Genomic DNA, 72,089 nt, shown 5'->3' with positions numbered 1-72,089 from the left:
AGGACAGGATTTTTTCCTCTAAAATAACTCCATTAAAAAAAAAAAAAAAAAATCAACATTTTGTATGGGTTTAGTTGAGTGTCTGAGTTAATTTCTTAATCTCAGAAGAAAATAGATGTGTGGGTTTTTACTCCCCCTGAATGCAAATCCTCCTATCTTGTCTTTTATGCTTCATCAATTATAAAAATTTTGTGTATTGAGTCCTTCCTTTGGTTACACCAAGCCGCCTCCTTATCTTGTAGGTTTTCTCTGAGGCAACCTACACTGAGGAAAAAATTGTGGCTCCGCAGATCTAACTTAGATAACAGACATGTTAATGATCCATGGAATAGGCTCCTCTTTCTTCTTCAGCTGCACTGGCACTCAGGTTATAAGGGGAGCAAAGACTAATTCAGCAGACTTCAACACAGAGAGGGAGAGTCCATTCAGTAACAAGGTGCTCTTTTTATATGTTACCCTTTTTATATAATATTGAAGATTTCAACATGAATTTGATTTACCTAACAGTTAGTCTTGGAAGTTACTCAGCTTACATGCACTGTTTGGTTAATGGTTACCAAAAAATTGTGTTATGGAAACATATGAATCTCAGGTGTGAATATGTACTCCCTTGCCATGCAGAAACTAGATATTTATACTTCAATGAATAAGAATCCTAATACTCCACAGCATAAAATGACTCTTGCCTCTGAAAGCCAAAAGAAACTTTTCTCACAGGTGTGCTATTACCCACTGTTAAAGTTTTATCCTTCCTCTAAAGCATCTGGAGCAGCTGCCTTCAGGGCTAGCAGTCTAAGTCAGATGGCCTGACTGCCAAAGAAAATCAGACCGTCTGATTCAGTGCTATCCCTGAGAGCAGCTGCTATGTACTGCCACAGCCAAGCTCTGCAAATATGTACAGGGAACTGTTGTGCTCTTGAAGTTAACCAGAGCCCACAGAAGTAAATAGGATTGTATCTTTTAACTTCAGAGGACTGTAGAAAGACCATGATTTTATGCTCCTTTTCAGTATGCTAAGACAAGAAGATGAGCAATGTTCTGTACTCAAGGCTTCTAACAGGTACTTTTAGAGTTGCATTGTATCCCATGGTTGGTCTTTCTATAAAAACGCTCACTTTATAAAGTGTTGAGATGAAGCGTTCGAAAATCAAAGAAGCTTTAATTAGCACAACAATACTTCAATCCACTCAGCTTCTCTAACAGCTTCCTAAAATACCTCACATTTTATTCCAATGAGAAGACAATTATGACTCTTGAATAGAAAGCTTTTACAGCTAGAAGATGAAAATGTAATTGTAGGTGATATATTTGGTGACCTCCTCTCACTAGGTAGGAACACTAACACATTTGGCTTTTGAGCAAGGGGAGCCTGCAGTTATCACTGAGTGTGATAGAGAAAGCTGCATAAAAAAGGCTGGATGATCCTTAAAAGGAGGACAGGTCGAGGACAAATGTGTTTCATGGGTCGCCATTTCCATCCTACTTGGTTAACAGCAGAGCGGGAGGAGTAGGAGGTTCACCTGTATTCAGTTCACATAAGAAGCCTGCTATGTGACACCCAGATGCAATGTGAAGTGGGGCTTAGTGTCCCACAGTTACCAAGGCTGATACCGTTGATACAGTCTACAGTCACTCCAAAGGATTTAGTTAAACATCTTTGATTTGCACAAATAATGAGAGAGTAAATGCCTGAGGGCTTGACAATCCAAATGGACCTGCTATACTGGGCATATGTGGAGGCGTTCCTTTGTCATTTCAGTCCCCGTAAGAAATACCTCATATTTTTCACCTTGATATGTACAGACAGGTTCACCAGGGAAAGAAGTGGCTAAGCCCACAGTTACACTCTCTGGTGGTGCACACATCCACACTCCTCGAGTCACATTCTACTTTTACAGTTTCCCAGTTACTTTTGGTACAGCTGTTTCTGTTTGACAAGGGATACCTAGGGCCTGAATTATGCCCATAGCTCAGTATAAGGCTAAACTTTATTAAGACTAATTCAGTGGTGAGCAAGACAGAAAAAACAGCCATCCAAACCCCTAGGTCTCCAGAGAAGCCATGAAAGGATTCTCCAGCTATTTTTCCATGAATACTGAGAACGCAATATAGACTTGAACTATTTTTTCAGGTTGGAAAAAAATAAGTTTTTAATTTGTTAAATATTTAGCTCATTGCTGCTTGGCCATTCTGAACACAAGTACGTAAAATTCTGAATGAAGGATCTTCTAGACTGTTACGGCATTTGATTTCTTACATGTTCTGGATCGATGGTGGGAGCTGAGCCTGCTGAACTTTGACTGTTGCCATGGCTTTTGATGCAAATAAATCACTTGCAAATGTTCCTGAAATACTCAGAGGTATGTTTATTTCCCACTACCTTGATAACTGAACCTTTAGTTAGTGTCATTAAGTTTGTTTATTTCAGTCACAAACTGTTTTTTTCAGGAATTTGAAAAGATAAAAAGGGAAATGAATGTTTCCCAAAATGTGTGTGAATGGCTTTTTCCCAAAGAGGGGGAATTTTTGAAACTTTCTTTTTTTTTGCTTGAATTGAGTTATCTTGGCATTACTTATTTAAGAAAGAATAAAAATAAAAAAAAGGCTCTCTGTTACTTGGGGTACATGCCTTTGTTATGATTATTTAGATGATAAAAATGGCTGGCGTTCCAAGAGAACAGCATTTACTGCTAATGGGGCTTTAATGTAAACTCTTGTGATACTTAATATTTAAATCCTGAAGAGGGTAAGGTATGAATATTGCAGGAACAGCCGCTGGGTGTGTACAGTAACTGTGTGGTGTTTAGAGGGTAATATCTGCAGCGTGGTGGCTATGCGGTTCTGGAGTAACAGCCACAACTGGTCATTGGAGTGTAGTAATGGAACTGGAACTCTTGGCCACGGAGCTGAGAGCCTGGTTAAGACCCCAAAGTCACCCTGGGTCATTGCTTCAGTAAGGCAATGGTTCAACAGAAGAATGAATTAACTTTAAGGCTCCAAATACCCAATGAGAAATCTTTTTGCCTGTGAGAAAAACACTGATCTGATATAAACTTGCTTGTCCTGAACAAATTTGTTCAATAAATTGTGATGGGCTAACCACTTCCAGCGGACTCCATGCCACATTGGCTTCTCTCATTTTGGGTCTAACATTTTGCACCTCATTCCTCTATGCTTTTGTTTATCCTCCTGAGTTTGAGACATAAAACTGGCACGAACCAGAACACTGCCATGTTTTGTGTGCTGTGGCTAGTCTGTCAGAAACACCATTGAATGCCCTAACTTAGGTGACATTTGTTTTGCTGAATGCTCCAGCAAGTCTGTATGTTTGGTGTGGAGACTTCAAAGCCACTGATTCAGTCCTTTCTGGGGTAATGTTGAATTGATCTCCAACGTGGCAGTAAGGGGCCTCCTGTCGGCACTTGGGATGAGAAATGCAACAAGAACTTGGTGTCATTAAAGCCTGTGATGGCTTCCTGGTGCCTGGGCAGAACCGGGGTTCTGCTCTGATCTGCTTTGGCTTTGTGTCTGTTGGCCCTCTAAATATTTCATGTGCTGTTCTCGTCACTTGGTAGCATTCCAGTGTGCCGTTGATGAGCAGCCATGTTTCGTCTCAGAAGTAGCTGTGTTTCAAAAATAGGAAGGGAGCTTGTGTGTCGGTTTATTCAATTGGTAAAGGGTTTGGGGGCTGTTCAGGATGACACGTGCTATGTTAATATAGGGTATCAATCTATATATCGGAGGATACTAAACAGCAATCTGAAACTATGGTAGTCGATATCTTCAATTATTAATTAAAGGTAGTAAATGGAAGCTGGCTATCTCTGCATAGTATACAGCCACTATTGCTAATGCATATTCAAAGCATGCATTCTGTCTGACAGGGCTGTGATGTATTTTTCCTGGTCTTCAAATGTCTGTGATCTCATCCATTTATGACACTTTTAAAAGGCTCCTGAAATCCACCAACATAAAGAGCAACTCCGACCAGCTTCAGAACAGATCGATATGTCCACACAACCACTCCACACCCCAGGCTGGAATATCTGTGATTCGGAGACAGGCAGCAGAGTGGAGGGGTGTTGGTCTTTTGTCTTCTGTGTCTCTTTTTGGTAATACCTATTAAGTTCTACCCCTGTGACTTGGGTACCCAAATGAACGTGAAGAACGTGGGAACTGAGACTTCACTGCCTGCATCTTGTGCTGCTCTTTACTCCTATCTATAGTGAAAAATGCCCTCGTGCAAATCAACACAACTTATTTCTTCTGAACTAACCAGCTGAGGGTCTTTCTTTCCTATTCATATCTCATAATTTTTTACATAAATAAGAGCTTTTGGGAAGAATCTTGCCCATCAGGTTCCACTGTAGTACAATAAATAGGAAAAAAACCCTCTTTTAAAGGAGAGATGTGTTAAAGTGACAGCAAGTACATTTTCATCTATTAGTGTTTTGTGACTCTGGACACTATTCTGTGATCACACAGAATGTATGCTTTAAGTTAATAAAATTAAAAGTTGGAGGCAATTAAATATATATGTGAACATCCTTTATTTTGCCCATAGGCCTCATAACCATGATGCTGTTTTAGCGAAGACTTAAATTCTTCTCTTTCACTGTGGATAGATTTGAACTTAATTTGAAACAGTTTATGAAAAACATAAATGATTGCTAGAGAATTAACTTGATATTATCTAAGATACAGGAGAAATGTCAGCTTTCATGGAGACATTTACAGAGCAAGTTAACTTGTTAATTCTTGTTCTTCTCCAGAGTTTTTTTAACACTCCTCTGATAAAGCTAGGTAGCAGTATCAAAAGATGTGATTTACTGTAGTGGAAGTTAATATGCTCCAGGCTTTATTTGCTTTTACAAGAAAGCCTAAAACCTCCTGCAGATAAATATTATCTAGAAGTGTAGTGGAAGAAAGTAACTATTTCTCTACAGTAAATCTCTGCTATGATACTTTAAATCTGCTCTTATATCTTACTTTGTGCAGAACATTGTTAAAAACCCATACCAGTATTTTTTTCTACAAACATAACCTACAGGCACTTTGGAGGTAAATCTTCTCTAATGCAGTCTAAACTGTACTGAAACTTATATCCAGCTTCAAGACTTCTTACACCCTGTGGTGAAACACTGATGAGCAGTGATGATGATAAAGCAATTAAAACAGGCAGATCTTTTCAGAGCGTCATGGCTGGTAGGATGTGACTCCACATCTCACAGAAAGTTATTAGATACATCTCATGGGATTTTGTGGTTGGTTTCAGGGTGGGAAAGGATTGAGCTTTTTGCCAGCTGTCTTGAGACACAAAACTTGACCAGATAATTTTTATGGGCACAGAGGAATCTTAATTCATTTTAAACAACCAGAAACCTTGCTGCACAGAATAGCGCGGGTGGTTTGGGCCACTTGGCTCATGGTGTAAGTCTTCTGTAGCTAGGAAGGTTATGTCAGAAACTGGCTGAGCCCAGCATGAGCCATTGGCTGAGCCAGCGTTTCCTCATTTTTCCAGGATGGTGCCAAGGGAGGGAATGAAGCCTCTGTCTCCGTAGCAGGGAGGCAGGCTAAGGACCACTTAGATGCTCAACTGGTTTAAATGGGTTGAGTTCCAGGGAAGCCAGTGCCCCCATGAGATTACCAGCGTGAAGAAAACGAGCAGGCATCAGCCATGAAATTGTAGTACAAAAGCAGCTTACGGCAGCAGAGAGCAATTGAGGGCATTTGTCTGTGAATACCCGTGCATTTCCGAGCTGATCCTTCCAAGTGCCCTAAATTCCTGTTGAGTTCAGCACCTCTTAATATGTTACTGAGCAGGAATTATATTAACAATGACATGTGGAAAAGCAGTAGATGCTGTTGTTTGAATGATGTTCTGCGGTTACTTCGGATAAAACTTGCATGCTTGTTACCCACACAACACAGGTACTGTTGGTGTGAAGCACCAAGTAAAATGGAGCTCTGGATCCCAGGGTGTGACTACACTAAAAATGAGTTAAAACAAGGATTTTTTTTTTTTTTTTCATAATCTTGGTGATTAGTGTTTAAAATAAAGCCCTCTCTGATTATTTCTATTCAGCAACATCTGGAGTGAGGCAGGTGTTTTATGGATAAATGGGAGAAAAGCTCTCTGCCTCATTTTGTTTACAACTTGTGTGAACCGCATCTCTGTGGAAGCTGAGATTGTGACTGACAGGGAAACAGAGATCAAAAAGGTCTTGCTATTTCTCATTCATTTGAGCTTTTCCAGGGTAATACTTTTTATGGGATGTATAGAAGACTGGTTTATTCTTTGCTGTACTATTTCTTTTAGGGTTTCTGTTGAGTAACTTGAAGTAAAGCTCAGTAGAAGCAGTAAGATGCTAGCCCTTTTATGGATCTGCTACGAAATGGATTTGGTAAAATGTCTCTCTGCTCATAAATATTGTACAGAGACACTATAATCTATTGATAATGTGACTAAGTTACAGCCTATCAAGTAATTGTTTTATCCTTCCCAGTCTTTAGGATGCATAGCTACATAAAAAAGCCACGTCTACAAATATACTGTCCAACACTCATGACCAGGGTGACAATTTGGTCTGAGAAAACTTGGGTACTAGCAGTTTACTGCCTTCATCACTACTTGACTCTGCAGAGTCCTTGTCTATAGAGATATAGAAAATTCCTGATGCGCTGGTCTCTAGGGCACACAGGATTTTCTTGCGGTCCTTACGGTCTCCTGAACTTCAGCCTGCCCTTTGTAGCAGAAGCACCATGAGGGGTAAGCGAGCAGGCTTCCCTAACTGCTGATACAAAGCTGTGCAGCTAGTTGACTCTTTAATCACATACGGCTGGCAAGAAGCGTAGGCCTGCTTCTTGTCATGGGACTGCAGCACACGGCAGGCAGCAAGGCCGTGTAATCTGTATCTCGCTCCCATGGCAGAATGAGCAAGCCAGCAAGGGCTGCCAACAAAACTGAATGCTGTGTCCATTCGCGTTTTGTGGTGGAGAGGAGAGATGACTGGAAACCACTCCCAGCGCTCCCCTTCTTTGCCGTTTTCCAAGGAACATGGTACTTGTCTTACAGCTCTTGGCCACATGGACATTTTGGTGCATGGCTCGTGGAATCAACAGAGTTTTGCCCTCTTAGAAGGGTGAAGAAATGACGTGGTATAAAGAGCAGTTGTGTAGGGCATCCTGGTCCTTGCCCTCCCTTCCCCTTACCTCCCCTCCCCACCATTCCCCTCACCTTCCCTTGATTTCCCAGTTCAGAATTGATGTTATCTGCAAATATTTCCGTAGCCCATGGTACTTACCCTTTCCCAGATGGCGCAATAGGCTTTTGCCAGCTGCAAGCGCAGGGCTTTGCTCCAGCCTAATCACATAGTTTCTCTGTGATTTAGATGACTTGTAGCTGTTTTGGGTCATGGCAATCTCAAAGAAGTGGGGAGGGGTCATTGCTCTGGAGTGATGCAGGTTGGTAGCATGGCAGGAAGAAGAAAAGTATAATGTAGGGAAGACAAAGCTGGTTTACGTGTTTCTGCTTCCTCACACTGGCTTTCCAAGGACACAGTCACCTGTATTTGAAGCTTTGTGATACAGGGGGAATTAATATACTGACTCGCAAAGTGCCAGAAAGGGATATTTGCCATTCTCTTTGCACTCTTTAACAACAAGCAAGTGTAGTTCTCAGGAAAACCAGGGATGAGGAATAGTGCTGTTTTCATTTGTGTTGGGTCAGATATTGAAAGTCATTATTGTTTGCTCAGCAGTAGGACGGAATCACAGAAATGCTGAGTTTGGAAGAGACCTCTGGTGATCATCTAGTCCCAACACCCGTGCTCCAAGCAGAGTCTCCTAGAGCCAGTTGCAAAGGACCGTATCCAGTCATGTTTTGAATATCTCCAAGGATGGAGATTCCACAACCTCTCTGAGAAATGTGTTCCACTGTTCAACCACCTTCACATTAAAAAAAAAGTGGTTTTCTTATGTTTAGGTGGAATTTCTTGTGGTTCAGTTTGTGACCATTGCCTCTTGTCCTGTCACTGGGTACCACTGAGAAGAGTCTGGCTCTGTCTTCTTTACAGCCTCCCCCATCAGTTCTTCATTCATATTGTTGAGGTCCCCCTGAGACTTTCCTTCTCCAGGCTGAACAGTCCCAACTCACTCCACCTCTCCTGGAGCATATGACAGATGCTCCAGTCCTTTGATCATCTTTGTGGGATGTGTGATCACAAGTGGAACAGTGTGATCACAAGTAACTGTGAATTCAGATGGAGGCACTTGGAGGCCCATCTCTGCACATACATGCCAGATTAGTAGCTTGGAGTCTGTCTCTGGCAGGTGTGACTGGTAGTCCAGTTGTCTGTCTCACAGGAACCCCAGAGAATATACACGTAGGACCATCTAAGTCACCTTCTATATTGTCATATGCAGTCTCATCCTGATTTCTGGTACATAGAGAGGTTCAGTGTCTTTCTCAAAAGTTAAACTGATAGTTATAGTGATGAGAAATGTTCTTGATATATAGATATACATACACACACACACACAAACACACACGTTCTTTTGGATATATTTCTTTCTCCGAAGGTCAAGGCAAGAAACAAAACACAAAATCTGGAGGCAAAATCTTTCATGTTTCTTGTCCCTTAAGGAATTATTAACATGGGGGAGACCCATTTGATCTGATGCTGTTTCAATTCACTTGAACAGAGTTTATTCTGTGCAGATTTACATACATAAAGATCAAAGCAGAGATGTTAATAACATAAGAGCAAAGATACTAATTCTGGGAGTAGAGGTTCTCAGGACTGGACTTCCAGTAGACCAGCGGTCTAATCAAACCTGGTAGGTTTGTAAGTACCTTGTATGCATAAAAGCTCTCAGGTAATGGGAACTGCTGTAGGTCCATTGATTTCCACTAAGTTATGCCAGTTATGCAGATGAAAATTGGTCTGGTGAGTTCAGCAGCAAAAATAAGTTGGAGAGAGGAAAGGGGAGATGGGTGTGTAGGTTATTCAGCCAGCGTTCCTAGCCCTTCAGTATGCACACACATATACACTAATTATTCATTAGAATTTAAGTTTGAGATAAGTACACTTGAATATATAAGCATACTTCTTTAGTATCCCTCTAATTGTATGCCTATCCAACAATTTCACTTGGAAAAGAAGATGCATTTCATTAGAAAATTATGTAAAAAGCCTACTTTTTTTTTTTCCTGTTATCAGTGGTAGGAAATATTACACATTAGCAGAAATATATCCTCTATGTCAAAGTTTTATAGGACCTCCTGACTGCAGTGCATTACAGAAATGGAGGCTGACCAAGGAGCCCAAACTAGAGAAGACAACAGGAACATGTCAAGACAAGTCAGTGCAATGAAGATTGAAATCTCTTGGCATTGGACTGTATTTCAGAGAAATTGGTAGTGAGGGGGTGAAGGGCACCGGCTGGTCTGCCATAGTACATGTAATGACATCAGATACTAAAGTAAATGTAATAACATCAGATACTAAAGGTAGTTAATGTTGTTGCGCAGCCAGAGCTAATCCAGTGGTTGTGCTTCCCCATGTTAACGAGGCTGATTATGGAACCTGAACAGAGGGTGTCACTTTTAAGCCCCTTGTTTCCTTCGAAAACGTCAGATTGCTTGGATGCCTTCATCCACACTGTTTTGTCCAACTTGCTTGAGTTGGGCTCAAGACATGGAGGTCAAGGTGCCTTTTCCCTCATGGTATCACACGGGAGGTTCAGACAACATTTCTAACCATAGCTGTATGAGGCACACATCCTAGCGAAGACTGTGTTTGGATGTCATGGAAATGTCTTAATTATTTGTGTTTGCTGTTTGTGATAATTGCTGATTACTGCTGTGTGGGATTCAGGCAAACACTGAAAAATTACATTCATCATAGCCTGAGGAGATAGTGGAAACATCGCTGTGAGTTGATGGCAGCGTGAAGCAGATGCTGCCACTGTTAAAAATCCAGGCGCAGACAAAGGGCAAACTCTGCACTGGAATACACTGTTATAAATCAGTCTTGTCTGAATTTTAGTCAATCATTGTCTACGAAGGAGAACACGGACAGAGTTACAGGCTGGGAGTTTCGTCCTCAACTGGGACTAGCAGTCGCTGCAGAAAAAAAAAAAAAAAAAAAAAAGGATGCTTAGATTCTTCTGATTCAGGGGACCTTTTGACCTAAAATCAACTTTCCAGAGGAGTGGAAGGAAGGATGTTGGCTTCTTTCCAGTTGCAGAAGTTCTGGTGCAAGTGTAAGAGTCAGAGAAAATAAAGAAGGGGTCTGGAGTCACACAAAGCAGGAGAGTGTCACTGAACAGAGCTCACTTCCCAGCTTACCAGACCGAAGGAAGAGACATGAATCTTTGGCCTAAAGGAAGAGATTAAACGCTTCCCTTCCTGAAATATTGATGGTTTCACAAACCAGCAGCTCAGGTAGGAGAGAGGAGCTTTCCCTTTCCTCAGTTTACTTACTTTCAACAATATAAAAATCTCAGCTAGAAAAAACTAGCTGGAAAGCTTTTTGAAACATGCAAAACCATGATCTGAAGTAGAAGCTTTTTCTTTTCTCCAGCAATTTTCAGCAAAATACCCAAGAGTTCTCTTGTTGCCAGAAGAAAACATTTGGCTGTCAAAAAAGAAAAAAAAAAATCCCCAAACCCCAAAGTAATTTTTACTTCTACTTCTATTGACAATTACCTTTTTTTGAGGGTGAGAGGGAGCTGAAAACTGGAAAAATCTTCACACATTTAGCAGATTTCATTACAGTGAGCACCCTGATTTATGCAAGTCCTTACCTGTGAAACTGATTCTTAACATGTTTACTGCTCCCTGTTCTTCTCCTAAAGAAGGGGATGGTGGAGATGTGCTGCAGCACATGCACACCTTCTCCAGAGGGTACCACCTCCTACAGCTCCAGTCCAGCTACATCTCTGCTTGCTGTGGGGGGAGAGCAGAGCTTGTCATGTAGAAAGAATAGAACTTACTGGCAGGTCAACAGGGGAGTCTTGGTTCTATAGGTATGTGATAAAAATAGCTCAGGTAGCCCCTCCATGGTAAAACTGGTGGCAGTTGAAGGAAACCTTGGGTTTGTGTTATGTGGTGCAGCAAGAGGCAATACTTATTCCTATTGAAACTCAGAAATCCTAAAGGCTTTAGAGACTCTAATATGAGTCTGTAAACCTCAGCATTTTATAGACAAGCTAACTCACCTTTATCCCATCTTTCTGCTGAAGAAGGCTTTGGTGGATAATTTTCAGTCAGTCTAAATGATTATTATTTTGAACTTTTGAACTTTTTCAGTGTTTACATGGCTTGTAGCCATAAGTCTCTAGTAAGGAGAATCCCATCAGCATAGTCATTAGGCATAAAGAAATTCACTGCTCCATGAATTGCTGCTTGCCCATTCCAGAGAGTATTTTCATCTCATCTAAGAGTAACTCCTGATTCATACATCTAGAAGATACAAATGCAGTCCTTTGAGCATGGGACCTTTGGGTGCCCAGTTGTGCTGGTTTTATATGACAGACAAAAAACCCCAGCAACTTTCTTTGCCATTCACACATCTTCAGAAAGGGTTTAATCATTGGAAAGTGTGACATCCTAAATTTTCTTTTCCCCAGTATCTTTTTACTGTGACTTTTCCCTGTAGTGGTGACAGTTAATTCCCCACCCTGCTCTTTGGTGCTTTCAAGTGCATGGCAGATGTCTTGTCACTTCCCTCGGCTTTTTAACCTGGACTTTATGTAACTTTCCATATGAGATAGACTGGGTAGATCTCTGGAAGCAAAAGGGGGAATAAAATTTGGGCAGACTGATGGGGGGAAATAATTTCTTCATAAATCGAGCTCTTGAAGTCTTTTTGTCACACTTGAATGGAATTGTTCCAGGTTGCTGCTACGCTTTCAATACAGATGATCCCAGAAATCAATGCAGTAATTTGAGGTACAGTCTCTCTCTGTATCTGTGCAGCATGTCTACACAGTGCCAGCTGGAGAATCCATACCATGTTGCTATTTACAGCCCTATGTAGACATGGACCTTATGTGTGCAGAGAAGCTGTATCTTAAATTAGTTAACTGACTTCTGGGCACTTCATTTCTGGTGTGGCTGTAAAACTGCTTCTAGGGCTCCCTGGCTGAGTGGGTATCTCTGCCCACTCATGCATTTCCCCGTGTGGACAAACCCGGCAAAGGATACTGGCAGCTTGGCCATATCAGTAACAGAGTTTATGCACAGCCCGTGTGAATATTGCTAATCCCAGATCTCTTGACACTTTCTTCTAATGGTCCTACCCTTCTCCCATTGAAACTATTAGCCTCTGTTTACAATTCCTCTATATTTTGCATTGTCATTTGACACCCACTCCATGAGATGTTTCCAATGGCTGTGCTGGTGGGGTACTATTTTTACTCTCAATCTGCATGAGTGTACAAGGCAGTAGAAGACTGAGTTTTGCCACTGACTGCTGTGGAAACGGTATCAGCCTGCCATTCTTTAATTCAAACTGATCCTCCCCTCACCCCCCGGGACTATTTTATTACGCCAAATTGTTTTTGAAACCGTGGGCCTCCTTTAGTATTGATGTACTAGTCAGCGAAGAATCAGATTTCATGATTGCTTTGTGGGATTTCCAAGCTGGATTTCATAGCTGTTGTCTACCATTCTGATTTCTCTTGCTGTCCAGCTGCAGCCGCTTCCCTCCTTTGAAATCCAGATATTTACACTGAGGTAATTAAAAAGCTCTTGTCACCTCCAGTGTGTTGTTAGTGGTCTCTGATACAGTGCAGCCCATTGCTACTGTTCTTTTATGCAATTATACTTGGTTTTTGATCCATTTATTATGTCCAAGTTATATTGCAAGCATAATTTTTGAGACAGTGTTAAGTGCTTTGCTGAGAATCGCCTACACTGCATCTCCTGCCTCCTTATGCCCATTCATTTTGTTCTTCTGTCAGAATACATAATAAAGTCTTTCTAACATGGATTCTGAGGTTTGATTTTTTTTTTTTCCTCTAAAGTAAAATGATGATGTAAGTACCCCTGCATCTTCTCAGAGGTATATCCTCCTGTGGGTACATAATTACAGGTCCTGCTAGCTTCAAGGGTAGCTGCACATTTGTACCCTCACAGTTTGCAGGTTTTCTTTGATTATTGTCTTCCATTGAGAATGTAGAAGCAGGACTTGCCCAGCTTGCTTGTTTCAAATTTGGAAGGGCTGGTGTTTCACTTCATGCTCCTGGTACTCAGATCTCTTGACCTTGTGCACGGTCTCTCTGTCATGCTCTTAAAATAATACTCTAGGTTTTGGAAGGTGTCTGACAGTCTCCGTGGGAATTCTGTGATGCAGGCTGGCCTGAAATAGAATCACAAATTTGTGTTGGAGTCAGACAGCCAAATGGTCCTTGGTGATTTTTGGGACCATAGGAACACTGGAAAACAGTGGTCCCCTGGAAATACCTTTGGAAACATCCTCTTCTTCAGTGCCTTACTGAAAATGTTGCACTTGAATGCTATTTCTTAAAATCACATGACTGCACAGTCACAAACCCGTGAAATTCCCATCACTGAAACTGTCCTTCTGGTAATGCTAAACTTGGAACGAAATTAGGTCATATTTAACATGAGCTTTACAGTTGTATTTCCTATATAAACCTTTGAAAATGTAAGGGCAAGGTGGTGTGTGTTAGTGTGGGAGTTTGATGAATAAGGATGGGAGCTATCTGAAAGAGGAATGATATTTAGATGGGGAAAAATCCCTCTGTGTGGTCTCCAGTGATATTACTGAGGTTCAGGTTGGCCATTAGGAAAAAAAGTCACCAAGTGGGTAGTTTAACAATGGAATGAGTCACCTGGAAAGGTGTGACTCCAACCTTTGAAATTTCCAAGATTTGGCTAGATGAAGCTGCAGCTGACCTGATCTAGGATTGATACTAATCCTGCTCTGAGCAGGAGGTGGGTCTACTTGACCTCTTGTCATGGTTAAACCCCAGCCAGCAGCTCAGCCCCACGCAGCCGCTCGCTCTCTCCCCCACAGTGGGATGGGGGAGAGAATCAGAAGGTTAAAAGTGAGAAAATTTGTGGGTTGAGATAAAGGCAGTTGAATAGGTAAAGCAAAAGCCCACAGACAAGCAAAGCAAACCAAGGAATCATTCCCCACTTCCCATGGGCAGGCAGGTGTTCAGCCATCCCCAGGACAGCAGGGCTCCAGCACACGTAACCACTACTTGGGAAGACAAACACCATCACTTCAAATGTCCCCCCCTCCTTCTTCTTCCTCCAGATTTATATGCTGAGCATGACGTCCTATAGTCTGGAATATCCCTCGTGTCAGTCGGGGTCAGCTGTCCCGGCTGTGTCCCCTCCCAACTCCTTGTGCCCCCCCAGCCTGCTCGCTGGTGGGGTGGGCTGAGAAGCAGAAGAGGCCTTGACTCTGCGTAAGCACTGCTCAGCAGGAACGAAAACATCCCTGGGTTATCAACACTGTTTTCAGCACAAATCCAAAACATAGCCCCATACCAGCTACTATGAAGAAAATTAACTCTATCCCAGCCAAAACTCAGGGCACCTCTAGAGGTTACTTCCAGCTAACACTTTTGTGTTGTGAATAGATGTTACACGAGTAAAAAGAGATAGGGGAGAGCAAGACAACACAGATTCTTCTGAGACGAGTGGAGCTGCAGCTTGTAGCTCAGAAATCACTTTGCCTATCCTTTGCATGCCAGTAACAAAGCAGCCTCTGCAGATGATTTGCAGGAGAAAGATCACGCAGTAGGAAACGCTAGGGTTGAAGGGACAGGTGAATGCTGAGGACTTCAGTGCTGTGCATCATCCAGTCTCTTCTGGTGCAGAGAGGCTGTGGCTTAGTTTGTGCAAACTACTTCAGCCCAGGGACTGTAGAAGCACTGAAAGAAGAGAGGGTTTTTATGATATAGAAGAGCTATGTCAATGCTTCCTGCCATATTCATGCACAGGGGAGAAGCTGCTGCTTTCTTCTAGCTTCGGTGTTTTATTCCAGCATGTGCAGTTTGTGTTCCTGAGCTGGGTAAAATGATTGTGGTCTGGTACCAGGTATTTTACTGCTGCTGCGTTTGTGTGTATTCAAACTGGGTTTTCAAGAACCATGCTCTCTTCCCAAAGACAAAGGTCTCCCTACAGTTTTAGTTCTATCTGCTTGTTCCTCTTTCTCAGCTCAGCTATAGTAAGAACTCCCACCAGAGCAGAGGTGACCGCTGTTCGCCATACACACAAACACAGAAAGGGCTTAAATGCTTCTCACTGCCTGCAGAATCATTGATTCACCCATCTGTAGAAAGGACTAAGCATAGTGGGTCTGGTTCACTTAACTGGAGCAGCTCAGCATGGGTCTGTCATGGTCCCAAGAGCTGTGCTTTCCTTCTTTGCTATCCCATTTCATCTCTGTCTCTAAGTGTCTCTGAATTGTGCCCTTCAATGCATGGGGTTGATCAGCTTTAGTGTTTTCCCACTCAGACTCCTTTGGGGAAAAAGAGATGACTTTTGCTCTCCTATGGTCATTCTGGGAAAGAGGTTGCAGACAGTAGTCACATCTCTGAGTTTACAGTGGGAGGATGCCCAGATACCATGGAGATATCACAAGAATGTAGAAAGGACATGATGCTGTATCCATTCCTTCTGCCAAAAGAATTCTCCCCATGATCATTTGCAAATGTCCTTGGAAGTATTTGATAGACATACTGTAATGATTTGTTTAGAACATTACCATGGGAACACAAACTCATTTATCTCATTTGTGTGCATAGTCCCCATAGGGCCTGCTGCAATCACTGTTCAGTCCTGAGTCTTAATTGGGTATTTAAAAATCCACAATGTATGAATTATTGTTGCATTACATGCAAAGTCTCTGAAGAACTAACTTACTGTGAAGTTCTTCCTGACCTGTTCATAAACCTGACTCCAGTCTCACTCCTGGGGAAGCTCAGGCAATGGTCATGCAAGTGTGAATCCTGGATTCACACTTATATATAATAAGAAGTGCCTACTGACCAAATGCCGTAGATGTTATTGAAATGTTGATCTGGGTGGGAACTAGATTTTCTTGGACTCACTGTTTTGCTTTCAAAAGCATGGGAAAAAAAAAGTTTTACATAAAATAAAATTCATGGGGAAGGAAAGTGCATGGGTCACTTCAGAAATGTACATGCCAGTTAACAGCTGAGCACTCCTTTAACAGAATTTGTGTTTTACACAGGCATCAGTAAAGCTACTGAAACAGATCAAATACCTGCATTTTCCAGTGGAAAAAAATATTGGCACGAAAGCTGTGCATGACTTTCTGAGAGGCTGTTGCAAGTGTTTGTGTCAGCATTCTGTAACTGCTCTGAAGAACGCCTTCTGAAAAGTTTTCTTGACAGTATGTTCACAGCTTGTTTTGCCTGCTGAAAAGTTTGTGCTTTCATAAGGAAATTGCACTGAGATTAAATCCTTCAGTGGAGTTACAGCAGTATGCAGTTTGACAGCGGTGATCTTCAGCGCTTCCTTAGGCTAGCAAATATTTATTATTCAGTTTGAACAATAAAGTGGGATCAGTTAGAGAAGAGCAGATACTGCTGCAGGATAGCTTGTCTGGAAAAAGAGAAAACCTTCATCTTCTTTTTCAAAAAGCATTCTGTGGGTTTCAATTGGCTAAAAATAAATACTTTTGTGAAAATGTCCAAAGCGAGGTGAATGGTTTTTGTTACTATGTTTACTCTGACAGTATTAATGAACAGAGTTTTTAACAATCTTCTCACCCTGATCTTCTCCCTTTGCTGCCTCTGGCACCTTCAGAGGAGAGGGGTTCAAGCTATTGAACAGGCATGAAAATCCCACCCTCTGTGTCTCAAGCTGGGTGACTAACACTGAAGCACCCAAAAGAGGGTGACAATTTGGAATATCTAGCCCTATCCTCTTTCTTCCCTGACTGGGAAGTCATGTCAATGTGAGTTTGCAAAACAGGAGAAGATCTGAGGGCCCTGAGCAATGTGGTCTAGGTCTGAAGCTAGCCCTACTTTGGATTCAACTGTAGACCTCCAGAGGTCCCTTCCACCCCACATTATTCTGTGGTTCTCTTTTATTCTGACTGTGGCACCTTGTAGTAACAGCTTCTCCAGTGATGATTTATCTCAGCACATCACTTAGATACTCTCTGCAGCACTGAACTTCAGTTGTCCTCTTCTTCCCCTCTTAAATGGAGGATAAGCATGATACTTTTCACATCTTACTTGTTGAAACTCTGGCCTCAAAACAGTTGTATTTTGGTGAGTCATTTTTATGTCCTTTTCCTAGTAATTCTGGGGGCCCAAATTCTTTGGTAATGTTTGGTGCTGCCAATACTAGGGTTATGTTCTACCACCCACACTGGCCAGCTGATAGTTTTTTGAAGTACAGGTAGCTTTCAATATGTCTGAGTGAGGCTTCCATGCTGGAGATGGGTCATATTATAAGCAACAGCAGGGCTGTTTCAATTTGGGAACTTTTAAGTAGTTTGAATGACTTGGGGAGAAAGCAAACAAGCAGATGCCTGTGAGATCGCTGTTAACCAAGTCACTGTTGGATCCAGCTCTATACCCAGACCAACTTTTTCCCCCCATGCAACTGCCATTCCTGTCTTAAGCTCTCTGGAAGCTTCTGTCTCTCTCTGCATTGACTCTTTGAGGTATGGGATTTATATGCTGTGGCTATCAGCATTCTGAAGGTTTTGATGTGTTGAATGAGATAGGAATTTTGCCTGCCCTTTCTCCCTGTCTTTGTTTACAATTTCCAGCTACCTCCCGTGCTTGGTGTCATGATCTTGAGGGCACTAATAGGATTTAATTATCCTGATTAGACTCACCTGAGGCTTCCACAACACACCTGATACCCATTGCCCAGGAGCTCTATTTAAGCTCTGGCTGTGGGCACCTAGGTTTAGTCTGATTGATGTTGTAGGTGTGCTTGTATGTAGTCTTGTCTTTTGCTTTCCTGGATGGATTTTGGATGCATGCTGCAGGTAGGTGTTGTGGGTTTGTGTGATGTGTTTTTTTGGTAGTGGGGGCCGCAGGGCTGGCTCCTGCAAGAAGCTGCTAGAAGCTTCCCCCAGCTCCAAGTAGGACCTGCCTCTGGACCAGGCTGAGACCATCAGTGATGGTGGTAGAGCCCCTGAGATAACAGATTTAAGAAGGGGAACCTGCAGTGAGTAGGGGGATTGGAATGTGAGAGGAACACCTCTGCAGATACCAAGGCCAGTGAGGAAGGAGGTGTGCTGGAGGAGGTTGATGCCCCTGCAGCCCACAGTGAGACGGCAGGCTGGTGTGTCCCTCCAGCCCGTGGAGGGGAGCAGATGCCCACCTGCAGCCTGGGGAGAGAGGAGCCCACGCTAGAGCAGGGGGATGCCCCCCAAGATGGCCAGGACTCTGTAGGAAAGCCCATGCTGGAGCAGGCTGTGCCTGAAGGACTGCAGCCCATGGGAAGGACCCATGCTGGAGCAGTTCGTGAAGGACTGCAGCCTGTGGGAAGGACTCACATTGGAGAATTTAATGAAGGACTGTCTCCTGTGGGAGGGACCCTATGGTGGAGGAGGGGATGAGTGCAGAGTCCTCCCCCTGAGGAGGAAGGAGCAGCAGAGACAAGGTGTGAGGAACTGACCAAAACCCCCATTCCCTGTCCCCCTGTGCCACTGGGGGAGGAGGTGGAGTGAACTGGGAGTGGAGTTGAGCTGGGAAGGAGGGGGGGCGGGTGGGGAAGGTGTTCTAAGATTTGGTTTTACTTCCTAATATCCTTGGTTTGATTTGGTTGGTAGTAAATTAAATTGATTTTGTTTCTTCCTCAAGTTGAGCCTGTCTTGCCTGTGACTAAGTGGGGTGTGATCCCTCCCAGTCCTCATCTCAACACATGAGCCTGCATTTATATTTTCTCTTCATCCTGCTGGGGCAGGGTGGTGAGCAAGTAGCTTCGTGGTGCTTTGTTACTGCTTGGGTTTAAACCATGACAGCTGGTTTGTCTCTGGCTCTCTCCCCTAGATGGATCTCAAAACTATATATTAGGTAACTTGTTTCCTATTTTCTCTTCAGACCTCTCTCTGCTGATTTAAGCTTCACTACAGACTTCATGCATATGCTGTAGTCTTGTATCTAGTCCTGTCCCTGGCCCCATCTCCTGCTGTTTCTGACTGGTGTCCATAGACTGGCTTTAGACCCGACTTACCTCATTTTATGGGACTGTCATCAGAACTGGTCGCTGCTGTTAGGGTGGCCCTGCTTGGGTGCTGTGGCACTGTGCCCTGGTTGGTGAGGGCAATGCCTGTGTTGCAGTTGCTCTTGGCTCACAGCTTGTTCTCCATGCTTGTGCAGCCCTTGGTCTTGGTGCTTGAGACCAATGATCTGTTTTGAGCATAGGAATACCCATAGAAATGGGGTATGGATGTCTTCATGCTTGTTAACTTGTGTCAAAATGTAGAAGGGGGAAAGCTGTAACAAAATAAGAGACATAATTCTTTAGAGGTACAGTGCAATCCTTGTTTCGTTCAGCGTGGTTGTGCTTTACAGTTTAAGGAACAGGCAGGTAAGGGAAGATTTCCTGGCTGATGGTGCAGAGCATCTAGTTTTTTTAGCCAACTCTGTTTTTGGAGATATGGGAGTACTCTGAAGCTTGTTGAAGTTGCCCAGAGATTAGTCATTGTCTTCAGTGGAACTTAAATGCATAGTCAGAAGCCAGTCAGTTTTGTTTGTAGTAAGCAGGACTGCAAAACAGTGTGATATCTTTGGGTTGCAGCTTAATAAATAAAACAAGTCATCTTGTTAAATAAACAGTGCTTGAACAAGAGACTCCTGAGTGAAACCTAGGAGGAAGAGGTTGTGCTATTGGTAGCTCTGGCTCATCAGATGCAGTACTGCATCTGTGCATTGCAGTGGTACCAGAAAACAGTGTAATTTTTGCATTGAGTTTTTTTGAGACAAAAATAATGAAGGTTTTGGCTCTGTGGTTAACAGACTTCTCAAGCCAGAGTAGCTGGTTGAAGTCCAGTGTGGGTATCTGTATTCTATTTAAATGTGCCTCTTCCTGCTCTCATGATACTATTTCTCAGTGGTATGTGCTACTTCCATGCTTACAGTATTTTTTCACCTGATAGCCTACTTAAGCAGCTGCCACCTCTCACCAGACAGGTAGCTGGGTTTCTGTTGTGGGCAAAATGGCAGCTACTAGTATGTGAAGTGCTCTGAGTTACTTCAAGGTGAAAAGTTCTACAGAAACAGTAGTTTTTGTGGCTGCTGGGTGTTCTTCAGTTTGAAAAGTGTTTCTTTTCCCTGGTTTCACTGTCACTTAGGATATAGGAGCCTTGTGGCTTTGGGGGAGGAGAACAGAACAGTTTTTCTACCCATGTGGGTCCCCAGAGCCCTGGAAAAGAGGTCAGCTTTGCTCTGTTGAGCAAGATGAGGAACATCTGCTCCTGGCCTACAGGCCTAGAAAACATGATGGTCCCCTCCCAAGCTGGGCTGGTTTTGTCTACAGTGTGCTGCTCTCTGACAGTGAGCTTCCATAGCATGCTGGGTTTTTTACCCATGGTGGTAAACATAGTTAAGCTCAGCTGTGTTGCTTGTCAGGGCAAAGTATCCTCATTGTGGGGGAAAGGATTGCTACAGAGTTGGAAATGATGCTTTTAATCTCCTAATAACAACCTCAGGAGATGTTGGCCCCTCCCTGCCCTGTTAAGCTTTAGAGGCCTTGTGCTGAGGGGTCATCAATCTGAACAATACTTCAACATGAAAGATGTTTTTTTCTTACTATATTTAGTACTCCTATTGTATGCAAGGCCTATACTTGGAATGTTTGGAGCATATGGGGGTGTTGATACCTTATATTTAGCTTGATCTGTCAGTTATACAAGCGTCTGTCACAGAGGTAGCAGATGGCAGAAAGCCCTAATAGGGTTCAGAGGGAAAAGAACCGAGATCTTGGTTATTGGGGACAGGGTATGCTTAGGAGTGAAACATGCTTGTGATACATATGCCTGCTTTCTGCACAGGAGAAAGAGTTGGATTCTGATGTAGCATGATCAGTGTGGACCCAGGATAGTGATTATAATTTTTAAAAGCCGAGATGGCTCAAGAATGTCACTTGGACTGGGGTGCCTTTTGGTTTTGGGGGTAGTACAAAGATACATGAAAACATGGTTAATGTTTGGGCATGGTTAACGGTTGGACTTGATGATCTCGAAGGTCTTTTCCAATGTAAATGATTCTATGATCCTTAGTCCAGGGAGCTTTGCAACCTCTTGGCTAAGTGTATATTGCCCTGTGGTTACAGCTGTTGGAGCTGAGTTAAAAGAAGTGTTTGACTGAGAATGTGGCTTCACAGTCAGGTTGTCCTGACTGAATTATGATCTGCCAAAAGGAGCGGTTCTGCCTGTGCTCAGCTAAAGCTCCCAACAAGCCTGTATCTACATGGGTGTTCTTGAAGCTATGCTGTGACTCAGATCAGCTCCCTGAGCTTGGCTGGAAACTAGCTTTACAGCTTGATCAGTCTGCAGATCTGATCATTGTGTAGCTAGAAGGTTAGTGATGCTGGTGCAAAATGGGGGTGTGGGGGGAGAACAAGATACCCAAAGCTATGGGCAGGGCAAAAAGTGAGGACCATTCATTCCTTCAGGTGGCAGTACAGTCATGGATGTGTTAAAGGTGACTGAGAGCTTGCCTTGAAAATACCCCACTGAGGCACTGTGGGCATGGCAGAGCAAAGAAACCTATCCCAAGTCTTCCTGTGCATAGGGAGCCTGTGCTGTCCCCAGGATGGAAAGGGCTACCACCATGGCAGCCGAGAGGCAGGATTTACTCACCCAGGCAGACCCTTAGCTATTGTACTGCTGAGGTGAGGTCCCAGCTGCAACCTCTGCTGGGAGGTATGGGGCAGAGTGTGCATGGGCTGGAGCTTGCTTTAGGTACTGTGGTGCTCTACATTCTGTGGCATAGGCTTACCTTGAGCAGCTTGCATTGCTTTAACAGAACTGTAGTAACTGTTAAAGGAATGCTTTTCCCACTTCACATGAAGATGTATCAAGAGATTCATTGTGGTCATTTTACTTTTTTCACTAATATCCACTTGCTTATTACAGATTCCTTGTATCACAGATTAAGATGAATTATAAATTAAGTTGAATTGGCTGAAAATGGGCCATTTCTGGAACCTAGTGGTTTTTCTTCCCCAAGCAAATGCCTTCATTCTTTTGCTCAAAAGCAAACAAACAAAATCCCCATGATAAATTAATTGATGTAGCAGATGTAGTATGTAGACACCAGCCAGTAAAATCAACCCCTTCTGAAAGGCTGAGGCCAGGCAGTCCAAGTCACTGTTTCCCTCTGCTTTCAGTGCTGAAACAACATGCATGGTTCATGCTTGTGTGCAATTCTGCTGGAAGAAGGGAATTGGTGTGTACATACAGTGGTAGAAGGATGTATGGAAGGACACTCCATTTGCAAGCTGCTGAGAGAAGCTTAAGAACTGGGGGGAAGGAAGGAGAAGGGGAAAGGATGAAGAAGTCCTAAACCTTTTTGTGTACCTGTTCACTTTAAATGTGTGGTGGGAATGAAACATCTTTGAACAAACAACTTTGCAGCCAATAAAAATGAATCAGTGACTGAAATTTTCATAGAAATGCTTTGTTTATTATCTGGCTTGTCTCCAGTACTTAATCAGGACTTTCTTGTGAAGGGTTGGTTTTGCAGTTAATGCAAATGCATCACAAACAATTTTTGGTTTACTTATGTCTTTGCCGCATCCTTTCTGTGCGGTGGCAGCTGCAGGGATGTGTTTAAGTGGGTAGGCTGCTGCTTGCTTTTCTGTTGATGGCAGCATACCCTGTCTGTGCACAACTTAAGTGGGAACCTGCTGAATCCCTGGGGTAGTATTAGTCCCTCAGAGGTAATTGAAATTTTATGCAAGTCCTGAGTACTGATTTGGAGAGTAGTTTCTCTCCTGAAGGGGTGACTGAAACCCTAGGGTTTATGTGCTTACCAGTAAGAGTAGCACTCATAATTGTGCTATGAAGACTAGATTTGCAGTGAGTTATGTGGAAGATAAAACTTGATGTTGATGAAGGTTCTTCAATGAAGTAAGGTTTCCCACTGATGTGAAAGGGCATTGCATTAGGTCCTTCCAAGCACGATTTAATGAGCTTTGGAATAAAAATGATTTATCTAGCTTTCTTACTGCCAGTCAGATAATGATCCTAGTTAGATAATGCTGAGTGGTATTCTTCTGGTGCAAACAGAAAACAAGGCAGCACTTCACTCTCCTTTGATGCATGAAGCTGTCATTGTTGTTGGTAATCAATAATGCTGCAGAAATAGCTGTGCCATTGTTTATAGCTGCACCTTGCAAATAATATTTTCCTAGCAGCAACTGATTGTGTGCACTCTTCTAAGTTGATTTGAAGAAATGATCTATTTAAACTGTTAAGTTACCCTTAGAATATGCTAATTCAGGTACCTGAGAAACATTTAAAGCATATTTTTGGTCTGGAGTGGTAAGTAAAAAACCCTAACTGTCACATACTGGTTTGTTAATAACAGCAATTAACATATCCAACTGATCATCATTTATTTTTCTTTGTTTGCACTGGGTTTGTCTCCTAAATTTGTTTGTTCAAGAATCTCTTCTTACTGAAGAAAATCTTTTTAGCTCACCCAAATAGTTCAGCCAAAGGAATGTTAATAAGATAAATTCTTAATAATCCTTACACTGAATAGACTTTAACTTCAACTTAAATATTATTACAAGTTGTGCAGTAGCTCAGCCTAAGGACAATGTGACATGTTTATTTGGTAGCTAATTCAACTATTGGAGTTCAGTTATGTCCAAATGCTTTGAGGAAAATTCATCAAGTAATGGGGGAGGGAGGCAGTTGGGGGAAGTCTGATTTTATTTCAAACTCCAGACCAGCTGCTTTTGAAAAAGGCATAGCTCTTAAATGAAAGATACCCTTTCTTAATTAACTTTCTATATACTTTTCTGTTGTAGTATGAAAGGCCAACATACAGACCTGATCAGCATGTAAAGTTCCTTTTTCCTGAGGTCTGCTATATGCCTTTGTTACAGATTTTTGTTCCTGTAAGGGGAAAAATATTCACTTTTGGGGAAGTTCAACCTGAAGTCTGTACTTTATTCACATGGTATTGAAGTCCTCAGATTAGCAATGTAATCTTGAGGGCTATGCTGGCTCTCTATATGGCTGGATCTAGTGTTCTCCCCTTTGGAACACAGTGTAGATGCCAGAGACTTGCCAGCATTCTTTTCAAGAAAAGAGTAGCATCGCACTTTTCCCACTCCCTTGTATTAGCAGGCAAGAAGGAGGACCCAGGGAACTACAGGCTGGTCACACTCACCTTGATCTGCAGGGAAGTGGTGGAACAACTCATCCTGAAAACTATTTCCAGGCACAGGAAGGTGATCAAGAATAGTCTGCATGGATTCACTGAGGGGATGTCATGCTTGACCAACCCTGACAACCTTTTGTGATGAAATGACTGGGCTGGTAGATGAGGGGAGAGCAGTGGATATTGTCTAAGTAGACTTCAGTAAGGCTTTTGATACCGTCTCCCATAAGAACCTCACAGTGAAGCTGATGGAATATGGGCTAGCTAAGTAAATTGCAAGATGGACTGAGAACTGGATGAATGGCTGGGCCCAGAGGGTGCTGATCAGTGGCATGAAGTCTAGTTGGAGGCCAGTAACTAGAGGTAACTGGGTCCAATCCTGCTTATCTTCATTTAATGATCTGGTTGATGGGGCAGAGTGTACCCACAGCAAGCTTGCAGATGACCCAAAACTGGGAGGAGTGGCTGATATACTGGGGGTTGTGTTGCCATCCAGAGGGACCTTGATAGGCTGGAGAAATGGGCTGACAGGAACCTCATGAAGTTCAGTAAGGAAAAGTCCTGTACCTTGGGAGGAACAAGCCCATGCATCAGCATATGCTGGGGATGGACTGGCTGGAAAGCAGCTTGGCAGAAAAGACCTGGCAGACACCAGGCTGAACATGAGCCAACAGTGTACTCCTGTAGGGAAGAAGGCTAAAAGTATCCTGAGCTGCCTTAAGAGGAGCATTGCCAGCAGGTCAAGGGAGGTGATCCTTCTCCTCTGCTCAGCACTGGGGAGGCCACACCTGGAGTATTGTCTCCAGTTCTGGGTGCCCAGTACAAGACAGACATGGACATGCTGGAGAGAGTCCAGTGAAGGGCCATGAAGATGATGAACTGGAGCATCAATCCTGTGAGGAAAAGCTGAGAGAGCTTGGACTCTTGAGAAGGGACGTCTCAGAGTATCTTCTCAATGTGCATAACTGTCTGATGGGAGGGGGTAAAGGAGATGGAGCCAGGTTCTTTTCAGTGGTGCCCAGTGACAGGACCAGAGGCAATAGGTGCAAACTGAAACACAAAGTTCCCCTGAACATCAGGAAACTTCTGGTTTTATCGTGAGGGTGACTGAGCACTGGCACAGGTTGCCCAGGGAGGTTGTGCAGTCTCCATCCTTGGAGATACTCAAAAGCCACCTGGACATGGCAACCAGCTGGAGGCGGCCCTGCTTGGACATTGGGGTTGGACAAGATGAGCTCCAGAGGTGCCTGCCTACCTCAACCATTCTGTGATTAATAGCAAAACCTAATGGGTTTCTTCTCAGTGTATTGAGAGAGGGTCCAATCTGGAAAAAGTTTCTGCTGAGGGTGATTGGGTATTTAACTCTTGAATTTCCTCAGAATTGTTCTGTAGAGCTCTACAGACAGAAGTCTGAAAGGACTCTTGTACCACTTGATCTGTTGTTGGGGATGGAAGATAAAATTCAGGAATATAGTGGAAATGCTGACAGTCACCATCTTATAAGTAACAGCATGACTCTATATCCCTGTATTAGACATATCTTTAAATCTCTTTTCTTTAAGAAAAAAATAGTTTGTAGACTGCTTTTTATATCAGATAAGCACCAGTACCTGCTTCCAGGTGAACCACAGGGTTTGTGAAGAACAACTGGCTGCAGCTTTTTCTTCAGGCTTGGGGTCTCCAGTTACTGTTTGCTGCAGGTCTTTAGTAAATGGGAAATGCTGTGGGGTCTGGCCCCATGTAAGGGGGAAGCTGGGCCTTAGTGTGCCACTGTGGAGGCCTTGGCCAACAGGCTTGGGTGATCTGCAGGTACCCCTGGAGAGGGTTGGAAGAGTTTAGTGTCCTTCCTCCTCACATCAGTCTCAGTCAATAAGCTGGTGAGAGATGGCAGTTAGCTTATGTTTCTTCTCCCTGCCTCTTGTTTTTGAAGCTTGTAAGACTTTGTTGCGTGGTTCAGGCCATCCTGCAAATTCCCTTAATTGTAATGGTGGGGGGGAGAGTAGAACAGCTTCAGAGGATCTGCACAAGACCCTCTTTTCTGTGGGTCTTGCTGTTTGATTTACTGCAATTAGCTACACCCAAGGGATTTTTGCTTAGCCCAGTTGGGGCTGAGAATTGAATGTTCTGCCTTATGGCTTCCCACCTGCTACTTTTTAGCAGCTGATATAGATACACTTAAGGGAAACATGCTGACTTCCAGCATTTTATTCGCTTGGGATTGGAAAGACCTGGTTACTCTGGGGAGTCCATCTCCCAGCCAATGTGGAATAATTCCTTCCAGGGTATTCCTCAGACTTTTTAATAGCTGATGTGGTATTCCTTCTAGCCTCTCCCCTTTTGAGAGGTTATTTGCCAGATCTTACTATTAGGATATTTATGTTGACACTTGGGTTGCTTTCTTTTTGTAGTTAAACCTATCAGTTTTAGTTGTAGTCCATCATTCTAATTCTGTCCTGTGTCTGTCCTATGAGAATCCCAAATGGCTCTAGATGGTTACTGTTTTCATTCTTCATCACTTGATTGTCTACCTGACTGTCTAATGATGCAAGATGTAGGTAGTGGGGGGTATAGCTTAGTACCTTTCTGGTGTTTTCAATTTTCAGAACTGATTAGATTATGATACCCTCCTATACAACCTGTCCTAGGACATTTTTGGTAGTATTGTCAAACTGGTTGCTTTATGTATTTCTATTTTTGGCTTTCAGTGCCATTCTTCAGCAGCACTGCTATCCAGTTCTCTTCTTCCCACTGCATATCTACATTTTTAAGTCTTAAATGTATTGGAATCCAGCTGTATGCTTGTTAAAATAATCTTTGAGGCATTTGGTGACATTAACTGTATTCTGGCTTTCTGAAGGCTGCCAGGAAAAAAGTCAGAGCTACAGAAACAGTCAGAGCTGCAATGTGGGTAGGAAGTTACTTGTATGTAGTGTGTAGCTAATAAACACTACTTGAGGATCTGAGTTGGCCAGGGTAGCAGTCATGCTGATTCTGTTGAGAGAACAAATAACAGAAAAAAAGCATTAATCTTATATTTCATACCTCTAATTTAGTCTCTGAAGGCCCTTTTGTATCACTTCACTGTCCTACTTGAGTTTTGGGGTTTCCAATTTTGTGTGCCCTGTGAATGCCATCTGTTCATTATTATGAATGATAATGGGGCCAGATTCCAAATTAGTTATAAACTATTAGGTCTATTAATGTTACTTAATATTGATCTTTTCTATTGTTTGGTACATACTAGCAGGCTATGGTACTTGGATGTGATGACTGGTGGTACGTTCTTATCTTGTCATCACTTCTGTAGCACTATTTGCATGTTCCAATCTTACTGATACAAGGTAAGAGACTTGTTTAATAGAATTGCAGAGAAATCTTGGTTGGAAGGGACCACTGGAGATCTCTAGTCTCTTGTGCAAAGCAGGACCAACTACAGAGCTGCATCAGCTTGCTCAGCTTCTCATCCTGGTATCTTCAGGTATGGGAGTTAAATGTGCTAAATGACATCTATTTTGTCTTCACACTGAATTCTCTTGTATCCATGCAAACCTTCCATCTTTGACCCTCTTGCACTGTGGTGGTCTTACAGCATGGGTAAGATAACCCTTCATATTAGCACATCTGAGCGGAGAAACACCAGCAGTGGGAGAGAGATCATCTCCTTTCCAGACATCTGAGCACTGCACTTGGTTCACTCTAAGTTCCCTTTACAGTCAGTCGAGAGGAAAAGGAATTGCTGGGTGTGATTCATTGACAGCCTTAAATGTTAACCTTACAATAAGTGGATTGTGTTGTAGAAATGCCTGTTTGACTCTGGTGACTATAATGGGAGTCCAGATGACTTGCTGATGTTTTAGTGATTCTATAAATTCCTGCAGATAACCAGGGTAAATCTTACGCCTAGTTTCTAAAATCTGTTAGATTAGGTATGGGTTTGATGCAAATTTTCAGCCTTAAAAACTGCAGTGCCTCTCAGCAGGCCCAGATGACCTGTTAAGCACCTGGGAAGCTACAGAGCACAATATTTGAAACATCTATAGAATTTGAAAAGCCTGTAATGCAATGATAGAGTGGTATTTTGGAATCATATTTTGGGTTTTAAGCTTTTTTAGTCTTGCTGTAAACATAAGAGTCTTTGGCTCGTACTTAATGGTTCATGACACTAACTTAAACAGATAAATGAATGCATCGCTATGTGGCATCTTGTAAGGCTAGCTCCACTAACTGATAGATACTGAAGTGCTCAGTTACTACTTTAACTGGGGCCACAGAAGGACCTGAGATGGAGTGGGTGGTGAGATGAAGAGGGTAACATAGTTTTCTCTGTTCTTAAATTCCCTTGTCACAAATTGTGTTAATATTAGATCTCATGATTAGCATGATTCAGGAGAATGCTGTAGTGGTAAACATTGGCTTCTAGTCAAGCACAAGTGCAACAAGAGAAAGGATGAAAAGAATGTGGAAGAAAGTACTGTGGACTCAAATGGGGATAGTAGATGGGAGTGGTAAGATGGTGGTGTTCTCTGACCTTCTAGAGAACCCCATGGAAATGAGTCCACCAAGAAAAAAGTGGAAGGGTGAGCTATATGCTTTGTCAAAAATACACCAGATTAAGGTAGAAGAGAGTGCTGCTTAAAGTCAAATAAGTATTTTTGTCAAATATAGGTGGGTGGGAGGGAAGTCCACTAATGCTTTGAAATCTATTAGCTCTAGCTAAACAAGCACCTACAGGAGCAGAATGTATGTGTGCCACTGTATAAGAGGGAATACATGTCTAAGTGTAGACATGAGGGCTAGCTTATGTATGTAATGCAGGGTTTCTACGTTTGAGTCCTGTCTGATGGAAGGGGTTGTTCTGGTGCCTATGAATGAGCAATTTGGCTTTCTAACCATCTTAGGTCTAGTTTTTCTCTTGCCATTTGGAGCATGAAGCCTGGTAATCACCAAGTTATGCTAGTGACTTCAGCATATGAGATGGCATTATTGTAGATGAATGAAGACATTGGAATAATTGTTTGTGCTAATCTTGTAATGAAGGATTGGGATATCCTTAAAAAATGTTTGAGTAAGTGTAGTCCATATACACCAACATAGCCAGTAAGGTTAATCTGAAATTCTTTATGCTGATCAAAAACTAATCCAAGCAGGGCTGCAAATTTTATGAGTATTGGATGTGATTTGACAACCAGAGACATATTCCTGTATATGACAAACAATAGTTGCTGGAGTTTCTGGTTATGTAGAGTGAGTTTCCAGCAAATAGATTTATGTACAGCCAGTCCCTATCTACCAAAGCATTTACAATACATAAATGCAGGCACCCACTTCCCCAATCTTTTCAATGTCATTATAGAAAATCAGTATTTCTCTGACATTCCCAGGCTCTGTGGCTTAGTACTCCCCATGTGCTTGTTTCAGTGGGAGCTTTTTTCCTGGTGGACTTCTCAGGGCTTTCCCTTATGGCATTGGTAAAAATAAACTAACATTCATCCTCTGTGTTCAAGGTATGTCAGTAACTGATGTGAAGCTGGGTGGGTGGCTTGTTACCTTTCTTCTTGCCCTAGGGAAAAGGAGGGTGCTGTATTATGGAGTAAACAGAAGTTTTTTAGCTAGTGGGAAATGCTGTTTGCCACTGATGCACAGAAGTGGTGTGGAAGTGTGAGAAGTACTGTTGGCTGGAAGCTGTACTGTTTTATCTGAGGAGAGTCATGGGCTTGTTCTGCATTTCCTTTTCCTTGCTCAGACCTAGAGGAGTCATTCCTCCTAGGCACTGTTATGTTGTGGAAAGGAGCAAGAAGGTCATGCCAGAAATCTAGGGGCTTCTAAAGAAAATGGCTTGCCTTGTCCCAGCCATTACTGCTACTGTGGATGATCTACTGAATGCTGGCAGCATCCTTACCCCTGTGTAAAGAGTGAAAACCAAACTACTCTGCTTTTCTGTGCTTAATCTCTGCCTTAAATGGGAAGAGGAAATGCGTGTGGGACTTCTTGGGGGAAGGGATGCAGCAAAAGCTTAATGAAGGGAAAGTAATTCTTGTACCTCATCCTTTATGGGTTTAGGCCAGCTGTTGGGATCACTCTTAAGCTTTTACTCAAGATCCTTCTCTCCTACAAAACCTAGGCAAAGTGTCTTGAAAGATGGAGGTAGTAAGCACATTTCATACTGCTATGAACATTGGAAAATGCTTCCAGTATGTTGTATAGGTAGATAAAAATTCTGTTATGTTGTCCCCATCTCTGCATCAGTCTAGGTTTCTGAAGTCTTAGGATGAGTGCTTAAGAATCTTAATGCACATATTTTAAGTACAAGAGTACTCTTTATGGACATTTACACTAGCTTTTGCAGGATCAGGGCCTGACAATGTAAAGAGTATGGTATTGAAGGTTAAGTCCTCTGTGCTGACAGAACCTAGTCCAGGAGATACTGATTCTGAGTGAAGTCTTTGGATGCTGCTGCACAGCAAATATATGAATATCAACTTCTTTCATGTCTTCATGGACAGAGAAATGGGTGTAGAATATTCTTTCTTTCTGTCTTTGCAAGAGATGGAAAGCATGTAAACAAAAAAGCATGATTTTCAGAGCGCTGTGTGTGTGTGTAGGGGAAAGCAATAACTTAGAGAACAAGCCAGAGTCATTGTCACTCCAGGAATTGACTGTTATTAATTGTGAGCTTCTGTCCCTTATTTTTCCTTAATAAATACTCCAGAAGGCTCTTCCACTTAGTGAACAACCTGTTCTACACAACAGGGAGTAAGGAAGATGAATTCATCTCCCTCAAATTTGGATGAGGAAGGAGTGGAACATTTGGTCTGTAGTGAGGGGGCACAAGCTGCCTCTTCAAAAATTATCTTCTACAAACTCCAATTAAGTGATATGCTGGGTTTGCTGATTCTACAGCTGGAAATGTGTGTGCAGTTTTTATTTTGAAGCTGTGAGGTTCATGCTGAAAAGTTAACAAATTTAAAAACAGCATTTAGGAAAGTTTGAAACACTGAGATGCAGTCTTTGCTCAAACTCCTTTTGTTCTTGCCATCTAGGTTGTCTATTTGTATATGTTGGTGACATGAGTTCTAGTTGTTTATAACTTTTTTAATGGGTAGCCTTAAAATATGCTAACAGTCATACCACTTTTATATTTAAAGAATAAAATATTTCCTTCTCTACTAATCTTTCTGTTGATCCATTCACCTCCCCTATGATAGCTAGTTGGCTTGTGCCCCATTCAAGAAAGCTATGGTCATGGGGCAAATTCCCTACTCCAACTATCCATTGATATTGCTACTTAGGCATGGCTTAGTCTTTCTGTGGTCTGTAGTACTGTGTCTTTATGAGCAGAGGTTTTTTTGGTAAGCATCAGCTGTGTTTCCTAGCATATCAAATTACCAATAATTTACTTAGGGAAAACATCATGAGTTATGAAGTGGGATTGTGTCTAATTGTGCTGGCCTTCTTCCATCTGGGATTTTACCAGCCTTTTCTCTATGATCCTTCTTTGATCAAAGCTTCCCTCTGAAGTGAAAGTAAGGGCTGGGAAATGGCTAGCTGGAGGACTCCATATAATTCTCAATTTTCTGAACTAAACCACCCTGGTGGTGTCACTTTTGCATCATGACTGTGAAAATTATAGAAGTCCTTTCAACTGAAATGGCATGATCAAGAGCCCAGTTCCCTGGAAGGTCAAGTCATGCACATGGGTGCTGTGCCAGGGTTTAAGGTAGGCATCCTAATATGTCAATTTTGCCTGTAGACTGATTAGCATCCTTTGTCTGGTCTGTTTTACACTATGAACATAACAGATTTTAGCAGTGCTTCTAAAACAGCTATTGGCTGCACTTTAGATCCTATTTATGCTCTAAATACTATAAATGCTTGCTGTTACACAAATATACTGTGTTCTTTCTGATCCTTTAAAAATCTGTAGGTACTCCCCCATTTTTACGTCCCCCAGCACTTGGACACTGAACTTTTGGGAGTGATGCCATTTCATGTATTCTTCATGACAAGCTATGTTTTCCTACATTTCTAACACAAAGCAGTGAAATCTTTCTTAAACAAGAAAATCCAAAAGCATTGCTAAAAGTAGAGGTGGAAATGCACAGGAGTACAATTATACATAGTCCAGCCAATAGTATTGTTGCAAACTAAACATATCTAGTAATTACCAAGATATTTCTATCGTGAGTTTTAGAGATATCGTGAATTAGCTGTTATAAAAAAGTTAAAGACAACATAGCATGCTCTGACAATGACTGACAGCATGAATGGTCTCAAGATAAGTTAGGGGTGTATTGAGAGATTCAGGTTTAGATTTACTATGGCTTATGGCAAAAAAAGAAACCAGTATGTTGGGCTACAAATTATACAATAACTTCCTCAGAAAAACTGAGGCAAGCGGTACTATTAGAAATGGTTCTTGAATATTGATGGACATGGTTTGATTCTTCACTGACCAGTGTTTTGGCTAGTTACAGATGTGTTTAAACAAAAATTAATGGGATTATTAACTACCTAAGCAGCAACTGAACAGAAACTGAGCACACAGCAACTGGTTTTAGCCCTGAGAGCACACAGTCTAGCCAACAGTAATATAAGCAGAAACAGCAAAAGTGAACAGGTTAGCTGAATTACAGCAGTTCCCACACTCGCTGATCTAAAATGCTGAATTTCAGGAACCTCACCTGAATAGCAAAGGTGAGGGATTTGGGTTTGTTTTCAATTCTTCATAATGCTCAGGAGTTTGGGAGGAGGGTAGGTGAGTTAAGGTGAGTCGGACCAGCCTGCCTGCCCCTGTGACACTTGCAAGAACTGAGCCAGATGAGATGCTTCAATGCAGAATGCTGAGGCAAAAATCAAATGATGAGCAAACCCTGTCCTCCAGCCTTTGCTTGTAACCAGCCTGTCCCATGGCACTGACATTATCTCTTGGAGAAGGAACTGAGAGGAGCTTGTTTAGTATGGAAACCTCAGAGTTCAATACAGCTTTGTTGGGTGGAGACTAAGATCAAGCTCTCTTAAGTACATAGTATTTGCAAAAAACCCCAACAAAAAATCAAAAATTATGTTTAGAGAGACACTGTTAGTTTTGGCAATGGGAGCACTGGCTTTTTCACGCTGTAATGTGCTCAGCTCCCTTTTAGTCCCTACGCAGACTCTCTCCCCTCCTTTCTCTGGCAAGGAGACAAGAATGGTTGAGAGGAGCGCAGTCTGTGGCAGTGAGGGTTGTGTTGTCTCCAGAGAAGGCTGGCTGAGGGAACACTGGGGAATGCTGGTGTGACTGGGAGATGCTGTGAAATACAAGAAGATTGCTTGAGGGATGTGGATGGGGAAGTACTGCAGAGGGGTTTGGGTGGTGGTGGGGAAGGAATTTTTGAGAGATCCCAGGGAAAATGCTGCAGTAACATAGAATGGGAATGTTATTAAACTCAGGCTGGAAGAGACTGGGGGGAAGAAATTTTTACCATAGACTGCAGACACTGGAGATGGGCCCATGGGTTCTGAGGTCTTGTGGGAGAACCTTCTTTTAAAATGAACAGAGCATAGTTTGTTCTAAACCCAGTCAAGATTCATGCTACAGATTGCCGGCAGACTGGAGGCATTTCAAACCAAGTGAGTTATGTTGGGAAGAAAGGTAGGATGAGGACATGTAAGAAGCATATAGGACTGCATGACAAATGTCTGCATCATCTATCTTTTTGTTTTAAATTCTGTCATTACTGTATTCTGTCTCCTGGATACCAGCAGTAGGAAAAAGTGAGTTATGGTGTAAATTATTGGGGTGGGTGGGTAACACTGTATTGAAAAGCTCCACAGGGAAATTTTGTCTTTATTTTTTGTTACCATATTACCAAAAGGCCTTTGGGAATCCAAACCATTTTTTAGGGACTATATGGAAAAAATATCTCCACTTTAAGCAATAACCATATGAAGAACAACTGCAGTGGAAGAAAAGATAAGAACTGGAAGCAACACTAGGAAAATCCATTATGCATATCAATATTGTGTAGAATCTTGCTAGAAGGTGAAATTGGATTTTAGAGTATTTATCTCTGAAATATAAAATGCTGAGCTGAACCCATGGAGATAGTTTTAGGGAATTTAGCTTTCTGATTTCTCATTTTTCTTAATGCAAGAAATATTTGCATGCTACTAGTACAATTCTTAGGCTCCCTAGACTAGTGGATGCCAGGGAATGCTGATGGCATCATGGAGAAAGTTATACACTTCACCAGAGGGAGCTGGCAGTGGAATTGTGGAATATGCTGGTAAACAGTACCAAAAAAATTTGAAAACTGGAAAAGTAGTGACTTTACCATAAAGGCACTGGCAGGTATATAGGCGAGATTCCAATAGGATATTTTGGCCACTAGAAGTACCTGAAAAGAATGGACCATAATTGCAGGTAGTATAAATTTATTGTTTTATCACAGCAATGATCTCTGGGGAAACATGCCTTCATAAGAAACTTTGTATTTAAACAGTTGTAATTGAGGCCGAAATGGGATATTATTCCATCATGAAGTTCAAATTTCTCCCTTCCTAGCATTCAGGGTAAGCTGGATTTCTAAAGGACAGAGCAAGAGAGAATCATGAAGGGAGTGTTGCTCACTTCATTTACAGATCAGTGTAACTCTAGAATTTGTGGTGGACTGACTCTTGCCATGCACTACTGTACTTGCAAGGAGAATTGGGTGTGCATTTTCTGGAGTATGCTTTTTCACTAGCAGGCAGCTTTTTTCTTTTTCTCCAGAACAGCCATGTCTGAAATAGAGATCTTCATCTAGCTTCAGTTGCAGCAAAGCATGGACATAGTTCCATCACAAAACAGCACTCATTGCCTGAGCCTGCTTGCTGCTGGATTTGGGTCCATCCTGTTAAAAATCAGACAACCTAGAAATTGGATTTACCCGTTTTGTAGATTATATGGCTGTGTGCACTTGTCCCTGGGAAGAGGGAATTTTTTTTCCTGATTATTTAGTTGAATACCCACAGTTCTTTGATTCCTTTCTTTAGAAACAGGGCAGCACAGTTCCTGTTGATTTAAGCAGCTGTCATGTAGAAATCATTATGGAGTACAAGCAAGTCTTCATGGCCTGTGCTGAGTGGAATTTGATCACTGTTTATTGCATTGACATATTGGAAGAGGTTTTGTTTTCTAATGTTGTTGATTGATGCTGACATTAGTATGATTGCCTGTGAAGGTTTCTTATCTCCACAGGATCTTGGTGTGGAAAATCATGGCAACAAACATTTAGATAAATAAAGGTGTGGCCTTATTTTGTTTCGTAAAAAAAACCAACAAAATAAGGCTAGGGTTAGAGTTAAATGGTGATGAGAAAATCCGGACTGAACACACAGATGAAATATAAGCAATCAGTCAACATGCCTGTTCCCTATGATGAGTTTTGTGTCTTCAATGCAGTGGATGACCAATAAGACTGGGCATGGGAGCTGGGTGCAGAAGCATAGTCAGCTCTTGCCTCTGCAGAGGCTACTTCCCAAGTACTTCCACTTCCTCCTTTGGAGCAGCCAAGTTGCTTAAATTGCTCTACAGTTTCTCATACTGCATGGACCCTGCCCATGTGTCTCTTCTCCTGGTGGACTCAGGAATGGAAAGAGGTCCCCCAGGGTGGTAGAACATACATCCTTGCAGGCATTCAAAACTCAGCTGGACAAGCAGAGCAATCTAATCTAGGTTTTGAGCTGGCTGTATTTGGAGCAGATGATTGCACTAGACACCTCTAGAGGTTCCTTTCCTAGTCTCTCTATGCTTTTTAATATCCAGATGTTGCTGGATGTACCAACATGGTGACTGCAAGCTTGGATCATCTTACTGACCCCAGTTTTCAGGAACTTCTGCACCTGTTTATCTGGCCAGAATTGCAAAACACCAAAGAGTTGGGGAATCCATTAAAGTCTGTTTAAACTCTTTCTGGGTATTGCTTTCTCATCTGCTTCCCATATGAAATCAAGATTTTACTGTATTGGATGTTATGCCTTGATAAAGCACATACCTGGGCATGTATATATTTCCCTTTCCTCAGCTAAAAGGTATTGAACTCTGGTTCATTCCTTCAGTGTAAAGCTGAAGAAGGCTTCTTCAGCAGCAGAATCCTGCTGGGTAGGAAAAGGGCTGTGCTGCTTGCAGGCTAGAGGATGACTCTAAAAAAAGATAAAGGGGGCATCTGGATGATGGGCATCTGGAGAGACATAGCTTTCATTAAGGGTGTATTCTACAACTTTTACTTGTGCGGAGGAAAACTGTTCTCCAAAGATAGTGCATGAAGTAAAATATTATGTACTGCTACCTCTGTGAGGCCCGAAGGGCTTCAGAACTGCATTAGTCATTCAAGAGAGACCCAGGAATACATGGTTTCCATCTGTGTGTCTGCACCAAAACCACTTCTGCTGTAAAATGTTCATGAGAGAAACTTGGTGCCTTTCCCACTGATGCTGTAGTATTGCTCAGGAAAGATGATTTGCCTTGTAACAAGGAGTCAAAGTTTAGAATGTGATATTACTTTTATATTAGTTTTTTTCTTAAATGCTGCTCTAGATTTTTATATCTCTCTATAAAAATATACGTTGCTAGAGTCCGAGTGGGGAAAAATTCTTATAGAAAACATCACCTACTTACTGCCTCAGGTTAACCCAAAAGGTCTTTTATTTTCCTCCTTAAGTGTGGTCCTTACAACTTAAAACATTTTGTATTTAAGCATCTAAACTTGTTCAGAGTTGCCTCAGCAACTGGCATTTGAGGGCATTAGGAAAATACATTTTTCAAGGGGAAATTTGCCAAAACAGAATATTTGAGCTTTTGTCTGGAAAAAAAAATCAGTTTGAGGTTAGAAAACAAATGAACACTTCATCCTACTTACCTTTCCAAAACAGTACATGTAGAAACCTGGTTCCTTTTGCTTATTGGTCTAAGTATAGGCATATGAAAAGGGAGAGTAAACTTCAAAGCAATATTTTTGTAGCAGTCTTACAAGTAACATTAAAAAAAGTTGAGTTATGTCTTATTCAGGTTTTTTTAAAGCTGAAAATGCTTTACAGATAGCACAAAACTGCAAAATCTTCCGGCTGACTGAAACTTGGAATTGTTCAGAGGGGGAAAAATATAGCCCCAAAGATCTTAGCTCTACTGGATATTATTGGAGATGTTATAACCATATCAGGGTTACGGAGTTGCATTTATTTCAGTTGGTACCTATCCAACTTCAGGGCTGTGCCCCAGAGTGAACAGTATTTTCTTTGTCATGTTCATGAAGCAAACTCTTTTGCTCCTGTGTGAAGTTTGGGGGTGAACTCTCATGTATGCAGAGAGGCTGACTTGGGTATAAGAAGGGGATTTGGGACTCTGGACCAAAGCAGGCATATATGAAATCGGCACTGCGGGCACACCCTGTACTTACCTGGAATAGGTTTTACAAAGGTCATCCTGACAAGCTGGCTATTCTTGCTCAAAGGCTATATTCTCCTTGACCTCTTGGAACATGAGGAACTGTTAGTGCTGTGGCTTATGCCAGTGTAGCTTCATTGAGTCCAGTGGTGTAAGATAAATCATGGAAAGGTTTAGGTGGGAAGAGATGTCTGGAAGCTTCTGGTTCAACCTTGCTCAAACACACAGGCTGTGACTTGTGGTCCTCAGGCAGGGCTGAGTCCCTCTTTTGCCCCAGTCTCCCCAGCAGCTGTGCCCATGGCACACTGGTCCTGTCCCAGTGGCTGGGTTGAGACCCTCACCCACACCAGCAGCTGGAATGACAGGGTGCCTGCAGCCCCATCTCGCTTCAGTTGCTAGTCCAGTGTCCTCTTGTGCCAGTGTTCCCAGTTGCTGGCATCTTGTCCTTTCATCGTTCACGCACATGGGATAGACTGTGAGATTGTACAGAAAGACAAGTTAAAGTCTGTCCTATTTTCTTATTAAAGCCTGTAGTGACTGGGTGCAGGGCTTGGTCAGACAAATATACTGGCCAGTGAGGGTTTACATGTGACTGGTCCCTTTTCTGTCCATTTTTTTCCTCCTTTTGTTTTGCCCTGATTTCCATTCCCCTAAATGTTACTGAAGTTTTGCACAGTCCCACAGGCCCACTTCAAATATCCTGAGTCCTCCTCTTCCTCTTGTTTCCCCCTTCTTGGCTGTTACAAAGCCCAGACTGGCCCTCTCCAAACCTCTGCCTGGAGTTTCTTGATAGCCCATCACTTAGTGGCTGAAGACTTTTGGTCTTTGCCAGTGCCTCTCTTGTGCACCTGTGTCTCTGCATGTTCTTGTTTTATTAATTTCTCCTTTATTTAATATCCCCTTTGCACTGAAAGGGTCCTTGATTGGATAACCTTAATGAAGCTGAGGCACTCACCTTCTATATACCCTTGAAGTAGTGGCTGTCTGTCTTGTTCTGGAGGCTCAAAACTGGATGTAGTACTCCAGGGTGCCCCACAAGAGCTGAATAGAGGGGCAGAGCTTTTGTTTTTACCATTTTCAGTTAATTACAACTAATTAAATATATACTTACTCTGTACTACTGTGAATACCATATTATGGGTAGTACTTCAGTGTGGTGTTTACTTAGCTATCACAAAACCTGTTGCTGTCATTGAAACAGAATTAATTTCTGGAGCAATGCTCTGGGGAATGATTCGATGCTGTTACCCTGAAAACAGCCAAAGTCCAGCTAATTGCAGTAGGATCAAACTTTCAAGAAGAAAGTTAAACAGCACCAGGAACTCACTGTTTTATATGGTTATGATATTTTTATTTCACCTGGATAGAGAGCATCAAGTACTTATTCCCTGCCCAAGCTACCCATTATTGTTTTCAGTAGAAAACCTCCAACACTGCAGTACCTGGCTAGAGGTGACCCAGCCCAAGCCCTGTTGAGATCAGTGGTGCTAAAATACTTTCTCATTAGCATAAATGGAGGCTCAGACTGCATTGGTTTAGAAGGGGTGAGCACTCCTGATATTACAGGCTAGTGTGTGTGTGAAGGGTGGTAGTCTTTCTCTTCCACACAGATGAGACCTGAGTTACCTGGGTGGAGCTGATAGTACCACTGATGCAAATTCAAAAATTAAAATCTGTCCATTACAACCATGTGCCTATGTTGGGGCAAAAGGCAGTGCACTTGCCATGTTGAAAGAGAGGCAGGACTGTTATGCTAAGCTGTAACATTAGAAGAGCTGTAATGAGCCCAAAAGGAGTTGGGAGAGTATTGGCTTACACAAGTGACCAGAATCTGTAACTGATAGGGAACAAAACAGCATTTGTGTCCTTTCCCTGCTTCAGGTCCAGCAAATCTCTTCACTCTCATAGCAATGGCCAGACTGAATAGACCTGCAGGACCTTTCATCACTTCTACCAATAGGTGACCCTTGTCCTGCTGCTCTTGTCAGCAAAGACTACATTTTCCATCACCTCTCTCCAGACAGATTGGATTGCCCTCCTTTCTTTTGCTGAACTCATCACCCACTTGAGTGACAGGCCAGCTAGATGGGATGAAATAAAGGGAGATAAATATATGCCTGACCATCCTGCATGCAGGATAAACACATAAAGGAGATGGGGAAACTATGACTTTGAATTCTGAAAATGTCTTTATTTAATAGGAAGGGGGAGGATTTGACATCCTGCTTTCAAATTCACATTGCCCTCAACAGAAGGGGTCAGTCTTCATTCCCTTCCAGAGAAGGCTTCTGGAGATTGGAAAAGAAAACAAGGTTTCTTGGAATATGCCCTGCCTTGTAGCTTCTCTTGTTGGTCTGGAAGGTTATGGTTCCCCTGTACCTCTCCTGCACCATAACTTCTCTGTCTTGCAGAAGCTGAACTAGGGGTTTATGGTCTGCATCTGATCTTGCTTCTTGGGTAACCCTGCTGAAGATGAGAAAAGAAAATAGCAGAAAACCAGCATCCACCCTTACATTACTTAAATAGTGTGTGGTCTAGGACACTAATCCACCCCCTGTGTATACTAGAGCGGCACCAGTAATTTCACTGGGGTCTAAGCAGACTGTTGCTCTGTGCAGGGCTGCTGGACTGCGACTACTTTTGAAGCAAAGGAATGAGATGCAGTGTCAGACACCTGCAGCAGACAGTCTTGCCCATTCACTTTCAGGGTCAGGTCAGAGTTGTTTTGCCTTGGACTGAAAGCATCAGGAAGAATCAGGAGGTGTTTTGTCTTGGTCAAGTCCACTGTCCCTGCATAACCTCTGTGTCTAATAGTCATTACTGTATTTATCCCAGTCTGGGGGGATAGGCTTAACTTGCTGCTGCCCTCAGTTTACAGGTAGGGAACTGTGGTACAGAGAAAATAAAGGATGCATTTCTGAAAGCCCAATGGCTCTGTTGCCCTTTGAGAGTTTAAGGGCATCAGTCCCCTCAGTAAGACCGGTCTTAAAGTGTTTCAAGCATCCAAGAGCCTAAAAGCCAATGAAAGACAAAAAGGTTTAGGTTTCAAATTGCCCAAGTTCTATCTGAAGATTCCAAAGTCTCTCGGGTGCTTCAAGCCTGTGATGGTTGCTAAAAGATTGCTTAGACCTAATTGATTTAGAGTTAGTTGCCTTTGAGAGTCTTAAAGTACCTTGACCTTAGTCAAAGCCCTGTACACTGAGTTGACACTTGCCTGTAAAGCATTTTGCTCTTCATTGGATGTAATTCAAATAGAAAATAATAAAATAAGGTGCCAGGTGTCTTAGAAGTAAGGATGCCTTCAAAGATAGAAAAATGGACAAGAAATAAACTATAAACTATGAAAAAATAAAAACAACCCAATGTTTTACCAGTTCAGCTCCTATATTATTTACTGTGCAAACCTATTTTCCCTAAGAAACATAAGCATGCGCTAGCTGTCTAAATCAGGCTGCAATTTTGTTTTTCTTTGGAGAAAAAACTACCTCTTACATGTACCTCTTAAAGTGGAGTGCAAAAACATTTGTGAGTCTTTCCAGCAGCAGGCCCATTTAAAAATATTTAATGAGTCTTCTTGTAATGGGCTTATATGATGAGAGAGCATGGGGTTACTCCACATGCATATCTGCATGTCTGTAGTCAGTGATTCTGAGTGATACCACCATGGTTGCATCTTAGCCTGATTCAAGACTTTCAGAACTGAGCAATGTACACACTGACAATGCTAAGTTATTTCTGGAAACCTTTCCATTTTGGAGGATGTTTACTTTCTTCATACTGAGTTAAAACCATGATGATATCATTCAAAATGATCTCTTATCCAGAGAAGATTGGGGCTCATTGCTTACATGTTTTAGTTCAGTCAGCTTTTTGCTTTCTCACTGGGTACAGTTCTTTTCTGTGTTGAAATCTCTCTCCAGAGGAAGAAAAAGCTTGCTCTTAGGCCAGTCTTGTCCAGGCATCAGATTTAGCTTCACAAGGAGTGCTTTGATTTATGCTGCTGACACATAACCTGGCTTAATTAGCTAAGCAGAGTTTAAGCAGGGGAGTACTGTTCTACTGAGACCAAAATCATCATGGCCATTTATGCCAGCAGTGATTCTGGGACTCTTAAGACTTATCTGTTGATATGTCTTTATCAGAAATTTGAATTGTGTGTTTCTCTCTTGGCTGTATTACTCCCTAATCAGGAGGCTTCTGAAGGAGCAACAGTTGGCCTGGGAAAAATCTGTTTCACTTTCAAGAGGAGTTGGGCAAAGAATTACTTTGCTTTTGAAACCTTCCCATTTTGTTAGTGTGAGGGGTGTATTTGTATTCTAAATCTTGCTTAAATCATTTGATGCTTTTGTTTTTTTCATATGGACCTACCTATGGCTTACAGCATGTTTGGGTGTAGTCACTGAAGAAAACAAGTTTTAATCCAAGGGAGAGAATCAAATCTGTGCTCTCTGTATTTCAGAAGACCTTGTTTCCTGGGTCTTTTGCTTTGGAAAGAAGGCGTTTAAAGTCTGAGCCAAATAAATATGTACTACTTCCTGTAGACTGAACTACTGCTACCATATTAAAAATCATTTGGGAGACCAACTTGATCCATATTTGCCCACAAGTAACAATTAGTGATAGTTAGAAATGACTCTCAATTGAAGGAAACCTTGGGCCAGATTCACCCTTGGCATGAGTAGGCACATCTCTATTAGCATTAAAATATTGGCAACCATATATAGTAGAAGTGGTTTTAGCTTTTATGTTCTCTTTTGGTTTGTGTGCTGTGTATGAGCCAGTGGTTAAGCCAGTCATGCCAGTAGGTACCTAGTAAGGAGGTGTTCTATGATAACCAGTAGTTATACCAACATAATTATACAACACTGACTTTTACTTGTGTGGTACTCTATAGCTTGCATCACCTTTTCAGTGATACACCCTTATGTCTTTGTCTCATTGTGTAGGGAATCTTGTAATCTGATTTTTGTCTCAGTTTAGGGAAAAAAAGCTTGCTGACAGGGTGGTGCTTCATTTGTATCTGAGAGTTCTGGAAATTATTTCAACCCTTATTGCTCAAAGTGCATTGCTCATCTTATTCTGTTTGCCCCAAAGAAATAAATCAAAGGAGAAACTTCAAGAAGATTCCTTGGTGGGTCTCATCACAAGTTTGTGCCTAGTTGTGCTCTGGGTAGATTCAAGTTTGATGTATGAACTGAACTTAGTTACACCTGGCTGAGGTTGTTTCACAAAGCTAGAGCAGAGTGTTTGTATTGAATATTGAATCACATGAGTGAAACTGTCTCATACAGATCTGGAAGATGGTCATCCCCAGTGCTAAAGGGTAACTTAATTTGAAATTGCATAATGCTATTTGTGTAAGATCATTCCTTCTCAGGGATAAAGAGGGTGTCTTTGCAAACATGCTGTATGTATATTGGTTCTGTGTAGCATATATGACAAGTGTGCCCTGCTGAGATGAGGTTGGGGAGAAGAGGTGGGGAAGCATTTTGTGTGCACTGAGGTCTGATACACAAGCTTTCCTCCAGTGTGTTGTACTGACATCAATTATAGGGAATGGAAATTGTGTGTGCTGTAGTTTCTGTTTTAAGCCCGTTGATAACATTTTTATGTCTCATAAGCTTTGTCTCATTTTGTTATTGATATTTTATGTTATTTATAATGAGTGGTGGTTGTACATTTAAATTACTATGGAATCCGAGTAAATTGGGTTGGAAAGGACCTTTAGAGGTACAACCTGGTACAACCACTTGTCAAAGTAGGGTGAACTTCAGAGATCCTGCTCAGAGCTAGACTGGGGTGCTCAGGGCCTTATCTAGTTGCACTTTGAATACTTCTTCCACAGCTCTGGGCAACCTGATTCAGTGCTGCACCATTCTCAGGGAAGACTTTTTGCTTTATATCTAAATCAAATTTGACTTTTTGCCATCTGTGACTGTTGCTTCTCATCTGCTGTGCAGTTTGAGGAGAGTCTGGCTCCCTCTTCTCTATAATCTGCCAGTAGGTAGTGACAAGCAGCAATAGGATCCCTCAGACCTTCTCTTCTGCAAACCAAGATCCCTCAGCTGGGTTTTATTTAATAACCAGTGGCATTAGAGCTCTTATTCTTGATTATTTCACACACTCAGTTGCTCCCTGGCTCTCCCCAAACCAGTGCTACAACCCTAGGTCTCAACTTTGATTCCTAGCAGGGAGGTTACTGCTGGTCTGGGAAGGACAAATCCTGCTATGCAGGTCCTTGGATGTGCCAGTCTGGGGGGCTGCTGGTCAAGGTACCTGGACACCCCCCAGTGTTCATCTCCACTCAGTAATCTGATCTCTGGGATTTTCCCCCACTTCTGGGATCTTCCCTCCAATCGAGATCTTCATCTTGTTCTCTGAGACCCTTGCTTCTTTTTGGAAAACCTTATTTTTAGTGGCACCTTTTCTTTCTGGAAGTTAGGCCCCTGGATTTTCCAGTCTAAGTAGCATATGTACAGAATACCACCACATGAATAGCATCCTAATTGGAGGTTCTGTCTTGTGCCTCTTTATTAATAGGAGGATTCAGGATCAGGCCACTTCTGTTTAGTTCATGTGCTATCTAAATTTATGATAATCCCTTATTGGTTTCAGCTAGCAAGTAGAATTGTGCTTGAGTTTAAGCATTTTCAGATGTTCATCAGCCCACACACATGCAACCAATTATCTGCTGCCTGTAAACATTCACATTGTAAGCTATTCTTTCACCTAGGACAACTGGGGAACCCAAACCAGAACACAGTAGTCCCAATGTGGTGAACAGAGGGTAAGAGGCAATTTCCTTCACCTGCTTTCTCCTTCCTTGGTTGCTATGTAGTTAACCTTCATCTGTGAGGATGGACTGCTGGCATGTGTTCAGCTTCTGTCCACCAGGACACTTGCTTTTACAAGCTGCTAATTGCTGCTCTGTGGAGTTACTCTGTTGCAGATGCAGGACTTCACATTTGCCTATGTGTACAAGTTATAAAATTACTCTTGGCTGTAAAGACTCATAGTAAAATTTACTTCAAAAGGGACCTGTGGAGGCTGTCTTGGCCAACCCTCTATTTCAAGCAGGCCTAACTTCAAAGCTAGGCCAGGGTTGTCAGCACCTAGTACAGTTGTGTTTTGAATATCTCAAAACCAAGGACATGCATCTCATCTAATGTCTATGAAATACATTTAATTGTTTTAAGGAGGGAAACAAGGTGAATTTATAGGCCAGCTGGTGTCATCCCAATCAGGAAAACCCTCTTAAAGATGAGTCACTGGGGACAAAGATGATGTACTTGCACAGTAGTCCTGCAAGGATGTTAACTCTTCTGATTGCCACCTTCCAAGACTACTGAAGGACTGGTTTGGATTGACTCTCAGAGTACCACTAAACAAGGCTGTTTCTTCTAATTTCTAGCCTTATTTCTAGCAATGTTTTCTCTAGCAAAATTAGATACAATCAGATACAAAACTCTGGGGTGAAGAAGGGAAACAGATTTGTGAGGGGCATCATCCACTGTGCTTTATCACACTAGGAGGGAAGTAGGAAGAATGAGTGATAAGAATTTTGTCTTGTATTTTATTATTCATCTGAAGTCTTCAATTATTAGTGCTATGCTAATGAAGTTGTTTTGGATTGTCTGACAGATCTCATGATAAACTCCTTAACAAAACAATAAAACTGAGAATGTCAATTGGCTAATTAGCTAATAATCAATATCCATTAGCAGCAGCTATGATGAGATGGCAGACAGATAGCAGGCTCTGTTCAAGGGCTGGGTACTTTTGTTTGTTCGTGTTTTGGGGAAGATACTGCCAAAACAATAATAATTGTGTTGTATGACAAGAGTTAGGAGAAAGCAACAGCAACCTAATAGTGCCATTAATCTGAACTGAGTACTTAAGAATAGTTTCTCTTACACAAATTATTATTATGAAGTAGCTGATCCTGGGAATTTGATTTTTTTCTTGATATGGGCATTAGAGAGGGCAGATATGAAGTGCCCTGGGTCGAACCTTAAATTCACAAATCTCCAAGGAGCCAGGGATATCAGCCCATGATACATTAAACATTTAATTATAACTCCACAGATACAAAGCTGATCAGAGTACTCCTTTACAATCTGAGGCAACCAGAACAGCATTTACCTCACTTAACTGTAGGCATCTACAGCAAAGACAGACATTTAATTGAGCAAGCTATCTCAATTCCCATGATATCCAGAAACAAAAAGCATGAGTTGTCTGGTCTGAGGTGTCTGTGTTATGATGGAGATGAGATGTCCTAGAAGTCTCTGGTTCTGTTCATTAACTTTAGAAGCCTAGATGGCCATATCAAATGACTGAAGTTGAGAGATGAATCTCACTGTGATTAACTGTGCCACAAATATCAATGATAATAAGAACTTGTTTGGTGGGTCTGTTTGTGTGGCAGCTCAAATAACACAAGTTGTTTTGCTTACTGATATAACTGAAACTTTGCTTACTGAAATTCAACTTATTCCAAATGTAATGCAGAGATAGGCAAGGGTGTTCACAATTTGGCAATCTGTTTCCACTTGTTACCAGTCTATCTTTGAAAATGAAGGTCCCTATATGATTTTCCATTGTGTTCCATTGCACTGGGTTGGTGAGAACCATATGGTATCATGGATGGTATATTTCCTCTAAAATTAAGGATGACCACCTAACTATGGGACTTTTTTTTGGTGCTGAAAAACCCTAAATATCACAGAATTACTTCCCACACTCGCTGGGCATGCAGGGGGTTTCTGGGCTTGCATGAGGCAAAGCAGCAGGCTGGAGAAAACAGGGTGGCCTGGGTGGTCAGGGCTGTGCTGGAAGCAGTTCCCTCCCATGGAGTAGAGGTGGCTGTAAAAAAAAAAGCAAGCCTCCTGCAAATTTCTGCCCCTAGTGCAATGTCGCCTGAGGGTTGTGCTGTGCTGCAAAGCACCTCAGTGACTCCTCTCCTTCCCTGACACTTTGTCAGGCCCGACTGCACTCAAGCCCAGAAAGGATGACCACTGCTTTCACAGAACCTTCCAGCAGCTGAGAGGACCTCAGGGTGGGCTTGCATATAAGAGGGGTGAGCAGTGTGTGGTGGGAAGAGGCAATAGATCCTGACAGTGTAGCCTGGTAGAGTTTTGTGGCTGTAGGGCTGATGAAAGGCTTGGGCTTGAGGTTTAGCTCACAAGTAGAAAATAAGGATTGGGGGAAAGTAAAGAAAAAGCCAAGAAATGGCAACACAGCAGAAACAAACCGTTGATGCAGCTTATTGTGTATTAAAGCAGGTTAGTGTTCCAGGGTTGTACTGCTGGGAGAGTTTGACAGGTTTACACTGAAAGACACCACTTAGAAGTGTTAACTTCTTTTATCTTAGCCTTATGGAGCCTTTTCACTGCAGTGTATAAAGCTGGCTATAGCCTTCATAATTCATTCTTAAAATGTGAGGTTAATGTGTAGCTACATTGGGTATTAAGGGAAACAGATGGAGCAAGGAACACAGTGAATCACAGGGAATCTGTTCAAGAATTTTTCTCACTAAGAGAATTTTTCCTTACTGAGTCTGCCTTAAATATCAGAGAATGCTCAAGTCACCATATAAATGCCAGTTCCACTGTCCCCTGGTTGTGATATTCAAAGTTTCCAGCTAAATGTTGAGATTTTCTGTTCAGGTTGGGACTTACCAAGGAGAAGCAGCAAATTAATTATCATTGAATTTAAGTTAGAACTCTGTTCCTAGTTTGTTTTGAAAAATCTAAGACTTTGATTTCTCTAGTGATATTATGGAATATTATCTGGAATATTATGCTTTGTAAACCTTAATTTGGCCATAACATGCAGGGCTGCTTATTTCAGCCGTAAGACACTCCCAATTCCTAACACAAATCATACCTCATATTCAAACTTACTGTAATTCCAGACTACCCTTCAGCTTCCTGGCCAACTGCCCCAAGGCAGAGGAAGGCTGTGTGGTTACATAAATAGGGTTGTTGGAAGCATCAAGTGAGGTCAACTGGCATGGTTCCCACAGTCAGAAAGCCCAGCCAGGATTTCCATTGCTCTTCAATCAGATAGGATGGAGGAAGAATGCCTCTGATCTCAACTGAAGCTGGGGGCTGATATCCTTCCAGAGCTGGATAAATAATAAATGGTGCTGGTGATGGTTGTCTCTAAAATGTGGTAATAATTTTAATATAATGGACTGGATGGTATAGGTGTATGTTTGTGCCCTCTGCTGCTTGGAGCCAAATGATCTGTTGTGTGTAAGTGAACAGGAGATGAGGGCTTGTTGTGAAACTGGTGGTTATCCCCTGGAGAAAATGATCAAGGGAAGTATCACCACCTCTTGGTGTTTTCAAAACTGGGTGGCTTTCAGGAAGTAGAAGCTTTAGCTGACTGTCTCTCGTTGTGCTTGGTGAAGAAGTGAATGGATGAAATTGAAGTCTATGGAATACAAGGAGACCAGATTATCAGACCAAGAGATCAAAAGACTCCTTTATACTTAGATTCTACAGAAAATATTTTGCCTGTATTTTCTGTTAAGAGTTTTGAGTGAAATGTTTCTAACCAGCCTTTGAACTAATCAGAAGAAGTAACTTTTTGTATCATTCCCCATTTTGAGAAAAACATTTTGGCTTGATTTGTTGTCAGCTGGTTTTCATGTTCATTGCTGTGGTTTTTTCCCCCCATGGCTCATATTGCTGTAATCTGTACTTTTGGAACAAGATGATCAGAGCTTAGTATCTGCCTTTACTGAAATAATCCTCTTGGCTATGATGTGTGGCAAAGTGGCAGATCTGAAGTCTTTTGTAGCATTTGACCTCACCTGCTGGGTAGGATGTGGTAAGGAGCTGTGCTACTTGGCATGGAGCTACAGCAAAGTGTCCCCTGCTGTTCCCTGTGCAGGAGGGAAGGACTTTGCACCATCCGTTTGGCTATAGAAAACTGTGCTCATCTGGGCTTACCTCCACATAGGCTGGTGATGGGGAAGAGTGGACATGTCTATGGGTCTGTCTTCCCACCCATCTTCAATTCTACCTACTTTGTCTTTGGAGTGTGAGGTACAGTCAACCAATTTTAGGCCAGGAGGTAAACATTCAAGACCTTTTTTCTTTTTTCTCTATAGCAAAGAAAGGAAACTCGGCTTCTATTAAGAGGGGACAGAAATCTGTGTTGGTGTCAAGGTTCAGAGCTCCCACTAGCAGATACAGGTAGTTCATTCTTTCAAAAGGCTCTCTGGACTGACGTTTGGTTTCTCCTGAGGCAGGAGAAGACAGAGTGAAGACAGAGTTGATGCATTTGCAAAACCAGAGCTGGAATCCTGTAGCTGTTTTGCATAAGGCCATAGGTTTGCAGTATTGGGGGTCACAAATAGACTGGAAGAGGTGTAGGCAACCTCCTTGCCATCTTTGTGGGAAATGGCATCCCATTGGTTTTCTGGGCTAATGTGGTAGCACAGTGGAAAACTGCAAGCTGCTGGGCTAGGCAGACAATCCCCTACAGGATACTGAAGCAGGCTGTATATCTCTGTGCAGAGTGTTGGTTCTTTCAGACTATAGCCTGAATGGTGGATCCCTCAAAATGAGTTAGTACTTCCATGGCCCTGCAGGTTTATGTGGCACTGTTTGAGACCTGAAATGTGCCAAGTGAACAAAGAAAAAATGCTTTATCCTCTCCCTGCTATTGCTCCTTATAGAATATGCTGTGGTGTCATCCAATGAGCCAAAGCATGGGGCTTCTTTTGCCTCCTCAGTGTGGTGGCTTTCAGCGATGGTCTTTCTGGATGGCTCGATACATCTCTGCCATCCTGTATTTTGCAAGGTTCCTCCCTTGCCAGCCCTTACAAAACTTGCAACTTTCCATAATGTTCATGTCGCTCCCCAGTGATGTCAGCTGGGTGCTGGCAGGGTGCAGTGCAATTCCAAGCCTACTGGTGATCTGTCCAGGCGGTCAAAGCCCTTTTTAGATCAGAGGTGGCAGGAACACTGGGCCTGGTTTACACTGTCATTCCTGTGACTTGAGATGTTCCTTACACACCTCCTCACCTTTGAAGTGAAGGGAGAGTCGAGGTGAGCATTTCTCCTGTTCTTTTGCAGGTGGGTGTTGTGTGGCATGTGGCTTTGGTACCCTGTGTCACCGTAGTAACAGCAAGTCATTGTTTCCTGGCAACTGTCAGGGTTGCTAAGAGAAAAATCAGCCGCATTTGTAAATCTGATGTCTTTGACATCATCTGCTCACATTACATTTGGATGAGTTTGGAGTGAAGACCTGGATGCCAGTCTCACCTCCTTTAACCTAGCTGTTTGTTGGTTTTCATAAGTGGTATCTATAAGGGATTGGAATAGTCTGTCTTGGAGTCGGGAACATGGATCCTGTTTGCCCTCCTTGTCCCATTCAATAACTACAAGTAATGCTTTGTCCTCTGCTATAAGGCAAAATGAGTTCTGTGGATAAAAATCACTGTCTAGATACTAAGTGTTATCGCTGGGCTTTGATGCTTTGGTTCCCCAGTACATTTCATAGGTGGCTTCGCTGAGAACAACTTTCACCAAGCAGTCTCCTCTGCCAAGTACTTCATTCTTAAAACATTTTGCTTTGTAAACCCACCTGTCTGTGAGCCATTGTGAAAGCTGTAGTTGGAGTGGGGAGTGTGTGGCTGGGGGAAGGAACAGCAGATTCAGTAAGGTATTACTCCAGCTTAGCTCTGTAGAATTCAGTGGACTTATACCCATGCAAATCTAAAGCAACACAGTGATGAATTGATAAATCCTATTTGCTTGCATCTGCCCACTCTGAACCAGAGCTGGAGACATTACTATCTGCTGGTGCATGCCAGAGCATGTGCAGAGTGAGTTGTTGTGCTCTCTGCAGTGCACAGGAGACAGATGGTGAAACCCACCGATTCTGAAGCGTGCCTACGGAGAGTATGATTTTTGCAGTGTCGTGGTGTTGGCAGACAATTCAATAGCAATATTCCTACATTTCAGAGAACTGGCTAGTCTCAGAAGTGCTATTTTACCAGTATTCTCTTCTGGCACCTTTTTGTTCCACAGCTGCCTGCACAGCTTTTGGCACACACCACTGATGGAGACTGGGTACTGCTCTGGCTGGGCCAGCTCTGCGATTTAGTGTGAGAACTGGACTATAGGGAAGAAAGCCAGATCATCTCAGCTGCTGGGGTGCTCTTAAGAGAGGAGAACCAGTGGAGTGATGTTCTCCACCCCTTCTAAAAATCACAGCAAACCCTCTGTTAGCACTGTATGGGCAGAGCTTCTCTTGATTGGGGTGGGGAGGGCACAGCAGATTAATGGAAAGGATGTCTTCTCTACCCTAAATGGATAATGTTTCTTTAGCTGCACAAGTGGGGCTTGTGACAAGACAATGAAGCCATGTGTGCTTTTGCAGAAGCCATCAGAAGTCTTGGGAATGTTCAGAAATGCTCAGTTTTCCACATTTCCTGCAGCTGACAGTACATTTGTGTTGATCTTGGTGACAGCAGCAGCCTTACAAATGAAAAGGCCATGCATCACTAAGGAGAATTAAATTTGCAATGAAGGGCTTGTATTTCATTTTCTGTTACTGTAATTTTTATCTGTCCTGGCTAATCCTTGTGTCCCTAGAAAGCCTGCCCTAGTGTTCTATTTCCTGCAGCAGGAATGATGCCTGCACTCACAGCAGGGGTAGCTTTCTTCAGCTTTTTTGACAAATGCTGTTATGTGCCCCCTGAGCTCCTTGTTCCTTTGCAAGTGGTGGGAAGCATGCAACTCCCTGATGTGGAGTCTTCTGCCTCCCTCTCAGACAAAAAAAAAAATCAGCTCTGACTTTTGACTGGAACCTGTAAGAGCAATGTTTCTCAAGGGAAAGTGTTGTTCCCTGTTTAGCAGACAGGGACTTTCTGTTGGTATGAGAAGGGGGAAAAAAATAATCTGTTATATTGCAGCTGTCACTTCAGAGGTTTTCATCCCTCTCCCTTATGTAAGCGTGAGAGCATTATAGACACAAGATATGGGGGTTAGGGGTATGTGAAATCGCTTCACACACTGATCTAGACATCCCTTTCTGCCTAGTTTGTGTTAGAAGAGGTGGGGGATTAAAGAACATATCCTCTTTTTGTTTTTAAAAAAAAGTAGAGGTTTGGCTAATTACCAGTGCAGTAGTGACATTGTGGGTGAATCCAGATGCAATTAGTGTCTTTGTTTTTTGTTTGTTTATATAAAATGTCACTGTAGCTCATTTTTTGGGATTGTGTGATTACTATTTTATAGTGATCTGGCTCTGCTCAGAAGTTCCTACCTGGAAAATCCTATAAGGTAAAGTTGTCCCTTAAGAACCAAGAGACAGTCATCTATAAAGTGGGCTGGTAGTCTGAGCTACCTGGACATGTTTGCCTGAGTCGCAGAGGCCCGTGACCTGAGTTTTGGAAGAGAAATTATTTGATGTCAGACTTGAGTCCTTGGCTTCTGGAGCTGGACCATGTCCACTTCCCAGAATTAAATCATAGTAGTCAGGGGCATGATGACAGCTGGAAATGACCAGGTGATCCAGTAACCTCTCCTGTCCTCCATAAGAGATGAGGAGGAAGAGGGAGCAGAGCAACTGGGGAGTTGAAAATGGAGCCCGTGACAGGTGCCACTGGCTATGCCCTGCTACAAGGGACTGGCTCACAAAAGAGGGAAGGGCGAGATGCTGGCTCCTTTCCACCGCGAGCTCACTGACTTTGTAAGGTCATGGCGAGGCTGCCTTGATTCCCTGTGTGCCGTGCTGCCTGCTGCCCTGCCAGCACTAATGCGCAGTGGCTGGGGAGCTGCGCTTCAGTTCAGCAGAGCAGTCTGCAGCCAAGTCTAGATGACTTTGCAGATGCTGGTGTTGCGCATGAAATGACCTGAGATGAGCCACGATGCAGCTCTCGGGGCAGGACTGGAGCATTTTACCCAGAGGACCAAGACAGTGGATTCCTGTTGCAAGTGGAGTCCCTCAAAAGATTTCCTTTGCAAAAGTTTTGGGATTGATGCAGCTGGCTGAAGTGAGAATGTGTTTGTTTCAAAGTCAATGGGAGTTTTCCTTTTACCCTCTGTCAAAAATAAGGGAGAAAAAGGAGCTTGGGAACCATGAGGAAAATGTTACCAGGAGCTCTGTGGATAGGAGAGATTTTGTAGCAACAGCTTGCTCTCTGTATCCCCAAACAGATCTAATTCAGAGAAACCTGAGCACAGCAAAGCCCTTTTCTTGGCAGTACCCCACACCATTTCCTCTCTGTGGAAGTACACGGCTCCAGTTCTATGCAGACAAAATGTCAGGGCTTCATCTGTCTCCCTCCCTTCTACCAGTTGAGAAGCCAGCAAGTGCCTTTCTAATGAAGGATTAACTTTGCCCTCAGATATGTGGGGAGGGCATGAGGAGCACATAGAAGTACAATCATACCCAAGACATTAAGACATGCTCACTGAATAAAGACAGGTCAGGTGTTGAGGTGTCAGTCTGCTGACTTATCTGTGCTCTGACTCCTTGAAGCTAGACTTTGACTTGCTTAGCAACAGTAAGGCTGTGCTACAGGTCCAAAAAGTGGGATTGCAAAGGTTTTGCTCCCCAACCTCCCATCTGAAGGACATGGCTCCCTGAGCTGGCTGGCACCCTTTTTGTTTCTCAGTTGTGACCCACATGCAGCCTCCAGCAGAAGTCCTCAGGCTTCTAATCACCTGCCACTGGGTGGAAGAAGAGCTGGGGAGGCAGAGCAGTAGTAGCCCAGTAGCAGGGCTGTTTTGAGTCTGTGTTCTTGGATGCCAGCCCTAGCTAGAGAAGGGGACATACTGGTTGGGTGACAGGGGAACAGGAATGAAAATGAACCCTGGGTTCTTTGTGTTAAAACATGTCTCCCTAGCACTGGCTGCACTAATCCTGCAGGACTTGGGAGTGCTCTTGTCCCAACAAGCAGGGTTTTCAGGGTAGGTCTGGCTGGCTGGCAGTGCTGAGTATGTCCTTGCTTTGCATACAACAGGCATGGGGAAAAGAGCCTGAGAAAAACAGTAACTCCTGCTGCCAGCTCTGTAAGGCAGCTGACTTCTCAGATGTCAGGCAGATCTGAAACATCAAAGGGGCTTTTCCTGAACTAGCTGACCTCTTATTACACATATCCTTTTGCTAATACCCAGCAGATTATCTTTGCCTTGTTTTTGCTACTGTGTTCTTGACCTGTGGCAACCCCCCTGCTTTGAACATGCTCCATGATGGCAGAGAGGTGGCATTCACAGCGACTGCACTACTGCGGGTGGCTCTCGGTGGGTGGCAGTTGATCCTCTCTGAATTGTTTTTGGGGGTGTGTTACTGGAAGCGCCTCCAAGCATGTGTCACCACCCCCACTCTTCAATCTTGAGCTATAGGTGAGCATCAGTCCAGCAGACACAGAGAAAGTGGGTTTAGCCCCAGGTGAACTATGTATTGCTGTGAATGTAAGAGTTGGCTGTGCTTACATGTATGTGCTTACATCCTAAGGCCACTGAGGACAATTTCCAGTGGTTTTCTGTCTCCTTTGAACGGTCTTGCTGAAATCAAGGGGAGTGCTGGTGGAAACAAATGTGAGAGGTGTTTCTGGGGGAACATGTTGCTGGTAATTTCTGGAGGTAAATGTGATTATGAGATGATGCAGTGAAGGAAAGCCAGCACAGAGGAGAAAAAAACCCCTGCTTTTAAGCACTGTTCTTCTGTCTCAGACATGCTCTTATTGACCCCATCATGCAGTTCTTGTTGAGATGCAGCTGCAGAATGCTGCCACGCATGCAGATTGCCTCTGACTCTGCTCTCAGGACTGTCTGCAGCCCTATCTTTCCTGGGTCTGGTGTTCTGGTGCTGGACTTTTTCCAGCCAATGCTTCCCACCTGCATTGTACTCTGTTATCAGTGATTCCCCTATCATGTTATAATCTGCTGGAATAACTTGCACTGCATAAGCAGTTCTTGAAATGTGCATAGAGCTTACCCTTAGGGCAGAGGATAGGCACTCACAAAGAATATGAGAATCACTAGATTAAAAAGAGTTCTTCTAGGAAATAAAGGGAAGAAAGCTTGTGTAATGTGTTGCTCAGACCATTAGGAAACCCTGGTTTCTAGGAGAAGGGAAGAAGTGAAAGGGGTGGCTGTGTGAGCCTGCTTGTCCTGGCATACTGGACCAAACAGTGAGGGTTAGCTTCAGCCTTTAAGAGGCAAGACCCTGGAGGTCTGTTGCATTCACTACCTAGCATGTCAGCCAGTCATGGAAGCTGGTGGCTTGAGGCTGTGCCTGTAAAAATAGGTGTCTGCTGCTCTCCACTGTCCTTTTGCAGCCTTCAACATCCATGCAACTTGCATGTCAAGTCTTTCCTTTGTGATCTGAATTCATCCTGCCTTCACAGTCAGCCCTGGGGAGACTATTCAGTACCAAGTCAAATTATCCCCCAAACTGATTTCCATCTACTTGGAACAGCCCAACTTTCAATGTGCTTGCACAGGTTATCATCTTTGCCAGCAAACTAGCTTTACTGTTTGAGCGCTGCACTTGCCAAGTGGCACTCAATTAGCATTTTTGCTCCTTCTTCATCATTTTGTTGCTTCCTGCATGATCTGTTCCTTTCTTGGTATGGAGATGGGCTGCCCAGAAAGGCGTAAGTGCCACTGTGAATATGCTCATGTGCTACGTGGAGGAGCATTGGAGCTGACAGAATGAATAATTCTGTTGGGCATAGCTAACATTCAAAGTACTCTTTGTCTCTGTAGTCTCCTGGGCACCTATTGAGTATCATCCCTGTACTAGTCTTGAAAGAGGCTGTGGCTCCTGCCATACCAGTACCAGTGGATCAAGCCCTCTAGTTCACTCGATATTTTTTTTTTAGTTTTTCTCAAACCACAGTGAGTTTTCCTGACTGAAAGTTAGGTTTTAATGATGCACTAAATCCTTAAATAATGAGGTTGGACACTTCTATAGGGTCTTAGCTCCAGGAAGGATGGTCAGGCACTCTATGGACAAGAAAACCATGATGATTTTTGTTGTTAGCAAGAATACAAATAATTGATTATAGCTACCTCACATTTGCCATCTCAATCTGGGAGCTACTAGATGAGACAAATTTCATGCAAAGCTCTACTTGGAGGAGATAGGCATGAACAGTTTGAAATGTAGCCTGTTCTATATAGAGATAGCTTTGCCTAGGCTATGAAATATTATTGAAACAAAATTGTAACAATTCAGTTAGGTCATGCAATGAGATGTGATTTATGAGGGTAAAGCCAACTCAACATCATCCTAATGGCATACTATTAAATACACATTACTAAATTTGATATGTCCAGGAGCACAGTGCCTGAGAGCCAGTGTTTCTATCTAACTTGGTGGTTTCTATTCACTTTCAAACACATTGGATAGCCATAGAAAAAGAGTAGAAGCGCTGTTCTGGAAGGTTGCTCTTCTGGCTACAGGTAGAAGCATACAATTTACAGAAGCCTCACTCTTGCACACCACCTTTGTTTTGACCACCTGAGCAAAGAATGACTGTTTTAAGCTAATACACCATATATAGGCAATGGCAGCCAAAGAGCCAACATACATTTGCTTCTGTTTCCCCTGCTGCAGGAAAACTAACCTCTGATTGCAGCATGGGTTGTGTCTATTTTAATCGCAGCTAATTTAATGGCATCTCCATGGGCCAAAACCATAGCCAAGCACAAGCACAGAGGTACTTAAACCTTCTCTCCTGTGGCAAGGAAAGGAAATGGTGCAAGGCTTCCTGTACTTCATCTACCTAAGTTACTGTGAGATGACCTTTCCAATGCTAATTAAGCTGAGTCAGAGTATAAGGTGTGACATGAATGGTTCCTGAACTCACAAAAAAGCAATAAACATACATACAGAATTCTGAAAGCTTAAATTGCTTTCCTTGATGCAGAGAATGTCTGTCCCCTAAGGTAAATGCCACCAAACAATTCTGGATTCCTGTCAAAGTGGCAGCTGATGGCCATTCTGGGAGTGTGGCTACTGATGGTTCAGCATCTGACAGCTTGGACTGTTTTGTTTCTGCAGGATTCAGGCAGCAGTTCAAGCTGGCCTCTCTCAGCAGAGCTCATTCCAGGGACTGAGGGGTGGAAAATCCTTTGCATGTAACATGCTTTTGATACCCCAAACTTCTATCTCTTCTTGAAAATTGGAAGGTGTCATATGCCTCAATTTCTGCATGAGGTGATAACTCTTTCCTATGCTTCTAAGGCTTTGCCCCAGAGACCGCTAAGTTCTTACTTGCTATTTTGATAGGAATCACCTGAGAACATGGCATAGATATTTTGCTTATAATTGTGGCTTATGATTTCTGTCCTTCTCATGAATAACAGCCAGCAAGAGGAATGAGCAAGTGGCTTATTGGTATTGGAACTTGCTTCTCTGTGCTTGTGGCCATGCAAAATCCATGGGGTGTTGCAGCACTCTGCATCCAAGCACAGTGATACCTGGTGATAGTCCAGGTGATGTCTGGAGTGCAGGGGAATTTCTGAGGAATGCCACAGCATCCTAGAAAGTACCCTTGAACCCTGCAAAGAGGACCTGTTCTGTTACAAAGTCAGCTGAAGTTTCTAGGAATGATATAATCATGTGAAGGGAGACCAGGGTTAAATTACCAAGTCAATAGACATCATTTGGGGGAATGCAGCTCTGAGGTGAAAACAGATAGCAGTAACAGGGTGAACCAGAGTTCGTCTGAGTTACAGGGCACTATGTGTGAAATTAACTGTGCTTTACGCAGAGCAGTGGAGTGGATGGGCAGCCAGCAAGCCCCTGTAGAAGTGGGGTAGCCAGAAGTTTGTGTTGATGTCTAAGGCAAGGCAATAGGTTATTAGTCTCTAGGGGCAAACTGTCATACAGACTGAATTGCTGGGCTGGGTCCCAGAGAGATGTGCAGGAGTGAGGACCACTGCTTCCTACAGTAGAACCGGCTTGTGACTTCTACTGAAGGACCAATACCACATCAGTGTCCTAAAGTGCTCCGTCAGGAGAAAGAGGTGCCTTGGTAAAAAGATGCAGTAGTGGTGGGATTAGCATGATGCTACTGGGGGAGATATGCAGGTTGTGTAAATATTGTTCATATCAGTGGACCTCCATTGACCTCCTGTTTGTCATCAGCAGACAGACTCACTCCATCTACATTCTTTTTTCATCCCCTGCTCCTGATCATGCATGGAGAGTCAAACAGCTTGGTCTGTGCCACCACAGTCTATGATGGCTGAGGTGGAGGCGTTTTCTTTTTCATTAATATTCCACTGTTTGGAAATGTGAAACAGAGGGGAATTGAATTCAAACACGATGTTTTGGGGTCACATTCTCTGGTGCAAATCAGTACAGCCTCAATGAAATCAATTAGCAATGCTGACCCTGGAGTTACAGACTTACCAATGTCTTCTGCTGTGAGTACTATGGAGGCATGCAGAAAAGTTAAAAAGAGCAATTCCCCCCCCCCAAGTTTTTCATAGGCAGCATTCAAAGAAATGCAAAAATATTGTCAGTCTTTGGGTCAAAGTTTTTGAATTAAATATCAACTGCACAGAACATTCTTGTTGGCCTGTATCTCAGAGCAACCCTCACTGTATGCACTAGATGGTCATGTTCAAAGGACTATTTTCACACTAAAAATCCTCTTGAGTTAGATTAACAAATGACAAATAAGCTTCTCCAAGTTCTCGTGGGAATCCTACAGGATATACCAGTGTGGGGACACACAAGAACTCTCACTCTTTCTTAAAGGAAATCCTGTTGACTTCTACACATAGAGAATTGCAACAGAATGGTCCATATGGGTTTGCAAAGGAAATGTTTCCAGTGCCTTTGAGATGGCAAAACCAGACAGGATTCCTTCTCAGTATATGCATGTGAATGTCCTCTGCAAGTGTATGGAAGTTCCAGAAGGTCTTGGTGTCCAGTCCTTTGATTTTTTTTTGGGGGGGGGGGGGGGGACTTAATTTTAGTTTGCAAGTGCAGCAGGTCTCTTCCCAGTCACTGATAATCAGAAACTCCAGGAAGACTGGATGTGACTTACAGTCATTTCCTGTAAGAAATTGAGGGCTAGCACAATCAGGTTCAAAGACTGAAGTGACAGCAGCTTTCACAGTAACAACCAGTCTTTCATTTCTAGATCCTCATGCCTAGCTCACTAGAGTAGCTTCAGGTAAATTCTATTTATAATAGAAAAAAAGACGTAGACCAACTGAGCCAAGTGCCAGAAATCCCAGAATGGCAAAAGCTCTGAAAGGAAGTAGTAATTTCTATGCCACCTTCCCCTCAAATGTGCCCATAAAAGCTAAAACAGGAAAGATAAATGATTGATCATCTTTCTGCCTTTACTTAGAGCATCCCTACCTGAATTTAATAGTTGACCACAACAGTAAATATCAACATGAATGACAGCACAACAGCAGCTGTAGCTTAGATATTCAGGTCTGTATTTCAGGACAAGTTTCTGGGGGGGTTAAACAAGCTTTATCCTTTGTTTTTCCCAGTTCCCTATCTCAGTAATAGCACTAAATGCGGCATACCCTCCTGCCTCATGTGACTCTTTAGACTGGACATCAGGAAGCATTTCTTTACCAAGAGGGTGGTCAAACACTGGAACAGGCTTCCTGGAGAGGTGGTCGATGCCCCAAGCCTGTCATTTTTTGAGGCATTTGGACAATGCTCTTTAACATGCTCTAACTTGGTCAGTCCTGAATTAGTCAGGCGGTTGGACTAGATGATCATTGTAGGTATCTTCCAAGTGAAATATTCTATTCTATATTTGCTGTCATTGTTTCCTCTCTGAATCTGGATAGTGTGGGGTGGAGAGAATGAGAGTCCCAAAGGGTATGGCTGTTCATTGAGGCTGTGGGTAGCAGATTTCAAGCGAAGCAAATGCCAGAGCAGTCCACACATGCCAAGATGTTAGGGAAATGCAGCTCAGGAGTGAAGTGCATTTAACAGCATTGCAGAGGCTGCTTACCCAGCACCTGCCTGCTTTGAACCTGGCTCGAATCAAGTATATGAGCCTGTAGCTGCTCACAAGTTCTAAATCTAGTGTTGAGTTTTGAAAGCCCTGTAGGAACTTGCTTTTCCTCTCCCCCCTGCCACTTCAAGCCTTTCATCTCAGTGATGGTGGCCGGGAGTGATGGTGGCCGGGAGTGATGGTGGCCGGGAGTGATGGTGGCCGGGAGTGATGGTGGCCGGGAGTGATGGTGCCGGATCTCTGTTACCCGCTTTGCTGCTGGATGGGAATGGGAAGGGTGCTGTCATGGCGGGAGTACCATCACTGCCCTGTGCAGGCTTCCACTTCCACAAAAGACAGAGGCTGTGTTTGTATGCAGGGCATCTGTGGTTTACATGTCTGTTTTGTTCAATAGCTATACCTCTTCCAAGCGTGCATGCTGAAGAGAAAGCTGGCAGAAGCAGAACCTCCATCAACTTAAGGATTGTTCCTTAGTTATATCCACAAGCTAAGAGATTGAAATGAGGGGGGGAAGTGAAATTTGTCATTATTTCAAGCATAGATACATTTTACTGCAGGGACTCCTGTTAAGTAAGGCTCTCTGTATATGTACACAGTAAGAGTGAGCATGTTTCCATGTGTGTGCCTGTTTTTCCCACCAGTCCCACCACGTTTCTCTTGTCAGGCAGGTGAATGATCGTACTTTGCACTAAAATTATCGGTGTCATGGAAAAACAGGCATGGGATGGATATTTCTTCAGCGCTGTGAAATGTACATGATGCTCCTGAAAGACTTGATGCTTTGCATAACTACAGTTTGATGTGGCTGATTCTTTTCATATAGAAAGCAGAGGGTGGTTGTGTGTTTAATGCAGTAGCTATGCTGTCTATTTTATATCCCAAATAATTTGCTAACCTAGGGTTATAAGTGTTTGGCGATTTCCTGGCTTGCAACATTTAAGCACTGACTATGTTTGTGTTCCAGAACATGGGTAGCTCCTACACACACCTTGTTCATTTGCAAACTTTCCACCCAGCAGCTCCTTGAGAGGTGGCTCTTCCCTCTAGTCAAGGCTTGGGAACCTCCAAGGATGCTGATTCCACCATAAGTCTGGAAGACCTGTTCCAGCACTGCACCACTCTCACTGTGTTTTTCTTTTCCTTTTATCTAGTCAGCGTATCCCCTGCTGCAACTTCTGAACAATCAACACCGATTAAGCAGAATATCTTGGCTAGGGTTTCATGAGCCTGAAATACCTCCATGGCCCTGCTGGAATAATTTCATTTCGCAAAGTCTGAAATACTTGATTTGTATCTGGAACTTTTCTAATATGTTGAATACTTTAAAATGAAGTTAATTTTAAATAAAACTTGAGGCTCCCAGTCATCCTAAAACTAGGAAAACTTTTTCACTTAGACAAATGTTGTTTTAACAATTTAAAAAATTCCTGAGGATTTTTCACATAAATTATCAAAGCCAACCTTTTACTTTTTATATTTTGGTATTTCAATGTGGTGTTTGTTTTTTTTCAAAAAGGATATTTCAGTCAAAACATATCCCACTGTATCAGTTCAGGAGCCTGTGGAAATGTCTGCACAATCAAGTACAAATAAATTTACTGCTAACTGCACTGGTGAGACATGAGTTAGCTTTGATCCAAACCTGTTAGTCTAACTGGAGGTCCAGGCTCCGCAGGAAAACCTGCTGAGATATAGATAGCCACATTGGCCCTTCTAGAAATAAACTTTTCTTTTATGCTTATGGTCTGGATTCATTCTGCATAACTATGAACTCTAGGTTAGTGACTCCTTGTCCCTCTGTTGCCTCTGAGGAAAAACGACCATCTAGAAAGGGCAGCTCAGACCTCACCTCAGCTGGTTTCCCACCAGAGGTGTCTGCTTCCCTGTGATGACTACCCAAGGATCTCAGCTTGAGCCAACTGGTAATTTAAACGCTTCACAGGGGTGGCAAAAATCCATTGCAACAAATAAAGGCTCAAATTCCCAAAAGGCAACTACCTTTGGCCTACTGCAGGTATTTTCATCTGTGCTAAGATCCTAATTTAGAAGCCATTTGTAAAATTGACATCAAAGACTTGGTTTGTTATACCGGGAATGAGGGGATGTCTCCAGAGTACAAATGCTTAAGCTCGTAGTCTCCAGTGAGAGGGTGTGAACACCCCCCCTCCCAAAGAAGGTGGACAGAAGCAGAGGAGGTGATACTTGTACATCTTTCAGCGGTGTTTTGAGCTTGCTTGTCTAAACGATATTGGTGTGAATATCCATCTTCTGTGAGAAGGCAAGGAATTCCAGAAGTGCTAAAGCAAGCTCACTGCAGAATTGGTGGTGAAAACAAAATTTGGGGTGGCAGGTTTCATCCCTGGCCCCGGTTGCTGGACTGTTATCACTTCCCTCTCATCTGATGGCTCCCTGTTTTTTTCAGTGTAGCGTAGGGAGGGGAACAATTTGCAACTGAATCATAATGAGGTGTTCTGCCTCTTGCCAGAAGGCTTAGGTTTGCTTTTTTATTAATTACAGGAGTTGAGTGACTGTTTAAAATGCAACAGTATGGCACCAGTGTCCTGTGAAACATATGGGCCCAGGAGAAAGGTCTGACCTGAGCCTCAGCTGGTGTCCCCTGATGTCAGACCAACTACACCTCTGTAGTGCTGCTGAGGGAGCTCATCTCTTGTGTGCAAAGCTAAGCCCTTTGCCTAAAGAGCAGCCCAGGCGAGGCTGAAGGACTCGTTTTAGGATGAGGGAAGGGATGGTTCTGTATTTCTCACCTATTTTTTTTTTTTGCAATGTTTGCATCAGCTTACTGATGTAGTCTTGAGAAAGGGAGAAAGCAAGCCTTCCCTGATGGCTCCAGTGGTGTGTGTATTCTTTAGCAACCCCAGAAAGGGAATGCTGGCTTCCTATAGTGAGAATTTCCTGGAGTTAGAAGCTGATCAGCTTCCCAGGGTCACAAAGTCCTCTGACTCTTCTGCACTGTCAGACCAAGTAAATACACAACTGTGCCAGGGACATGGAGACTTAGACAGTCTCTGTTCCCTAGAGTTACTGCACCAAATCTACAGCTGAGGAAAGGCAACATAATTCTGCTTTGCTGCCTTCTCCTGTTTGAAGCTTCAGCCCTGAGGATTTATTTATCAGCTCTTCAATATGCCATATTTCAATATGGAAATTCAGCATGTTACAATGCTAACTAGAATGACGTTTAATTTTAGAAGACACCTCCTTTCTGTGTGTAGGAAGATGGGTTTTGCTGTGCGCTGAAGTGCACAATAAGGCTGTTATCGAACATTCCATGCTGGTGTGAATTAGAAGCAGCACAGTTTTAAAATCAGCAAAGATGCACCCACTTAAAACCAGTCTGCGTTCAAAGCCCTTACACGGGCATATTTTGCATTTGTTGTCTCAAGTGGCCAAGTGAGTACTGAGGGTCATCTTTTCTCTGGAGCCACATCAGTTTTTATCTGCTGAGAACCTGACTTTGAATGCGTATTCTGCCAAGTGTGTCAGGTTTGCTATGCTGTTTTGCAGTAAATGCCTCAAAGATTGTACGGTGCCTGGAGCAATGCATAATAACAGGACTTGGATACACCAGTGCCCAAGCAGAAAAACCACTTTCTGGGGAAGGAATATGGGGGAAGTCCTTCCCAGGGAGAAGGACTTTCTAGATCATCTCTAAGGGGAGGGAGGGAAAGGAGAAGGAATGGAAGAATGGTGCATGAAGCTCCCCATTACAGGAGCTGCGCAAGAGCTAGTGCAGAGGAGGATGAGTCACCTTCAGGCTTTGGCTTGGGTGGCAAGGGAGGTGCTTCCACCTCCCAGATTTTCCCCCTCCTTTTGCTTTATTGCTGCTTTTCTGCTCTCAGACTCTGTGCTGACCCTTGATTCTCTGCTCAGAGGGGGATGGTGGCAGTGCCACAGGTGTAGGGAGAGCAGAGCAGGGATCTCAAAGTCATGCCTTTTTGCTGTGCGTTCAGTTGGCTGTTAGAGGACTGGCCTTGGGGCTGTGGGTAAGTGTCCCATGTTTTATGTAGTCATTTACACCCCCAGAAGTGGGGGAGGAAGCACCAGCAAATCAAAGCTGCTCTGTTTCTTTATATTAGACTTTGCTTGCTTTGCATTATGTTCCACAGAGAAATTACTGTGCAGAGCCCTAAGCAGAGACTTCAGACCCGTGTATTTTCAGTACTGCTGTTGATATACAAGACTGGAGGCAGCAAAAGGGACGTTTTGCCTGACTTGAACTATCTAATACTGAGGCATAAAGTCTGAGTTGATTGTTTAGGCTCTTTCTTTGTTAGTAAAAAAGCTAGGCACTGCTAACAGGTGATTCATGCTGCCCTATGGTAGATCTGACAGAGGCATGGTGACTCACCTCCTAATGACACTAGTATGTCTCCATTGGCTGTGGGTTTGCTGAAGACATCCAAATTCCAGGTGGGTAAACTTAGGGGATATGAATCTTGGGAAGCAATTTCTGCTGCCATCTCTTGCCTTCCTCTGTAAACACTTCCAGTGAAATGTGTGTGGTGACTTGTGAAGAAATGTGCTCTTCAGTATGAAGCAGGAGCTCTGATGTGAATATCATGACATGTCAGTGGCTCTGCCCATGTTCTAGCTCATAAGGAAGTAACCATTAGACCTGGAGTAGCAGCCTGGAGGATGTCAGGAGTAGAAAACCATCAGCCTGAGCGCTCAGTTTGTTTTCACCCACAGAGATTCAGTTACAGACCAAGATCTCCATGGTCCCTCTGAAATCCATAGAAAGGTTTTACTTATGCCTGAGGAAAATTTTGCCCTATTAGAACAAAGCAGAGTGATCAAATGGCCAAATCAACACGAAGAAAACAAAAAAAACCCGACAAGCACTGTAAACAGCACTATTGTTTTGGAAATATCCATCTCTTATGACTATTTTTGAAGAAAAAAGTATTTCACTAATAGCATTAAGTATAGCCTTCATGTATAGGCAAGGTACTTTTTTTCAGACTACCAACAACAGGGAAGATGTCAGATATGCTGTATCTTCAAATCAAATGCACAAACATAGTAGATGTGAAGATTTATTCCTAAATTTCTATTTATTCCTAACTCAAAACTAGCTGGCTGGGTATCTGTTCAGTAGATCCTGATCTGAGCAATATTACACAAGGGATCAGTCCCTAAGTTTTAAAGAGAGCTGAGGAAAGTTGCTCATGTACATAAATAGTATTTGATTTGATTATTAAGGGTCCTCTATTATGATCATATTAAACCATTGAATAGTTGTTTATTTGAATAACTTATGTCATTGGTAGAGAGTTGTCTTTAGAAGTTGAAGTTAAATATGTAGAAACTTCTTTAAAAACATTACCCAGATTTGTACTCACGGTACTGTTGTGCCACTGACAGATAATATGGATTTTGCCAAATACGCAGCACATTACAGGCCTCTAGTGGTAGAAATAAAAATATATATATTAGGATCTATCCCTGTAACAGTTCCTGGTGGTACTTATTCCAGTCTTAATAAATTGTGTAATGCTTTCTGTTTATAGATTTGGCCTGCTAGTTTGCTCACTTGAGGGAAATGGAAATTCTGTAGAGGTCAGAGATGTCAGTGACAATCTTCTGTTAATCTGAAAACCACAATGAGAAAGTAAACTAGGTTAAAAAAAGTACACGGTGATAGCCCTACTCTTGCTCAATTTCAAGGGCTGTTTGCAGTAGCCAGAAGAGGTAGAGTGCAAGCCCTCCCTGTGAGTCTGGTAGGTTACAATCATGCCACACCGTATATGCCAAGGCTCAAGCCTTACCACTGCTTTTTGTCGGGTCTGTGTGTGGACATGAAACTCCCGGTACACCTCAAAACCTGGCCATTGCCTGGCTGGTATCACCTCCCTGAGAAATTCGCAGGTGCTTGTTGTCCAGCATCCTCCTCCTCTCAGTCCTTGTAGAGGAGTCTACCATCCTGCCAGGCTGATCTCATAGTTTAACACTTTATTTGCCCAGCACAAATTTGTCTTACACAAAGCACAAGACTGTGACTAATCAACTTCCAGAGGGTTGTTTGGTAGTTTGGTTTGGGTTTTTTTGAGAATTAAAAATTTCTGCTGACGTTAAGGATAATACTCTCAAACATAGCTTCATTTCTGAGAAACACGATGTCAACTTGTACCTGCCAAGGCTGGACTTCTGTACCATTTCCACTACCTTCTTTCTTCTCAAGTTTGTTTCCAAAAGGAGCTGAGAACTGCAGGTGAAGAACAGAAAGATGATTTGGAGGATGTGAAGGTAATGATTCCTGTGTTTTGTATAGGATTAAGTAGAACATGATAATGAAACTCAAAGAGGATTGGGGGTGTGGGGGGAAATTACATCTGCTTGGTAGAACAGAGATAGGAATACCTGCCTATATTAAACACCGATGGTAACAAGGCCAGTGATGGTTATACAGTGTCTCTAAATGGACAGATCTCAAAATACTGCACAGATGTTAGTGAGCTAGTAAAGCTCACAGGTTGCCTGCAAGGAAGTTATCCCTGTTTTATAGGAGTGATACCAGTGAAAGACTAAAGGTGAGCACAGCCTGGCTCACCCAGGAATAACAGAGCTGTGGGCTGTAGTGGAGTGGACTGACATAGTATAACCAGGATCTAGGCTCTCCAAAAGGTAGTGCATGCTTCAATCTCAGCATTTTACTATATTTTTAAGGGAGTTAATGGTTTATTAAATATTGTTGATAGGAGTACTATATGTAAAACAAGTGAGAAGTGTCAGAAGTAATTGAAGCCAGATAAATCATTCCATTCTTTTTTCCACTTTGGTGTTCCTTATTGGACAATGAGATTCATCACTGGTCACTGTATTTTAGTGAAGAAGTAGGCAAATTTGAGAGGCTTCAGAAGAGAACTGAAAATGCTATATATTTGGGGAATAAAGAGCTGGGGAGGAAAGCTTAAGCAGACTGGAAAAGGTCATTCTGGAAGACAGGTGACTGAGGGGTTGTGTAAGCAGAATCTACATCAAAATCTGTGTGACCACAGTGGTGGCAGAAGAGGGTAAAATTCTGTAGGCGTTCAAGTCAGAACATCATATTTGGAAGTGAATGTGTTACTGCAAGATGCATCCTCTTGTGCTTAAATTTCTTCAGATCCTCTTATCTCTGCTTACCAGGTAGGGGATAAAGTATCTATGTTGAATTTTGTCAGGTAGTGTAAAAAAAGAACTGGCTCATCCTTTCATACATTCATTTATTGCTTTCTTTTGGCTTTCCTTGTTACACTCCTCTATCCTGTCCAGGTGATGTGTGAGTGGTACTGTTTTGGTACAAATAGCACCAACATTTCTCAAACATTCCCATTTAAGATTCACAGTGAAATTCTAGTGATTTGCAGCCACGAGCTTGGAAAAAATTGCTCTTTGTCTTACCTGTATTCACATGCTGGTCTGCAGCTCTGTTTGAAGACAAGTTCAGTGTCTTCAGCTGCTGTCTAGTGAGATGAAATTCAATGACCTACTGGAAATCATACCCAGTTCAGGAAATTCTGTGGGGAAAAGGGAAGAGTCCTACCATACTATTAGGTAGTACCCAGTTATGATAAAAAACTTCCTTCAATTTAGCCCAGTAGCCCAGTTGCGGGGCATCCTGCCATTATTGTGAAGCCGACTCATGCCAACTTTTTAAACAGATTGTTTTTGCAGCAGATGCAGCTGCTTAATGTTCCCAAGTACAGAAGAAGAGACTGTGATGTCTGAGACATAAATAAAGGCTCATGGCTGTATGAAAAAAAAAAAGTTCAGCTAATAAAATAACTGGCATCAGTCCCCAGTCCACAACTGAGCCCTGGCATCTTTTGCTGACTTCCAGGTGGCTCAGAGGGAATGCACGTTTGCCTGAGATCTACATGGTACCTCTGATAATCCATTTAACTGATGTATAAGGGACCCAACAGAAGTGATTCCCTGAGGCTGCTGAAGGGTGGGTTATTCTATTAATTGAGGACTACAGCTGATCTACCCTCTTTATGACTGATCAGTGCCTCTCATGGGGGTGGAAACCTTCTTGCCTCCCCTCCACTGCTGAGTGAATTTTCTTGCTGTATCGCCAGCATCCCAGAATACGACTGCAAGCACTCAGAAGTCACATTATACCCTTCACTCATTGCCTTTTACTATGGCAGCTGATGTTTGGCAAGCTGTTACTCCTGGAGGACAGGGCTTGGCACATGAGGCTGTGAAATCCCAAAGTGAGTCTATTTGTAAGTGGGGTGGGAGGGATCTACTGATGAATTACGTGGAGGGCCATTATGGCACTGCACAAACCAGCCCGATGACTACTTAATGCTGGCAACATGCTTTCACTTATCAGAGTCCTAAATGCATACCTTTAGACATGCTTCTGCAGGGAGCAGCAGGAAACCTTTAAATCTGTGTTTCTGCCTTACCTACTTAGTATAGAGATGGAACTATCAACCTGGGGCTCAGCATATTATTCTGAGTGCACAATTTCTTTAGTCTTAAGGAAGTCCATAAGCTATGTGAACATTTTTTGCAAAACCAGGTCTTTTTTCTTTTGTCTGCTTTCTTTATATCATTAGTTTGGGCATTGCTAGCTATACAGTCATTATAGCATGTTTTAATTGTCTAAATCTCCTCATGACAAAGTAATTTGAAAGCTTCCTTGATATGTTAGACAAGGGAACAAGTTGTACACCATCCATTTTTTTAACAAACAAATGAGACAGAGGTATGTGATCTGCATACTCAGAAATAGTCTTTCTTTCCAATGTCGGTGTCTGCTTTGTATTGCATTTTATCTCCTGTGGCAGAGATCAGCATTTTCCTCTCGGGAGGGTACTCTGTTGACTTCCAATTAGGAGTATATGCTATCATTAAGAGTATTTCTCCTGTACTGGTATATAGAAGATTGTGTCCCACAGCACTGGAGGGCAACAAGGACAAAACCACAAGCCCAAGAGCATGTGCAATCCCAAATGGACCAGTTCCAAACTTCTTACAGTAGTTAAGATAGGAAGGAAGGCTGAAGTATACAGTGGCTTGAAGTATACTGAGCTACCAAAGCAGGATTGCTAGTCCATGTCATCGCTCAGGATTTGGCCTATAGCCTGTAAATATGACAAGACCTATGACTACAGGCTAGGTTAACTTTCCCTAGTACATAATGCTATTGCAGGGGAATGGAAAGCAGTAGGTTTCCCATTGCTGCATGCTGCAGCAGGAGGAGAGAGAATTCCTGCGTGTTACTCCAGCTAATTTGTTGTCACTTTTATAAGGACTGTACTAGCCAGCAGCAACAGTGATATTAATGATGCTTCCCACGAACATATTGTCTTTTATCTGAAGATCTCCAAGCATATATAAACAGTAATTAAGCTTCATAACACCTCAGGGAGTTACAAAGGATTCATGTCACTCACTTTTACAATGCAGCTCTGCAGCTGTTTGACTGCATATGGCCTTGCTAGTTATTGACAGATTCACCACTAGCCTAAGGAGCCTGCCAGAATTGGAGTCACAACTGCATCCTTTTTCTGCAATAAATGGAGGGGCATAGCATTATTTTCCCCAGTGATCATCCACGCTGTTTTCATTGCTGTGAAAGCAGTATATAAAATCCAGCCAAAGTCCTCCCCAGTGAGGAGGTTGCCACTCTTTCAGTCTGAAGTATGTTGCCTCAGTAAAGTTTTCATGTCACTATGCCTTTCGTTATGAGTGATATTAACTCAAGGCAAAGTCTTCTATTTCACATAGGCTGTGCATAGATAGAGATGAAAGATGGGCCATAAGAAAACTGAATCTTTTTTGGTATTGTAAATGTAAAGGCAATTTCAGGAAGGTGTCTGCTGTTTTCTGAATGGTAATTGCACCAGAAGGACAGAGATCAGAACATTAGGTACTACCTATTGGCTACACAATCCACCATTAGAAGTTGGAAAGTTGAATTGTTCTTTTTCTGGCTCCTATAAATATCTGCTCTATTTGGTTTACAGATCACTGGGAGCAGGTGTACCAGATCATTAAATGAGGAAAGAGGATTTTGCATCCTCAATTTTTATTAGTCACTGCATGGGGAATTGGGCCCTGCAGAGCTTGCAATCTGCATGTTAGACATGATCAAGTGCTTTGCAGACATGGGCAGGATAAAGGTAGGAGTAGGCAAAATAGGAATAGAAAGTGGTAAGAGTTAGGAAGACATCTTGGTTTGGCAGTTGTCTGTTGACCACCATGTGCCAGGGATTTGCAGGCATAATTAGAGTGAAAGATTTGAAGATGGAAAGGAGTGAGATAGTAGCCATACTGATTTCTGTGGGGAGGTTTGTCCAGGTGTAGGGCTGAAACAGAAGGGGGTGAAAGCATGGTGGCATCAGAGATTCAGGTAAAACTAATTTGGTGTAGACATCTTTGTGGAGGGAAGACGATATAGGTATCTGCCAGGGGGACAGAGGTTTTAAACTTTAAGAATCCCCATGAGGCTGACAGATGTTGGTGTGGTAATTCAGAGTATCTGATTTCAAAACCCAAATACACATTATTTGCTTCTAATGCTAGCATTTCAATTAAAAGATCATCCTCTTTCCTGTAGTGGGAACCCCAGACATTTGTAGGTGGTCTGCACAAAATCTATGCACCATTTATATTTCTCTTCAGCCTCTGAAGTAGCATCTAGTATGACTGGCATGTTTGATCAGCTACGTGCACATAGTGGGGGAATGTCGGAAGGTAGGGTACAGGCACAAAAAAATATCCCTTCTTCAATGGCAGTGGATGCTCAGTGGCAAGTACTATTATGTACTTTCCCTTCGATAAGAACAACTGGTCAGAATTAATTTTGCAGTTCAGTGCTGTTGGTGGTTTTGTGGGGGAGTGAAATGGAAGAGAAAAATTTTCAAAAGAACTGAAACATTCAAGTCTTAGAGAGAGGTTTATAAAGGTTTTGATTCCCTTGATTTTGGATAGGAAAACACGAGATGAGAGTCATCATTCTGGATCAGCCAGCCACAGCACTATAGTCTTATTATGTGGATATTGCACTAGTCGCAGCAGCCATTAAATGTATGTTCTGCCCATGGCTCATGCATATTGTAAATGCTATAAGGTCTGGTTTTGGAGACCCATGTGCTGCTTGTATCAGAGGCTTTGAACAAGCTGGTTCATTCTGTGTGCTTTGTAGAGCTCTAGGACTAAAACAATATTCCTGGCACCCCTTGGGATTTCTCTCTCCAGTTTTATTGCCTTGATTTAGAGTTCACCGTCAGTGACTCTGTCTATAGCAAATGGAGAGAGGGGCAAGTCCAGAGAGCAACTCCTTTCTAAGACTGGCAGATAAGTAGGTTACTAGAGGATCCTATTTCTCTGTGCAACTATTCCTGGGACCTGGAGTCACCAGTTCAGAACTGGCCATGTAAAACTAGGTGAGATAATCCCCAACCCTAATGTCTAAATGAAAGCTCATTAGTTCCGGCTTTTCTCTCTTGGCTTCTCACTTCTGGTCAAGATCTTAGCACAAAAAAAACCCTTGTTGCTATCACTATCCCTAAAGGCTGCAGTTTTTTAAAAGGCCGTTATTACCTGATTGGCCAAGACATATTTTTTCAGTTCATTTCTGGGAGGTTTTTGAATGATGTTTGGGCTCAGCATTAAGTCACTTCTTACCAGTCACAGTCCAACTTTGAAACAATACTGATTCAAGACCTGATGAATGGTCAGTAGATTTTGTGATGAAAGTCAAAGGTTTGAGTTCTCTAGGGCTGGAAGTTGTTTGGGAATGCACTTTTGGAGACAGGGCTGTTTCAGGCTCCTACAAGCAAGACTGATGGTTGGTCACAAAAGCTCATAATGAGAACTGGTCAAATAAGTAGGCAAGACTGACAAAAGCTGGGTATAGAAGCAAAGAGGACTCAATTCAGATGCCGATATGTCGGTATCTAGTGCCACTGGAGATGCCTTAAGATAGCTCTGATATCCATGTAGAGCTCACAGATACAGCACAGAACCTGCAGGAATCCTTTTCCTACTGGAACAGCAGGAGGTCAGGTAAGACACCTTAGGGCACCCTGAATGTCAAGAGGTTCCTATGTGTGGGCAGCTGAATCCGTCCTTAGAGCTCCTGTGAGTATCATAGAAGCTAAATCAGATGTAGACACCTAAATTTAGGTGTCTTGTAAGATGGTCCCACCTGAAATCACTTGCCCAAGGTCACAAAGTTAATAGCCTCAGAGCCAGAAGTGGAACCCTGGTCTTGAACTTAAATGGGTGGAATGTGGCTGCTATGGCTGTGCACTAACTGCAGGTGACATTCACCACACTCCTGTGAGATGGGCAAGTTTTCCTTCT

Source organism: Haliaeetus leucocephalus, unplaced genomic scaffold (genome assembly GCF_000737465.1).
Source record: "Haliaeetus leucocephalus isolate CR32 unplaced genomic scaffold, Haliaeetus_leucocephalus-4.0 Scaffold473, whole genome shotgun sequence".
Classification (NCBI taxonomy): Eukaryota; Metazoa; Chordata; class Aves; order Accipitriformes; family Accipitridae; genus Haliaeetus; species Haliaeetus leucocephalus.
The sequence above is the reverse complement of the archived record's forward strand: the minus strand, read 5'-3'. Positions refer to the sequence as shown.